This window comes from Urocitellus parryii, chromosome 7, assembly GCF_045843805.1.
Source record: "Urocitellus parryii isolate mUroPar1 chromosome 7, mUroPar1.hap1, whole genome shotgun sequence".
In the NCBI taxonomy this organism is placed as follows: domain Eukaryota; kingdom Metazoa; phylum Chordata; class Mammalia; order Rodentia; family Sciuridae; genus Urocitellus; species Urocitellus parryii.
In genome coordinates, this window is record NC_135537.1 from 175642392 (window position 1) to 175713978 (window position 71587).

At 48.4% G+C, this 71587-nt stretch overlaps 1 protein-coding gene across 1 annotated transcript; it reads left to right on the top strand.

Annotated features, from left to right (window-relative positions):
- Window positions 1-36904: 36904 nt before the first annotated feature.
- Window positions 36905-39873, top strand: Sox9 (SRY-box transcription factor 9). The gene is made up of 3 exons (XM_026401353.2): window positions 36905-37402; window positions 38193-38446; window positions 39029-39873. Exons 1-3 carry the CDS (start codon window positions 36972-36974, stop codon window positions 39871-39873), a joined length of 1530 nt encoding a protein of 509 aa, XP_026257138.1. The 5' UTR covers window positions 36905-36971.
- Window positions 39874-71587: the final 31714 nt, after the last annotated feature.

Here is a 71587-nt window from a genome sequence, read left to right on the forward strand (position 1 = left end):
CAGCTCCATTCTGAATTTAGACCCAGTTAGCCACTTGGGACCCTTCTTGGAGATTTAGCTTTTTTAAAAAAAAAAAAATCACATTCCCCCCTTTACATGGAAACCTGTCTGCAGACAGTGCTGTGGTTGATTTAAACAACTATGTCCTATCACAGTATGAGAGTGGTGGGTCATCTGCTCTGAGTCCTTCCATTCTGGTGTCTGGATCATGGTGATCCAGTGGTGACCTAGCCAGGATCACAGTATTGTTCCCAATCTAGCCCATCCCCCAGGATTGACCCCTCTTGGTAAATCACACCCTTGGGAATGCCCACAGCTGTCATCCTCATGATCTGATGGGCTGTCATAGAGTCATCATTTACAAGGTGCCTCCTCTGGTGAGGATAGACACTATGTGTCAGAGTAAAGGACAAGGCAGCCCTGGTGTCAACTGGAGCTCTATTTAATTGGTCCCCAATTTTAATATGTAATTCCTGTAGTTGGTTGGTTTTAAGTAGTAGAAGTATCCCCAGAGGATCCCGTGCTTTGTTAGGAGAGGGTTAAGGTTCATATCTGGAAGGTCCCCCCAAAAGCTCCTGCGTTAAGCCATGCAACAAAGTTTAGAGGTGAAGTGATGGGATTGTTAGAGTTTGGACCTTGTAAGTGGTTTAACCCATTTTATGGGTGAATAATTTGAATGGACTACTGGGTGGTAACTGTGGGCAGGTGAGGTGTAGCTGGAGGAAGTAGGTCACTGGGTGCAAGGCCTTGGGGACCATATCTGTCCCTGGCCCCTTCCACCCCCTCCTCTCCCCACACCCCGCCTACTACCATGAGCTGAGTAGCCTCCCTCCACCACGCCCTTCCAGAGCAATGGGGTTGGAAGACCGTGGACTTCCGCCTCTGAAACCATGAGCCAAAATAAATCTTTCCTCCTCTAAGTTGTTTTTTGTATGGTATTTTGGTGACAGTGATGAAAAGCTGACCTAACACAGAGAAGAAGGCTGACATGGCCTCCCCGGGGTTTAACTGTGGCCAGCATTTGTATTTGAGACAGTCCTTTTTGAAGTGGTCTACACACTGACAGAAAATCAGACGGGTTCCATTCTGAGATGTAGGAGCAGCTGAGATGTTCTGACCTGTCCTAAGTGGAAGACCATTGGTCTGATGGTTTTCCCCTCACAATCTAACTCTGGATGCTTCACCTCTCGCTAAGTCTTTAATAGTAGGGTAGCCAGAGAGGCTGTTTTATGGAATCATGTTGCAGCCCACTTGACATCATGTGACCAGGGTGTGAGAGGCTCAGCCAAAAAGATCAAGCTAAACAAGCTGAGGATCTCACTCGGTTCCTTAAGCCATGAGTCTTATCCAAGGGCCGGTTCAAATCTATCAAAGTAACCGAGGCCTGACTTAACTCTATTTTTCTTTCAATACCACTTTGGATGGCTTTCCAGTTCACCTGAGTAGGAAAGTCAAAGGAACAACTCCTCATGAACAAGCTGTTTCTCTTTGAACCTCAGGCAATCCTACCTGCAGCTAGTTTAAAATCTTCAGGGGTTCTTTCCCTTTCTGCAGGTGACATCCATTGCTTCTTCTCACTTATTTGGCTGCTCATTTAGTTTGGAATTGTTCTCTTGGAAAGAGAGAATACAATCTTGAGCTCATCTAGAAGTTACAAAATACCAGTTAAAGAATGCTTCTATTACCTCCGAGAGACCCTGCATTTTCTTTCTTTCTTTCTTTCTTTTTCTAGTTGAAGATGAAAATAGACAAGTTTTGGAATTTCAAAAGAGCCCATTTTGGTTCATCTTAAGTTACCTTGGTTCAGAGACTAAGCCAAATACATTTTTCCTGAAGCATCCTTTTTTAGCCATAAATCCTGTCAGAGGGACAAATGAGAGCTGATTAGTAGAAGAAAAATTAGAACAGGGATTACCCATTTTCACTCACCTAATGAAGAGATCTCTTCCTGTGCAATTGAAGACTGTACCCTTTACAGACCCTGAATGAGGGAGTCCCTCCTGGCTTGAAATAAAGTCTCTGAGACGCCCTTTCTCCATCTGGAACTTAGCAAGTCTGGATCCAAGAGACCTTACCCAATGGGCCCCAGAGACAACCAAGATCACAGTGCTCGAGTGTCGGTCCTGGGTGACGGAGGGAAGAAGCAGGAAGGTTGCTTCCCATCCCACTTCTAACACCAAGGAATGTCAGCAAAAATTCACTGAGTAGATTTGGAGATAAAGAGAGTATATTCCAAACAAAGCAACAACAAAGCAGAAAAACACAGGCTTTATTACAACACAAAAGTGGGCCCCAAAGGAACAAAGAGAGGGGCTGGTAGTTTAAAGTTCCCACCCAAATTCCCACTCAGGCCCATTCATGTAAATGAGGGATAGGAGTAGGTCTAAAGTGCTCCAGTCCTGATTGGCTGATGGTGGAGCACAGTTTATTGGTCAGGCCCAGAAGTGACAGATCCTGATTGGTTGATTGCAGCTCACTGTTTATTGGCCAGGTCAGGTGGCAAAATGGGACTTTCCAGAGGGAGTTTATCTTGGCAATTGAAACAGGAACATACCCAGGTAGGAGCTGCAGAGTTAGTTTGTGGTTCTTCCAAGAAGATGCTGAGTAAATGGCTACCAGTGAGCTGACAGCTACCAGCCTCCATTCAGAATTTAGGTGCCCTTAGCCATTTGGGCCTCCTTGGAGGTTCAACTTTTTTTAAAGTTCCATTTCTATGTGTCTGTGTGTGTGTGTCTGTGTCTGTGTGTCTCTCTGTGTATGTGTAACTGTAAGTGTGTATATGCATGTGTGTGTGTATGTCTGTATGTGTGTGTGTCTGTGTGTTTGCATGTATCTCTAGGTATGTGCATGTGTGTGTGTGTGTGTGTGTGTGTGTGTGTTATTCTTAAACCATCCAAGCCAACAACACAAGTTTGAAACGTGCTTTCTTGATACAGCTCATTACTTGAATAAAGGTCTACAACGAGAGTCCACTTAGGACACCCGTCAGTAATAACCTTGAACTCAATCATGGCTTAGCTATTTTCACAGGGATCAACCCAAGTGTGTGGTCAGCTGTGTTTAGCTGTCTCCTGACACTGGGATCAAAATCAACTTTACAGAAAAGGAGAAAACAAAGATATTTAGAGGAAACAATTCTAGGGTTGAAAGGAGGTCCCTGGCCAGCTGAAAACAAATGTTGGTGAACGAATGTCTTTCTGTCATCTCCTGTCAGCTCACAGAACTCGCTCGAGCTGCACGCTCCACTCTTCAGCCCCGAGGACTTGGTGTTGACCCGGTGGGCCAGATCTTCTCTTCCCAACAGGCAATTAATAGTCCAACCTTCCTCGCCTGCCCACCAAAGCTTACCTCTTCTGAGTCCTGTTCCAAGGTGGCCCCTCCCTGCCATGATGGGGTTGATCCTAAAGATGAAATTGAAGGACAGTGTGCTCACAGAGAGTGTTGGGTGCGGGATGAAAGTTCTGCACTGGGGCAGCTGCTCATAGATCACATCTGAAAGGAATCATTTCCAGGCCATGTGTAGCCTCTCAGCACAGGAGGTCCAGAGGGTGGGGAGCTGTACCTGGGATAGCATGGATCACCTTTGCCCACATCAGATCCTCACAGGGCCTCTAACTCTGTTTCTTTCTGGCCACTATGAACCTGGAAGACCAAGATTTGTCACATGAGAATCCTGGACTTAGGTCTCTCCACTTTCACAACGCAAAAGTGGTGCTAGACCCCAGATTCTTAAAAAAAAAAAAAAAAAAAAAAAAAACCCAGACCAGAGTGCAGCCCAGACTCTGCGACTTTCTCTTCCTCCACTGGCCAAAAAGGAACTAACCTTAAACAACCACCGCGGCCAAGCTTGGCGGGGGAGAGCCCAGGAGAGCCAAGCAGTGCCCCAGGAAAATCTGCACACCCCACCCAAATCATCAACTCCCCTGGATCCTCGAAGGACCGGGTGCTGCTCTGGGGTTGGGGAAGTCATTCACTCTCCCTGAAAGTCCCTCTTCAAGTTACCGTTAGGAAACACTTCCCACAGCCAAGAGTCCCCACCCAGCCAGGAGAAGCACCTTCCACAGTCCTCATTTTGGTTTCCAGGGACAAGTCTGGATCTTACATGGGCTGAAAAAAAGAGATGGCTGAAGATAACTGCTTCTAGGAAAATGGATGGACCAGAGACCACCGGCGTGCCCAGTGAAATCAGCCAGACTCAGAATGGTAAGCATTGCGGTTCTCTCTTCAGGCGGAAGCCAGAAGGAAAGGAGAGGGGCGTGGCAACCATGATTGACATGTGAGAGGGAGGCTACTGGGTAGAGGAGGGTATCAGGGGAGAGGGAGGGGAGGAAAAAGGCAGTGTTATGAAGTATTATGAAGTATCCCCCAAAGATTCACGTGTTGAAGACTTGGTCCCCAGTGTGGCAGTGTGCAGAGCTGGGCCCTTGGGAAGTGCCCACAGCGATGGAGCCAGCAGACGAGAGATGGAAGTTCTGAAACCATGGGCCAAATTCCATCTTTTCTCCTCTTAGTTATTTATATCCAGTATTTGACTCACAGTGACAAAAAAACTAAAATCGGGAGGTAATGGGGAATTAATTTGATCAAACAATATTATACACATGCATGAATAGGCCACCATTCTGTATAATTAATACACATCAATTTAAAAATATGGAAACCCACCATTCTGTATAATGAATACACATCAATTTAAAAATATGACTGGCCAGGCAAGGTGGTGCACACCTGTAATCCCAGTGACTCAGGAGGCTGAGGCAGGAGGGTCCCAAGTTGGAGGCCAGCCTCAGCACCTCACCAAAACCCTAAGTGACTTAATAAAAACCCTGTTTCAAAACAAAAATAAAAATGAAAAGGGTTGGTAAGTACCCCTGGGTTCAATCTCCAGTACCAAAACATAAATATAAATAAATATATATAAATAATACATATAAGTAAATATATATTTTATATTCATTGCTATTTAACATTATCTATATACAAATGTAAGCCAAAAGGTTCCACATCAGTGAGAGTTCTCAAAAAATAATGCAACCAGAAGCAGATTTCATATGTATAAAAAATAAATATATATTTATAATAACTTATAATCAATGCATAACATGTATAATATAAAGTAATATTTTATAATATAAATTTCATTCACAGATCATATTTATATAATGCAATTAATTAATATAAAAGTATTAAAAGGTCATGTATAACCTAAAATGCTCACATTTGCTTGTGCATACATTTTCAGCAATTGGCTCATGCAATTGTAGGGACCACAGAGGGTCCAAGATCCACGTGCAGCCTGGCTGATGAGATACCGAGGCCTGACTTGTGCTGCCGTCTCCAGGCAGGATTGCTCTCTGGGAAAACTCTTTGCTCCCAGAACCTTCACATGAGTGGACAAGGCCCGCCCACATGGTCAAGGGTCCTCTCCTGTCTCTGAAGTTGACGGGTCATAAAGGTCAGGCACACCACGATACACCTTCTCAGCAGCATTTATGTGAATGTGTGGCTCAACACCTGGCTACCCCAACCTGTCCTGGATGACACATAAAATTAATGGCTTCCGATGGCTTGGTGGGCATCTGAGAATCTATGAACCTCTCATATCACGGGAGCTCTGGGTTTGCCATAGTCTTTGAAGACCCGGGATACACGGGTTCAACTTCATCCCAGACAAGACAGTGTCACCCCTGAAACAGACATCTTGCCATCTAACTAAAGTCATAATACAGTAGCTCCCAGGTTGAGTGGTTATCATGTTGGGGAATCTGCTAAGGGACATTAGCAGCAATATTGGACTACGTTTATTCCCCTGAGATCAGTCTCTGCAGTTTTCCTTTACAAAGAAAACCCCGGGGCTCAGAAGGGTCAAGTCACTTGGCTAAGGTCCCACAGTGTTGTCAGGAGGGGACCAAGATTTGAACCTAAGCATTCCAGCTCCTGAGGCCTGTTATCATGTTGAGTGGTTATCATGTTGGGGAATCTGCTAAGGGACATTAGCAGCAATATTGGACTACGTTTATTCCCCTGAGATCAGTCTCTGCAGTTTTCCTTTACAAAGAAAACCCCGGGGCTCAGAAGGGTCAAGTCACTTGGCTAAGGTCCCACAGTGTTGTCAGGAGGGGACCAAGATTTGAACCTAAGCATTCCAGCTCCTGAGGCCTGCCCCTGTCCTGCTGAGAGCTGGCCCCTTGCGCTGGAGAGATGGGGCATTTCTTCCCTTTTCTGTCTCTGTTCTTTCATCACCTGCTACAAAGGTCTGCTCTCGGCACTGCCCTGAACTTGGATGTCAGTCATTGAGGGGATGCTGATAGGGAGAGAGAGGTAGAGCCGAGATGCTGAGAGTTTTCAACGCACAGCTGATCAGGGTAAAGCATGGGGAGAAGTTTTGAGTTGAAAAACGTGTTTTTGCCAAAACTTAAAATTTGGCTCCACACAGAGTTGAAATGCCGCCTCCAGCCAAAGATGCCTTAAGTGCACCCACCTTTCCTCACAGTCGGGCTTACTCTGGCAACTTGTTGACGTCAACTTCCTCCGAGTTCCTGGCTAGATGAAACCGTGCAGCCCACACCCGGCCCGGCTGTCCTCAAGCAGGGTTGCTCATGACATCCGGGACCTTCACGAAGAGTCCGGCCTCACCCAGGACACTCGCCTGCCCACTAACCTGCCCATGACATTGACTCTGGGTTCTCATCCTGACCCAGCTGAGGCAGGACTGGCAACCACTGCACGGTGACCACTGCATTGTGCAGTGTTCAGCCTGGGACACTGGCCAGTGGTGCTCCATGGAAAGGTGAATGGAAAGAGTTTGCAGCCTTCAACCAGGAACCGTTGTGTTATACACACACGCTGGGAGCTTCTGCCACAACTTTTTCCTCCAAAGGAATCAACACAAATGAAAACCGCCTGATGGTCTGGTCCACCAGTGGTCGGGGAACAAAACCGCAAAATGGAACCTGCCCAGTTCTAATTTAATTCCTAAGAATAAACAGGGAATCACTCAGCGGACCTCAAATCCTGTCAGATGATGGTGCCCGGGTGAAGCAAATAGTTTTATGGACCATCTACCCCACCTACTCCCTCCTGCCGCAGCAAGAAGATTAAAATAGCTCGTAACGTGCTGGTGAATGACATTTTTGTGACTGCTTTGTAAGCAATGTCCATCACGTGCGATTTTTTTTTTAATGCAGAGTCAAATATACAATGGAAAGTTTTCTTTATCAACTAGCTACAGAACTGCTGCGTGAGGCTTGCATTTGGTCTCTCTCCTTCTTGTCCCTGGAGATCCCACTCAAATGCTGCTTCCTGGGCAGGGGTGGGGGGGTGGGGGGGTCTTTCCTGTCCTCCACTTAAATAGCACCTTCCACCAGCTGGTGCTCAGACCCTCTGGTTCCTTTTCTTCCTGGAATCCGTTGGTACCTTGCCTGGTTTGTTGGCTTGTGATCTGGGTGCCCCATTAGAATGTAAGTCGCCTGAGGAGAGAGACAGACATCAAGTTCATACTAGCTGTGCTCCGGGCACTGGGGCTGGGGTCTATCACGTAGGAGACTCCATCAAATTGATCAAATGAGTGTATCCACAGACTGGCCCAAGCATCAGTCACATCAAAGATCCTGATGAAAATGAGCAGATCTGGGTTTTGATAGTAGAGAATTCTCTCTCTGGAGAGTGTCTCTGAAGGTCCTTGACCACAATTTCCAATCCCTCGTGGGAGGAGGACACGGCTGTGCAGGAATATCTGTCTGACTTGGCTGGTCAGCACACCAGCCGTGGAGATTTTCTACCTGACACCTGGACAGGAATGTCCTGGGAGGACACATTTGAGAGAGCTGAACGAAGGACTCAAAAAGAAAAATGCAAAAGATGCTCACTCGCAGGTGCCAATTGCCCACCTGCATGACCCTTCGAGCTAGGGACTCTCTACGTTAGGTGACGAAATACAGCGCTCCCCTTACCCCTGTCCCAGCTCTGCAAAACACAGACATGTAAGAAATAAAGGCTGGGCATGGTGGCACACATCTGCCTCCTCGGCTCGGGAGGCTGAGGCAGGAGGATCACGAGTTCAAAGCCAGCCTCAGCAACAACGAGGCACTAAGCAACTCAGTGAGACCCTGTCTCTAAAAAAATATACAAAATAGGGCTGGGGGTGTGGCTCCGTGGTTAAGTGCCCCTGAGAGTTCAGTACTCTGTATTGATCACATGGGTTAACCTTGTTTAGGAAAACACGGGACTCAGATGAAATGTGAGCCTGGGGAAGAGCAGAACCCAGCACAACAGCCAAATCAACTTTCGAATGTAGCAGATTCCCAGAAATCGCTGAACAGAACCCACAACAAAAATGAAACCAGTGGTTCTGGGGACCGATCTTCAGACTTACCCCGGGTTCCTCAGGCTTCCATCCAGCCTATCAATAGGCAGGTCCACACACAGATCATACGAGAGGTGCTTGGGATGCACCAAGAGGGAGAAACGTCGTCACTGGAACCCAATGTGTAGGTAAATGGCCTCCAATGACATTAGACTCCTAGACTCTGAACAAGAGGAGAAGAGCATGAGAAAGGGGCTACCCAACAGGCCTCCGATCATCAGGCGCCCAATTTGTCCACACACGGAAGGGAAATGCTCCAACAGTTCATTCCTACGTGCCCTGACAGTGTTCCTGACATGCTGTCGGGACCTGACTGTCTCCAGTTGAGACACTGAAGACACCCACGTGTGGCCTGAACATGAAGAAAGAGAGAGAGCGAGAGCAAGCGCTGGCCCCTTTTATTGAGGAGAAGCTATTCAAATGAGGCAAGGGGTCAGGTTTCAGGGGGCTGAGTATCTTCATGGTGTCCACTGTCAGCAGGTTGACTGACACCTGGGTAGGCCACACCCAAGGGCACAGTAAGAGAAGGGGACACACACAAGGCACTTCCATGGAAGATTCTATCCTAAACAGGGCAAGGGGTTCTATTACAAAGGAACAGGTGAGCAGAGCTCCACCCATGGGGCTGTAGCAAGACACAGTCGCTCGAACCCTAGAAGAGCCGGGCAGTCTAGCAGCGTGGGTGCCTGACGCCACATCACCCAGCAGGGAGTTAACTCAGTCACGTGTGAGGTTGGTCTCCCACAGTATGGCAAGGGTGAGACTAGTTTTGAACCCAGTTTTGATGCAGTTGGTGCCCCCCCCCAAAACTCACGTAGAAATTGGGCCCTCGTTAAAACCATGTTGAGGAGTGGCAGGAACTTTAGAAGGTGACTAGGTCCTTCAAGGGATCAATACAGCTCTCGTGGGATTGTATTAATTACCGCAAGAACAGGTTGTTGCTGCCTCTAGTGTTTTGTCTCCTTTCCACTCACCATCTTTTTTGCCGTGTTATGATGCAGCCTGAGGTCTTCACCAAATGCCCGCACCATGCTCTGGGAGCCTGCACTACCATGAGCTAAATAGATGTCTTTCCTTGGTACATCACCCAGTCTATGTTATTTTGCTGTAGCAACAGAGAACAGACTGAGACACACCGTTCTCTATGAGAGATTCTGGACCTCACAGTCTAGAAGGTACTAGGATTCAGGGAACCACCATGATGGAAGGGATATCATCCCTCCCTCCCGAGACCCATCGCTGAAGGAACCTGTATGGGGGTCTGCAGAGCCTGACATAAAGACAAAAAGATGCACAGCGATCTTCACGCTGCCTCCACATCTTTAATAATGTCCCTGTTAGGGCTGTAATAACACTGAAGCTCAGAGCTAGCAAGGAAGCGATTGCAGTAAGAAAGTAGTTCATTAGAGGAACTCCACAGGTTTGCTTCATGCCAATAGACTGCTCTAATATAGTTTTTAATATGATTCATGAACTTGAAGAACCTTTTAACAGAGAAAAGGAAATGCAAAAAAAAAAAAAAATTGCAATTAAAATGGATCTTTTAGTGACCAGCTTTCAGATGTTATTGGAAATGTTCACCTCCAGGTTCCAGATGTCCTGGGTAGACAGCTGGGAGTGGAATTTGACTCCCAGGGAAAGGGTGTAAGACTTGGTTTAGTCACTGCCCTCCCATGTTTGCTCTGACTCCTTACAGAGGAGTTTGAAACGGAGCTGTGAAGTTTCCCAAGCTCCGTGCAGGTCGCCAAGGTCCACCCTGCAAACCAGAGTCCTTCACCCTCTGAAGATCTGTCACCTATGAAGCAGCAAGGAAGGAATTTCCCAGCTCTGCGACCTGGCCGTCATTAATCAGTACCTTCTCACTCTGTTGGTTGGACTCAGCAACAGGGCCCCGCTGCTAAGCCCCTGCTTCAGGAACTGAATGAGTTGGACGATGGAAACAGAAAGAGACGAGAACTCCCAATGTCAACACAGACCCAGGGCTCCTCTCCTCTCCTCCCTACTGCCTCTTGACACCGATCTGCAGCCCCTGGGGTGGACTGGATGACGAGACGCTGGTGATTTTTGACTTTGGGGTGCAGCCAGGTCAAGGGCAGAGGTCAGCAGATCTGACACGTTTCAGGCACTCTGATCTTTTTTTTTTAATCTCCACCTGTCACTGAGCTGTCTGTGGTGCTGCGGTGGTAGGGAATACGTTCAGAGATGTAAGTGCTAGTAGACGATGAAGACACAGCATTTCCATTTTTGTCACTGAAGGAAGACAGGCCACGACCCTATCACACCGCTTTTCTTGATGCACAGAACATCTTCGCCAAAGTAAAATACCACTTGGGGTCTCCCAGGACTGCCCGCTCCTGAGCAGCTTAGGCTGAGCAGTTTTTCGGAACTCCGCATAAACATTAGTGGTCCTGAAGCCGAAAGCCTCGAAACTCAGTGCCGGCCTCGTTAGTTTCCCATCGATGAACACCAGGGCAGGGAGCCCACTCCTGGACGGAAGCCGGAAGGCAAGAAAGGAGCTCGCTCTCTGGTGGGGTCAGGGCCAGCTGTGGTGAGCTCCACTCCCTGACACCAAAGGCAGAGGAAGCCTCTGGAGTGGAGATGGGCCACAGAGACACCCCCACCCCATTGCTCTGGTTTGCAGCACGAGGAGTGCTCTGTTTCGTCCTGCGTGCTCCTTCCAAAGGACAAATCAGATCGTGTGCCTCCCCAGCTTCCCATCTCTCGCCAGTCCTTAACATTGTATATAAGCCTTTTCTGATCTGGCTCCAGCCTGTTTTCTCAGCCTCCTCTCTCACCCAGCCCGTCCCCAGCAGGCCTCCCCTTCCAGCCATCTCACTGACTGGCAGTTCCAGAACCTGCCATGTTTTCTCTTGATACCTGGATTTGTCCCATTATCTGGAACATTTTTTCAGCTTACAATGTTGTGTTTATATTAAGACTTTTGTTTCTCTGAAAATAACACTAAAATATGTGCAAAGCAACCAATTAAGCTATTCCCAATGAGAAATAAATTTTACTCAATAATTGCGATGTTTCCATATGTGTTTACACAAGTTTGTTAAGAAGATGAACATCAGCCGGTCATGGTAACACTTGCCTGTAATCCCAGCGTCTTGGGAGGCTGAGGCAGGAGGATCGCAAGTTCAAGACCAGTTTCACAACTTAGAGACACCCTGTCTCCAAATTTTAAAAAGTAAAAAGAGCCGGGGATGCAGCTCATGGTGAAGCACCCCTGGGTTCAATCCCCAGTACCAAAATAAATAATTTATAGATGGGCATCAATTAATCAAATTTTAATAATGATCCATATGTAATATCAATAGATTGTCCTTTTAGAAGTCAAACAGGTGCTGAGTTTCAGCTCTGCCACTGACCCCTTTGTGTCTCAGTCTTCTCATCTGCAAAGTGGAGGTTCACCTCAGCCCCTTCCTGGGGAGCCGTGGTGAGGGTCATCGGGATGAACTGCGCAGGGCTGTGAGTGAGGCATGCAGCAGTAGTCAACTCCATGCATGATAACTCCGTAGCCATCCTCATCACCCAGATGCTAATCTGGCCCTGCTTCTTCTGCCTATGGCAGGCAATGCCTGGGGCTTCCAATCTCGAGTTGATGTGATTCCATACATTCTGCCACTTCCAAAGCTTCTGAGCTTACCCCAGCCCGGATGGCCATCGAGGAGCATCCACACCATGCTTGCCTTGGAAGACAGGAAGCCACAAAGCTCTTCTGGTGTGGTTGCCCCGGGAGACACTGGGGGTAGGAGGAGCAAGAGGGAGTCAGCCTTCTTTTTAGACCCCTGACGTCTACAAAGTACGTTGCCCTTTCCCAAGGCTAAACGCATTGGTGTGTCCAGCCCAAGGGAGACAGAGGAGAGGCTCCTCTTCTCATAATTTAATTTAATTTTTTTGAGACAAGACTCCTTGCTATTGCTCAGAGTGGCCTTGAACTCCTGGGATCCAGCGTTCCTCCTGCCTCAGTCTCCCGAGTGCCTGGGACTCCAGATGCCTGAAAATTTTAAATGTGGAAACTGAGGTGTTTGAGAGCCAGCTGCCTAAGCTCATACAAGCAAGCCGTGGAGCTCTTTCTTCAGATCACCTATCGCCGGCCCCAGGGCTCACACACTCCAGCAGTAGCCCCCTAACCTCAAAATTCTCCCCGTTCCCCCAGGCGCCATGGAGCTCCTTTAAAGCATTTAGCTTTCCCTTCTCCCAACAATGGCCATCTGTAAGAGGCTCTCGGCGCCTGGAGTTTGAAATTGTTTTTCTTCCCTCCCTTCCTGAAGACCAGATTGTTCCTAAGCTCTGGGCTGCCCAGCCAGGACAGGCCTCCCTCGCTGGCACCCAGGGTCGGGCTGAGGATCTGGGCTTGTTTTCGCAGGATTGCACAGGAGCAATGGAGTGCTGGCGGTGGCTTCCCCGCGAGAAGGCACGTGGCAGCGAGGTATGTGTTTGCAGGGAAGTAAACTCCAAGAATAAACAGAAAATACACACTCGCCACATCCTGCCAGCCAAGCCCCGGCCTCCCCAGTTCTGACAGGTGATCCATTCTGACTTCCTTGTGGAGACACACACCCGGGCCAAGTGCTAGCTTGAAGCCTGGCAGTCGGGCAGGAGGAGGGCAGGGCCTCAAGAGGTGCTCAGGCTCCGGGGCAGAGGCTCCACAGCTGAACCCTGGGGGAAAGCCATGCCTACCTCTTAGGGTCACTGTGCAGATTCATGCATAGACCATGCTCATCCCAAGCCGGAGTGAGAGGGTGCCAGGCATCAGGGCATGCAGCCATTAAAGGCAGTTTTTTTTTGTTGTTGTTGTTTTTTTTTTTTTTCCGGTTCCCCCAACATCCTGTCTTCCCTATCATGGAGGCTTTGGACGACGTGGTCTCCTTTCTGCCTGGGGTATCCTCTTCCCACCTCCTTGGGGTTTTAGCTGAACTGTCCTCTGCTCAGAGAGCCCTTCCCCAGCTACCCTGTGGAAAGGAGAAGAACCTCGGCTCACCCCATCCCAATTATTCTCTCTCTCACTCCCCTCTTATTTGCTTTCTTCAAATTGTATCTCACGATTTCTAATGATTTGTGTTTGCTTCATCCGTTTGCCTAAATGGTTGGCTCCTGGAGGGAGCCGCTCTCTCCTGGAGCAGGGTGGTGCCTGGAATTTGATAGGGATTCCATCGGGATCCATCTCATTAACAAACACATGTCCTGGCTTTGTCCAGGCTTAATTGGCTCAAGGGAGAGATGGATAAGAGCTGCCAAAATCCAGAATCAATGACCCTGCTGATGATTTTATCTCCCGCTGAGCTCAGGTTGGAACCATCAATGTCAGTGGCAGAAAGTAGATGACAGTCCTGCCACCAGAAAGGACAGCTCAAAAGCTTAGATTCTTTCACGTGGATTCCACAAGTTGGGGTCAGCATGCTGTGCCAACTACATGACACGTTGGCCCATTTCAGAGTGGGAGTGCTCTCCACTTGAGAAAGTAGATGAGTCTGTTTATAAAAACAGCCATCTAAGAATTTGACAGCAGGCTGGATTTAAAAAAAATAAAATAAAAATATCATCCATGGCAAGCGAATAATTAGGGATTCATCACTAACTTCTGTTTGTACAACACAGATTTATGGAGTCACTGAGACTGCAAATAAATGAATGGCATGATTCCACACTCGATAGCTGACCGGCTTGCTCAGAAAACAAGACATACCAGCATGAAACTATGTAAGGAACCTAAAAATGCACAAAAAAAAATGGTATAAAGTAACTATTTGGTGAAGTGCGTGGAAGGTCAGGGTGAGTTGGATAGGAAAAAATTAGAAAGAGTTTTGGCTAAGGTCTTCCAAAGAGTGAGTTGACAGGGATTGGCACTGAAAAAAAAAATAGAAAGTTTTAGAACAGGAAGAGAGATTGGTTTCATTATTCAGTGAAACCCCCTTATTTACAAATGCTGAAAATGGGGCTCAAGGACCCACACACACACACACACACACACACACACACGCACACACACGCACACTTGGTTTCCATGGTAGAGGAGGGTCAAGGAGTCGCCTGGGCTCCCAGTCTTTCCACTACATCATCCGGGCCATTTTAGGAAGAGGTGGGGTGAAATCTCAGCCAAGTCCCCAGAATGACTGAGCAGGATGTGGCAGTGGCTGAAGCAACAGGACAAGGCTGGGAGGGCAGGGACGTGACAAGAAAGACTTGGGGGTGGACTGAGGGTGGCCAGCGGCTGGCTCCCTCACAGAACATCCTTATTTTGGGCTCACTGACTTGCTGAGAAGTCCCTGAGTCATGTCCCTAGAGGCTGGTCACCAACTCAAACAGGAGTTCACACATCACTCCCTTCACCCTGAGCCTGGAGGGTGCCCACCAAATATTTGTTGACTTGCTTTGATTCTGACACTGGACCTGTCAATGTAAGAGGGGGGGCATCTGTGTGCCACCACCACCACAGGGTGTTCTATATTTATGTTGAGAAGGTTCAGAGCAAGAAAAAAAAAGTCAATCATTTCTTTTACAGATAGTAGGCACTGCTCCTTTGTGGATTAAAATGCTCTTGTCGACATGGAAACAAGAAACAGTGGGGCTGGAAGAATGTGGCAGAGAATGGAAAGATAGCCCAGAGGTGCCATTTTTACGCGCTCTGCGCCAGTCACAACTACACCCCAGCATGGCACCATGGGTGTGGTTCCTTTTCCCAGTCTCCCCAGAGAAATTTTGACTTTTACCTCTGCTTCTTGATAGATGTGGGATCTCGGGCATGACTTTGACCTCTTTGGACCACAGTCTCCTCCTTTAATAATACAGGGTAAACGTTCAGCATGGTGCGTGGCAAGCAACAGGTGTTCCACCAATTACAGACTCCCTTCCCTTCCGGATAAATGCACCTCACGAAGAGTGGATGGTGCCGAAGAACCACCCTAGGTGAGCAGCCCTGGGTAGTCTGGTGGCTGGAAGATGGGAGTTTTGAAAAGACGGAGCACTGAAGAATTTTCAAATCATGGTTCAAGAGTGGAAACTCCCAGAAAGAAGAGAGGAAGGGAGCCATGGCTTGGAAACTAGGGAGAGGTTTAGGACTCAGAGGCCAAGTCCAGGGCTACAGAGAAAAAACATCTTAGGCATTATTTCCCTCTCAGAACCTCAGTGTCCTCAAGTAGAAGTAAGGATGTTTTAATATTGATCTTGGAGGCTCCATAGCTGCATGGCTCAATGACAATAGGGAAGGACCAGGACACAGGGGACCTCCTTCGTGGTAGTCTTCACCACCATGGAGCAGAAGCCACATAGACAAATTTGCATCAGAAAGTGACATGCGTGAACTGGTTTCATCCTAGGGCTCTCCACTCTCCCCTAGGTTCTAGCCATACTGGGAGGGAGTTGGCATGGGAGGAATGTTAAAGGAAAAATCTATCTCACGGAGCCTTGAGATTGGAGAAGTGGTAAGAAAACCCATTGAAACTGTGTGTAGCTTTGAGCATGCTTGACTCTAAACCCAACCCTGTTCCTGAGCAGCTTTCTCTTGCCTGAGCTTCCAGGGTGAAGGGAAGAAAACCGAGAGGATGAGGCAGGAAACCAAAGTGCAAGTCTAGGACACCATGCAGCTGTGTCCTCCATATCATCACCTCTTTCAGCAATGTGGCCCGAGGCGTGCTCAGTGTTGATGCATCCACTGCCACCGAAACACACTCTAGGCTAGGACAGGGCTTCTGAGTAGTATGAGACCAACCCAGAGAACCCCCCAGGGCCTAAGTAGGATCATCAAAGGACACATGTGCTGCTCGATTGGGGTGGGCTGACCAATCCTTTCCAGATTATCTGTGCCCACCGAAGCTATGTGTGTTAGTTTCCTAGAGCTGCCATAACAAAGCTCCACACCCTGGGTGGGTGGAAACAATACAAATCTATTCTCTCACAGTCCTGGAGGCTGTAAGTCCAAAATCAAGGCATCCTCAGGGACATGCTCCCTCTGAAGTCTCTGAAGAAGGATCTCCTCTGTGCCTCCGTTGGGGTTTAGATCTAGAATGTACCCCAAAGACTCATATAGGGAAGGCATTACTCCCAATGAATCGATGTTCAGAGGTGGGGCTCTTAGGAAGTCATTGGATCATGAGAGATTAATCCACTGGGGGATTCGTAGCTGAATGGACCTTTGAGAGGTGGTGGAAACTGGAGGAGGTAGGACCCAGGTGAAGGGAGAGGGTCCTGGGGGAAATACGTCTTGGCCCTCCTATGTCTCTCTCTCATTCTCTCACTCTTTCGGCTCCCTAAGCCAGTGATGCAAGCCACTGAGTGAGGTTCACCCCAGCCAGATCCTGGATGCTTAATGTCATTGACCTCAAGGAGCAGATAATCAGTATTGAAAGGTTCGATGATTGCAGCCCAATCCACCAGGCAATCAGTCCCTGATTTCTCTTCAGGATTCTAGACCCATTGGAAATCTAAGCTCAAGTGACAGGTTTTGCCCTGCCACGCCCTTATGCCATGATCCGGTGCCTCACCTAAGGCCCAAAGCAGTGGAGTTGAGTCACCATGGGGTGACACCTGTGAGGCCATGAGCCAAACAAATCTTCCATCTTCCAAATCGTTTCGCTCGAGCACTCTGTCTCAGGAACCTAATGCGGATGACCACAGCCTCTCGCTGAGCTTCTGGTAGGCCGGAGCATTCCTCCGCTTATAGGCGCTTCCCTGCAGGAACCCTGGCATGTCATTTTCTCTGTGTCCTCCCGTCGTCGTCCCTCTGTACAAGACTGTGTCTAGATTTTCCCTTTTAAAAAGGACACGAGTCATGTTGGATTCGAAGCCCAGCCTACTGCAGTCTGACCACATTTTAACTACTTACATCTTCAATGATCCCGCCTCTAAATAAGGTCATATTCTAAGGCACTGAGGGGGTCAAGACTTCAACATCTTTGAGGGGGTCTGTAATTCAATCCATCACACTTGATGGGTTTCAGGATTTGAAAGTCAATTTCCCCAAACCTGAAAGACTGTGAATATTTACTCCTCATCCCCAATGTCCCGTCTCTAGAGATAGTCCCCTAAATGGACATCCATGCCAGCAGCTCTAAGCCAGATACTGGCCCATAATCCCTCTCTTTACCCAGCCTACAACTCCCTGCTCCCAGGGCTGCCAAACTGCTCAGTGCCTTCCAGACATCTAGCGACACGCCCCCTGGAATGAAACCACCCCACAGATGTTCACTGGACCCGCAAACTCCCATCAGGTGGCATTCAAGTGGGAGAACAACTTTTGCTCTGCTCAGTGAAGGAGGGCTTCCTGTGGGAAGGGGTCACAGAAGGCTGAAAGTTGAGACAGGCATCTAGAAAAGCCATGTGAAAGAGTAGATTCCAACACTGAAAAGGTGTCTTGTGTCATATGGGTCCCCATATCTCCAAACCTCCACAAAGAAACATTTAATCTAGAATACTTTCAGGAGAGGGAGGCCAACTTTCCACTTACCTCTGCCTTGACTCCAGGTTGAGAGAGTTGGGGCTGGAGGTAGGGGTGAGAGGGAATTCACTAAAAAGTCTCCCTTGCTGGTATCTTCTAACATGCGATTTCTGCACGAGTATTATCAGGCTAGCTACCCAAAGACAGATGCTGAACAAGAAGCTGATCACGTTTCCCAATCTTATTTGCAAACAAGCGTTCATTTCCTGCTTATCAAGGCATGGGCTGGTACTTTGTCCACTCAAATCACGGTCCTAAGCCAGTGATACAAACCACTGAGTGAGGTTCACCCCAGCCAGAGCCTGGGTGCTCAATGTCATTGACCTCAAGGAGCAGATAATTAGTATTGAAAGGTGTGATTGCAGCCCAGTCAGCCAGGTAATCAGTCCCTGATTTCTCTTCAGGATTCTAGACCAATTGGAAATCTTAGCCCCAAAGGAGGCTGGAGGGAATTATCCTGGAAGTGTGGTATCCCTTTTCAAATATAAACACCGGACAATTATCCCAGCCAGTTAGTGCTTCCTTGCTCAGCACACTGCATTCTAGGCAGGGAGCAGAGGGGACCCCAGCTTTACCCAGGCGGCAGTCTCCCAGCCCTGGCTCCCCGGCAACTCACTCTTCCAAGGCTGTCGCAACCTCGGGGTAGTCTCTGCAGACCAAGCCTCCCTTCCCCGTGCCTGTTTTGCAAACATTCAGCCGCTTCCTGGGGACCTGCCTCAACCTGAGGCCTGAGCTCCTTCTTGGCTGGCAGGGTGAGGGCCTCTCTAGAAGGGTTGCTGTCTTTTCCCACTCCCATCAGATGCTTTGCAAGTCCCCGACTGAACGTGTCTTTCTCCCATCTCCCAGGATAAAGGTGCCAGTTCTCCATTCTCACAAGCCAACCGCCAACTCTGACACCAAACGTGGCGGAACATTTAAATGTGCATTCACCTCAAAACAGAATTCTGAGGCAAAAGGAAAAGGTTCCATGTGGGGACCCCTGTCTCTTTTCTGAACATGGGTAGCCCCTTCTCCATGGACAGGATCAAGAAGATACCTTTGGAAATGCCGTTCCTTCCTTCTGTATCAAAGTATGCTTTTTTCCCATTTTCTCTACAGTTTCAGCCAAACTCACAATGGCTAACATAGTTAGACAGCAAAATAAACACAAAAGGCCATAAAATACTGACTCTTTCAAGCTCGGATGGAGATAGTACAATCAGCTACCTGCCCTGGACTCAGAAGGGGGCCCGGCATATAAACAAAGTGTGCAAGACTCCGTGTATTATCCACGTACCCCGTTCAGGCTCCTGCCAGCCTCCCAGCCAACACGTAACTCCACAGTAGGTAATGCGGACATCGGCACGGTTTTGAGAAAAGAGGCATTTTGTTCCTTGGAACCCATCTTTCCCTCAGTGTCAACATCCTGTGACTCAGGCCGAGCAACTATCAGGGGACAGTCCCCTAGAGAAGGTGCTCAGAACCTCAGGCCCCAGCACCTTGTCTTCTTTCTAGAAAATGCTGAGCTTAGAGTCTGAATCACTGAGAAAAAGCCTTCTAGATAAGCCTCATCTTTGATCCCCTGCCTTGTCCTGCATTCACCAACATTTTACCACCAAATTTTCAAGGATTCAGAACATTTACAGAAATCATACAGAAACCAGCCAGGAGATTTATTTTTAAATGATGCCTCTCTCACGTGCGGCTCTTACGTTCTTATACTTTTCTTCAAGCAACAGTTTCCAAGATACTTATCATGGGAAACTTATGGCATAAGACATCATCAGTACCACATCCTTCCTCTCTCAAATTGCAGCCTAGGACTTCTCTAGTTTTCTCAAAATTAATAAAGTATCATACAGACACACAACTTACTAAACAAATACATCCAGGGTCACACTAGCTGCGGGACCCTGGACATAATATTGTTTACTGCTCTGGATTGTAGGTATTGTCTTAGCACTCATGACAGCGCCCCGGAACCAAGGGTTTATTGGACAGCAATTTTCTGTGTGCCTTGGCCGAAACTCTTTGGAAAAGCACTGCTTTGAAGACTCAGACGTTTAATTCAGAACACTGCATGGTACGGTTGTGATAAGGAAATAGGAAATGTTAAAATCCTATATTTGAGTACTTCTATGTCCTATCATATAAACACAACTCAGACACAAGTGCTCGTTAAGGTATACCTTTCATAGGTTGCATCATCTGTTTTTAAAAAGTGGGAAATTTATCAAATCTAAACTCCATCCATATGGTCTACTGTAAACACAGCTATTGACATTGTGCCTATTTCCAGTCTGGTTTGTCTTTCATCTGTTCAGCTCAAGGATATTTTCCGTGGTGGCTGCCATATAAATTCTAAATCCTAAGGGATGGATGCCCCGTATATCACTAGGTCTTCTTGCTCCTAGGGCAAGGAATGGGTCTTCTTAAAAGCAAATGGATTGCCATCTTTCACACCAAAAGCCTTTGATTGCTGTTAACTCTTCCCTCATCCTAAGCTCCTCCAGATTCACTCTAACCAGACATATCCCCAAGGGAGCAGGTCAAAGATCTATGATACATCTCTCAGCCTTTGGACTGGCAGAGAGTAAGTGAATGGACACCAACTTTTGGTGAAGTTTCTCCGCAAGAAAAAGAACTGAGACCCAGAGATATCACTTAGCGTTTTCTAATGTCAGAGATCAAAACAATCAAAAGGGAAGAGAGAACCCAGGAGTTCTGAATCCAGGATGCTGTTTTGCATGAGATCCGTAAAGATTTCCATCAGCAAGTCCAGAGTCCTGGGAACTAAAACAAATCCAACTGTAAAGCACGAGTTTTGGAAAAAAAAAAAAAAATCAAATACTCCCTGAAGCGTTGTCTTTCTTATAGGGATGAAGTTTCAGATACACCCAGACGGGACGTTCTTGATAAATCTGATAAATTTCACATCCAGGATGGGAAAGAAAGAGCATATCCCAAGTCTTCCCTGTGCGCAGCTGAAGAAGGTAAGTTGGAAGTCGGAAAGTTGGGGCCAGAGTTTGAGAAAGAGATCTCCCGTTCTAGGAAAGCGACAGAATTCCATTGAAGGGATAGACATGCTCAAAAGAAAAGGGACCCAACAATCAGATCCTGAAACTCTTTCCAAAGGAGAGTTACACACAATTTCACAGCTGAATCTATACAAATAGGATTCTGGCTAAATCCTAAAGAGGAGAAGGGGTGAGGGGCCAGGCATTCATGAGACAGTATGGACATTCATGAGAATGATAAGCAAGGGCTTGTCATTGGGGTGGACCCTCCTGCCAAGGTCACATCACTCCTTGGACTGTGGAGGTTCACCCCCCAACAGCAGGCGTGATGTGTGTCATTATTGCAGAGGAGCAACCAAGGACAGGAGTGTATTAAGCAGGCCAGTGGCCGGCTGTGTTGAACTACCCTGCTTTTGAACATACCCACAGAGCTACCGGAAGTCAAGTGCTCTTCACCTGGGCCAGACTTTCCCACCCCACCTTGGGGGTCCGCCAGTTTTCTAATGTCAAGCCTTCTTGTGAAATGACCTGTACTTCCTGCTTCCTATAGCACCCCAGACCCAGACAGGTCACCTCTGCCTGGGTATCCGCCTTTGGGCTCCATGAAAGGGGGCCTCGGGGCTCATGAGGACACAGAAGCCCCGGTCCAGATGAGGACAAAAATAACAGGGTGGCTTCCTTCCCTGTCTCCTGGTCTCCTTCCACCTGCCTTGTCTTCCCCAGCTGCCACCCCTCAACCCAGCCCCACCAGGCTCCCTGCTCCTTGGCCTGCATGCAGCAGCACATTCCAGCTCCTGGGTCCCCACCGCCCAGCTGCCAGGCTGCCGGGATGTTCGGAGAGTCACAGCTTCCAGGAGCTCTCATCTCCATAGACCTGTCTGCCCACCTCCCACCTGGCCTCCAGGAAAACAGCCAGCATTCTTCAGTCCCACAGAGAGAGGGTGTGACTGGGATTACTCAACGAAGCCTCCAGCCAGCACCGTGTGCCCCCAAAACAATAGAGTCCTATTTTTCTTGGACTTTGTTCGTTTGATTTGGTTTCTCTCTTAATTAGCAGAAAGCACTCCTCTCCCTTCCTCCACGGCTCTTCATCCGGCATGCCCAGCTCTCGGGGCTCTTCCGGGGAAGGCTCCAACCCCCAGCCTCGGGAAGGTAAAGCCTGGGACGGTGAACTTGAGTGACGTCAGTGAGCTTGAGAAAGGCCATCTCCTGGGCTTTCTCACACGTGGGAACGGCTCTCTCGGGAGTCTGCATCCCATCTCTGATCTGTTTGTTTTGGAGGCTGATCCCAGGACGCTGGGTGAGGTGAGCAGCAGACTGACCTTTCCTGTTCTCTGAGTCAGGGAGCTGAGATCACCCAGTCAGGTGCTGAGTGTTGAAAATTGCAATCAATGTGTGGGGCCTGTCGGAAGAGCCAGGGAGGTGGGAACCAGCAGGTGAGAGGGGGAAGGGGACACTTGGGTTTGGGTCGAAATCAACAAACAGAAACCTACCTCTGCGCTGCTGCTAAATCCATCCTCAGCAAAAAAAGAGATTTGGCTATTTGCTCTGAGGCACACCCCCAGCGCCCCCCTCCCGACAGGTCTTCCTTCTGAAAGCCCCACAGCCTGTCCTGACTCTCTAGGCACCTAGAACCTCCTGGTGTCTAGGGAATTTGGGGGGGGGGGTCTCCTGAGCCCCTGATGTATGTCAGGTTGCAAGGTATCTTGTCTCTCACCAGCTGGGGCATCTAGGGTACCCCCCAATTCCACGGGGCTTCTCTATCAAGCAAACAGATCTAATGGAATAACAATGCCAATAATGCCAGGTGTGTGGTTGGGGTTGTTGGCTTTCCAAATCCAGCTCTTATCTCAAAATCCTCACAGGCCCCGCCAACACAGCCTGCATAGCTCCAGTACCTGGGATGAGACAACTTCTCATTTTTAACACACACACAAAAAGTGACTTGAAAAGCAAAGTGTTTCACAGATGGTCACGAAGCACCTTTACAGGGACATGGAAGTCACATTTTTTTGGTGTAAGGAACTCCCAACTAAGAATAATTGCTACCTGAAAGATACTTGGAGGTTTACTATATGGACAAAAAAAAAATGGATTCTAGTTTTCACCGAATTTCTTAATCAGCTGCTTAGGATTTGTTGCATTATAGCTTCTAACTCTCAATCTTCCCAAAGGATAAAATGGGGGATTTTGCTTTGTTTGGGTGGTGTTTGTTTTGTTGTTGTTGTTGGTGGTGGTGGTGGTACTATGGATTGAACTCAGGCATGCTTAACTACCGAGCTACATCCTCAGCCCTTTTTATTTTTTATTTTGAGGCAGGGTCTCGCTAAGTTGCATAGGGCCTCACTAAATTGCTGAGGCTGGCTTTGAATTCACAATCCTCCTGCCTCAGCCTCCCAAGCTGCTGAGATTACAGTTGTGTGCCAATAAAATGTTTTACTCCCTGTCAAACGATCCCAGCACATGGAGAAGGCATCCATGGGTGTCATGGGCTTCCTTGTAATTAACATAGATAAGCACAGCAGATGTAATTATTTCCAAAACATTGTGCTAAGCACCAATGACCTACAGGCTTTTGCTAAAATCAAATAAAAAAATACTAAATTCACTTGTGAAACAAATCATTCCATCATACACCCCTTACATGTGTTTCCAAAATTCAGCAACTCGTCCATCCTTTTTTCTCAGATCTTATTCTCCAGAATAAATGACTTGATTATAAAAGGAAAGACGAGATCCCAATTCTCTCTGCTCTGAGAAAGCAAGCGCAAGTGCACGCGCACACTCTAACACACACACACACACTCACACACACTCAATCACACACACACACACACACACACACACACACATTCACGCACACACGCACACACATCCCTGAATAAAACAATGATTTCACCTTTAAGATACACATATGTCACACATATAAATAGACTGGACCAAACTAAATCTTAACGCCAACCCTGCTACACAAAAAGAAAAGGAGGAAAGGAAAATTCAATGGCACCCTGAAGGAGTCAGATGCCCTTTCTCTATTGTGGGGTAATTGTTAGCAGAAATCGGCTGTAATAAGGAGCCATTTTAAAGGAATGCCCGTTCAGTTATGTCCTGCCTAAGGAAGATCCAGAGACAGCCTTTGTTCCTAACCTGAGCAGTTTTGAGAAAATAACAATACCTTCTTTCAGAAACTGCGGGAAGTCTGCAAGGTAGGGTGCTCCTCTCCCAGATAAGGGCTGGCAGGAGAGGTGGCTACTGTCAGCAGGGAGGCTGGTGTTGGCCCCAGAGAGGCCATCCAGGAGGACCAGATTCTTGGGAGGGAGCAAGGTGAGAAAAAAAAAGCAACTCCTGGTGTGGACTCCCTAGAAGGCAGACCCCCAGCCTCCCCGGAATCGGCCCTTTGCCCTCTCGGCCACCATGAGTTTGCAGTCTGGGATGGTGCTATGCAGCCAGTTCCTTCTCAGGGTCTGAGGTTTACGGTGTGGGTGAGCTTGATGGTGAGCCTTTCCCCTCCCACACCTTTTTATTCACGGTTTCCAATACACCAAGCATTTTATAATAGTCATGGAAACTTCAGTGGCCACAGACTTAGAACACCACTCTGACCAGTGTCGACCATGAGGAAGGCATCCAAGGGTGTCCGGTCGTGTGGCATGGATGTGTTGTTTTCTCTTTTTCTAACCAGGTTCCGAAAGTGGCATTTCTTTGCAAAGGGCCACCGTGGCAAAGGCCTTAGCTAAGAAGGAATCCGCTGCTGCCTGACGTGATGGGTGAAGAATGAGGTAGTCCTTGGGTTGGTAAATCTGGGCGGCTGCAGAGCATGGAGCCAGATTGCTCTTAGGCACTGGGGAAATGTTTGTGGAAGGAATGCGTGCTGCACTTCTTGAAAGGACTGTCTGTGTCGGGTACACGAATGCTTCCCAGAGTCAGGAGTCGGTCCTCACCTTTGAATTTTTCATCCTGTCCCTCCAATCTCCCTAAGAGGGACATCCCCGAGAGGGATCTGAACTCAGGAATACGTCAACAAAATGTGCTACGGAACCAACTGACCTTGGCCTCTGAAAATCCTTTGTCTGCATCCTGTGTACAGATGGCCCTCAGGTCCCAGTGGCATTGGGTTCCAGGACCAGGATAGATAGCAAACTCCAGGAAAGGTCAAGTTCCTCATATGAAATGTTGTGGTGCCTGCCTAGAACCTGCCCCTATTCTCCCGTGTGCTTTGAATCACTTCTCTATTACTTAAAATACCCTAACACAATATCAATGTCACAGAAATAGTGGTTATAGTGTATTGTTTTGTTGTTTATAACCACAAAAAAGTCTACACCTGTTCCACACAGATACCATTTTTTTTTTCTCATATTTCCAATCCGTGTGTTTGTTAGTGTGGAGCCTGCAGATATGGAGGTCCCACTGTCTGCTCTGGAGATGGTCCTCAGTGATTGTCGGCATCCCACTCTTTCCATGTTCCATATACAAGAATAAATACTGATCATTAAGACTGAGTCCCAGGCTCTTCCTTGGAGAAAACAGCTAGTGAATAGTGGAGACTACTGGGATCGTCAGAGCACCTGAGTTTCAGGCCTCCTGGGCCACCTACCTGCCCCGTGATCTTGAGCAAGCCCTGCCAACCTTTGGGACTTGGGCTGCCTCTTGCCACAAACTAGCCTAGCAACCCTCTTCTGCCTGCTATGCATGACCGACTTTCAAACACCAGTGTTTGCTGTACAAATGAAGTGTGTTATCATTCAGGCCTAGTTTGAGCCAGAGAATTCTAATCTCAATTCCTCCCCTAAAGAATGTGTGCTTTCCCTACATGATTCTTCGGCATTAGGGGACAAACTGGAAGTCTGGGCAGATGGGAAGAAAAGATTCAAGAGCAAACACTTAGTACCAATGGAGGTACAGACATCAGGTGGCCTACACCAAACGCAAGACAGCGTTTGGTGTAGACAGAAATCCTAGGAATCCCCTTTCCCTCCGGACCCATTTTCTTCCATTGAAACTTTCTTTGGGGACCATCATCCCCAAATGTGGCTTAGCATTGCCCCCAAAAGAAATAAGGCAAGGCCAAAAAGAAACAAGGCCGTGGGTGAATACAGTGTCCTCTGATGTAGACTAGAGATGACAGCAGCACGGCCCTTCTCTTCTTGGTATTCACTGAGTCTCGGCATAGTAAGAGTGCCAGATGGGTAGCTGTTGCTTCCTTGTTCCATTATTGTTGTCATTGTTCATGTTGATTTTAACCCCTCCATGCCATTGAGATTTTGGACAAGCTAACTGACTACTCTAAACCTTGGTTTTCTCGTCAGTAAAATGGAGAAAAATAACAAGAACTACCATAAAAGGTGTTGTAGGGGGTACAGGTGAGCCCTTATCAGGTGGCCAAGCACATAACTAGGGCTCTGTGTATGCTTCTTCTTTTAATCAATATCCCCAGGAGCAGGAAAGGAGTGGGTTCTAGTCAAGGGTCTTGCACTTTCAAAGCCCATAAGGACTTGTCCAGGTGTTAAAGGGACAGTGGCATCCCATTTTTTGCTTTGTGGAGTAAAATGATTTTCAAAGCCTGAACAAGTCTGGATCAAGATATAAAAATCCTGCCACATAACCCAGAGAAGAAAGAAAACCCCCATAGATACCCTGGTGAACTGGGGTAGAACAATGACTGCGAAAATAATCAAGGCACCGTCCCGCAAATCCAAAGATGTTCTCACGAAAAGGAAATTAAAAGACGGGAGGACAGGCTGGATGTGCATGGCTCCAGTCACACTTTGTTCCCTGCTCCTCCCGACAAAGGCAACCAAACCCCGATTAGAAGCGAAGGGAGGAGATAAGGTCAGAGCTGCATGTCGCCCAAGAGTGGAGTCCCTGTCTTCCCATGTGACCCAGGAAAGAGCTGGAGCCCAAACCAGAGTGCAGGGAGGACAATATGGACGTGGAGGAGTGGGCTGCTGGACACGCTGCCTGTGTGCCTGGGAGGAGGAGCTCCACAGCCACCTGTGGGATGGGGACGCGGGGGAGGCAGACTGGTCCTGGAGACATGGGACTAGGGATCTGCCTCTCCCATTAACTGTGTGACCTTGAGCCAGAGACATGCTATTTTCAGAGCTGCTGGACACGACACGTGAAAGGCAAAGAGAGCAGTGTCTTCCCCTCGTGGCCTCCTAGAGACATCCAGGCGATAGCATTGATGAGTCGGGAGGAGGGCATGGCTAGAAGCGGAAGCAGTAAGCCACAGGCGTAGCAATGGAATTATTTTTTTCAGCAATAGGTAAGAAGGCAGAAGAGCAGAGGAATATATGTGCTGTGGAGTGGTGAGCGTTGCGTACATGAAAGAGAGACGAAGACAGGCATTCGCTCCTGGGGTTCTCTTCTGTGAGTGAAGCTACTGTGCATGGACAGGCATGTGGGTTTGGGGGAAATGCAAAGGACTGTGACACATACCTGTTGAAATAAACTCCACCCATTCCACCTCCCATGCCAATGCAATAATAGCTCCGAAGCCAGTGCTTCTCTTCTCCTGTGTCTCTTCTCTCTCTCTCTCTCTCTCTCTCTCTCTCTCTCTCTCTCTCTCTCTCTCTCCAAATAAATCACAGTTGAGATTAAGGACAGCAGTAGAGACAGTGACTCAGGTTTGGGAATGACTGGGGTTGGCGAGGATACTGTTGCAGGTGCAAACTGTATTGCAAGTTGCAACTTTCTAGACACCACACTTCCATCCTCACTTTCCCTTTAAATCTCACCCCCTCACTTCCCCAAGAGTTGCTGGGGAGGGATTTGTGCTTGGGGGCCCTGGGGACTGCAGTCCCTGGGGCCATCTGGGAGTGATTAGCCTACAGATTTCAGGTAGCTGCAGCCACACGTGCAGCCCACATGACACCCGCTAATTCCATCCCCACAGCTCTACAAACAAACAGCACTGCCCTTTGCAGAGAGAAGAAAGTGCCTTACTGAGAGGAGCTGCAGAGAAAGGCTGAGTTGTAATTGTCTCCCAGGCTCCAGCCCCCAACCATCCCCACACCATTCACTCATCAGCCACAGCGCCACCAGGGTTCAGCTGTGAGCAGACTGTGCTTAGAAAAGCAAGCGAGAAAACCAGGAAGAAAAAATATATATATTTATTATCTTTGTATATTTAGGTAGCAAGTTCTGGGGGTTTTAGAGGTTCTGATGTGTTAATAATTATTTCAGTTTGTGGTTTGATTGTTTTCTCAAAACCTGTAAATCCAGGCCAAAAATGTATAAAGATTGCAATCTGAAAGCTTTATGTGCATCACTCCAAAAATTCTCCAAAGGAATGTCTCCAGGATGCTTTCTTATAGTATAAAGAAGGCAGGGAGTAGGAAATTCAGAAGGGCCCAAGACAAGAGCAGATTTGTCAGTGACACAGGCAGGCAGCCATCTACAGAAGATATTTTGAGGAGAGCCATAGGACATTCCATTAACTGGCCAAAGTGTCCCCACGTATGCCCGAAGGCTAAACTCCTACCATCAGGCATTCATAGCTTTGGCTAAATTTTGGCATTCTTTCCCTTAACGAACATTAATTCAGCAGAGTCTATTTTGGAAGACAGACTGGGAACACAAAGGAAATAACGCTACTTGTTTTTAAAGAGGTCACAGTTTAGTGATGAACATACCTAGGACAAGGGACAAACTACAGCACAATACACGTCGAATAAAATGTGATAAGAACACAGGGAGAGGAAGCAAATATCTTTCTAGGGGGTCCTGAAGGTTTCCTGCAGGGTGCAACCTTTGAAATGAGTCAGTATTCCCTCTGGAAGTCTGGCTGCCTCTTAGGCCAGGAGTCTTCTTAGCCATTTACTCCAGAGTCTGAATAAACCTCGCATCTTTCCCCAGATAACAGAAGGTGAAGGCAGCTTTTACCTAGGAGGAACATTTCTGCCTAAGAAGGAGCATTACCCGAAAGGATTGTAAGGAAACCTCCCTGGCCTACGACAAAGGAACATCTTAAAGATGGAGGGTCAGCCTGCGGATGCTTCAGAATCAAAAGAGAAAACTACTCTTTCTCCGAACACATTCCTACGTCTCAGAGGCCACTGTGCTCCCCCTTTCTGGTTTGCCTGACTGAAAATCAAAATGTCTCAGTTAGAAGAAAAAGCAGGATGCAGAGGCCCAGAGACTGAAGAACGGGGTGTGGCGGGGGGAAGGAGAGTGCTAGTCCATCTCTGCTTCAATCATGCAGCCCTCCTGGCTGAGCACCCTACATTTTGCCAAGAGTTGAATGAAGCAGGACTCAGGCAGGCCCCACCCAAGCTGCAAGAGGTGAGCTCAGAGGAGATGCCCCTCTGGTATCCCCTTGATGACCCACCCTCTTGTCCTCAGACCCAAGTGCCCAGAGGAGTGTCTCAATCCAGAGAATCATCTAAGTGCCAAGAAAATAGGAAGCAATCAGGGACTTTCGCTCTAGGCAGAATCTAAAGGAGAAAAGAAACCTCTGAGCCTCTAGAAGTTCCAGCTTCCTGGGCCTCTTCTGGAACCAGTATTCAGGCCACTCAGTGTTTAGCCAATGTCACTCTCTTCTCCCCCAGATTTCTTTGCTTCTGGAAAATCATCTGGAAACTGTCATCACCGCTCTGCTGGTTGGCAGATGTTCCCCAAAGAGAAAGCAGAGCGTACCACACACTCAAAGGCATTGTTGAGTTTGGATCAGGAAGGGGCAGGAGTGAGGGATGAAGATGCTCAGTCAAAGAGCAGTCTGGCACCCCCAGGCTAGAAGAGGAAGGTGCCACAAAGCCATAAGCTTGGGGGACCACTCCTTGCTCATCCTTTGCCTTTCCCCTCAGTGCCCAGACGAAGCCTTAAGAATAGGAGGCAGGGCTGGGGTTGTGGCTCAGCGGTAGAGCGCTCGCCTCGCACGTGTGAGACCCTGGGTTGGATCCTCAGCACCACATAAAAATAAATAAACAAAATAAAAATATTTTTTTAAAAAAAGGATAGGAGGCAGTTTTCTGTGGCCCATGAGTTCTCTCAGAGAAAGAAGAATCAACGACAGAGAAAGAGTCTCAGAACATTCTCAACCCAGAGCATAAAGTGGGATCTAGGGAAACAGAGGCTGAATTCTGACAAAAACCAGACCTGGTGACAATTTAGCAGCAGAGATGAAATGTCTCCTTTGGATGTTCAGCCTCATAGTAAGCCCTCGAGCAACAGGCACTGAGTTCATTTATTTGGGAAAGAGAATGATTTAATGTTGGATTAACAGGGAGACAGATGAAAGAATGACAGGGGAAGACAGGATGGAGAGGACACAGTGTCTCCACTGCAATGTCACTCCTCTGCCCAGAACTCTGCTCCTTCATGTAGAACACCAAGGCAGAGTTACCCAGGACCCGTTCAGCCTGGGGGTCATCCACCCTTGCAAAATCTGCAAACAGTGCTGGCTTCCTGGTTGCTGCCCATGGTACATCACCTGTTTAATACGGTTGGGGTTAAAAGTAACATTTTATTTAGGGCTTCCTTGGGAGTGTCTGGAGAGGGTCCCTGCAGGGAAGCGGACCCTGGAGGCATGGATAAAAGCCCAAGAATGCCTAAGTGCAACTACCCACCCTGCCTTTGTTTCCTTTCAGAGGCAAGACCCTTGAATAGACTCCCCCTTTTCTCCCAATTTCCCAGGAAAACTTCTAACCTCTGAGAGGTCTCTTCTGCTCCAAGAAAGTAAATATTAAGAAAAAAAAATTAAATGCCCAGTTACTAGAATCCATAGTGACCCCATTCCTAAGTTACACCACTAACTGCTTATCTGCCTCTGCTTCACAGAGAATACTAAGGTAGATAAGATCCTCGAGCCTGAAGTAGCTACTTCCACCCACGCAAGTTGACCCTTTTTGTGAGCTTTTGGGGCATCCCAAAGAGAAGCAGCTCCTATCAACAGCCAGTGCTTAGTGACTGTTACCCAGGCCTTCCCTCACTGCTCAGACAACCTGGAAATCGGAGAAGGAAGAAAAGCAGGTCCTAGTGCCAGAACTCAGTTCGGAAGAAAACAACCTGCCCTCTCCCTGGCATATATAGACATTTTGTTCTAAAGATAATGGTAGGGACACTGTGAGATTTTCTGGGCCTTTGTGATTTCAGGGCTTGGAAATCTAGAACACTCACACTCTCTCCTCTCCAGTTCAAAATTCACAACCCATCCAAAACAAAACCAAAAGCAGGGAAAGAGAACGAGACTGCCATTTAAGTCTATGTTCCCTTTTACATCAGTGTAACAAAGGGCCTTGGGAGAAGGATGACACAGAAAGAATAAGAAGAGGAATGAATGAAGAATGAATGAATGAATGAATGAATTTTAAAAAGAAACTGCTTTCTGTGAAATCCCTCAGCTGCCTTTGAGGCTAAGAGAGACCCTAAGATGCTCCTGTCCCTCCTTCCAAACAACCCTGTGAAGGAATTCCTTAGTAATGCAGCCTGTCTTTCCCGCAGCCTTACAGACAAGGACAAGCACCATGAAATTTATGTGAAATAAATAATGATGAGGCAGGAAATCCAGGCAGCCGGGGCCCCAAGTTCCTGTGCGCCCCCACTCTCTGAAGTCCCCGGGGGTGTTGAACCAGGGCCTCGATCCGCCTACCCCAGACACGTTTTGTGATGTCACAGCTCCAAGGACCTTGGTGGCCAGAGCCTGCAGCGTTATGATGTCACTCTCGGGGAAACTCAAAAGTTGGGACTGGCCTCCAGACCATGGCCTTCCCCAGGCCCTCTGGTCAGGACGCTGCGGGTGGGGAGTGCTGCCCACCCACCCTTGCGCTGCTACCCAGGGCGTCTCCCTCTTGCAGCTCAGAAACCAAAGTGGAGCCCAGCAGGCAGCCAAAAGAAGCTCAGCTGTCCTGGGGGAAAGAAACCGTGGGTTGGAGGCTATAGGGAGAAGCAATCTGCTGGCGGGCTTCCGGGGTCCCGTGGAGACATAAAAGGGCTGCAGGAGAGATAACAAGATAACTCGTCTTAATTGTGTTACATCGACATTGTTATCCCAAAACCACGTCCTCCTTTTCCGTGGGTTGATAGCGACTTTGTCCCGGATAAATGAAGATCCAAAATCATCGCCCGCCCTAAAATGGGGCGTCTTAAAGGGAAGAGTTGCTTAGAGTCCCCCCAGGTTGGGAGAAAATCTTTGCTGTAGTCCACCCTCCTTTAAGAAAGAAAGAAGAAGAAAAAAAGAAAAAAACCTACAACACTGCTCTGAGAACCTCAGTTCTCTTTGGTCGGTGCCCTTCCTGGGTCTGAATGCCCCTACACTGAAAGGTGATGATGGGAGGGGACAGGAGGTGTGGGCTCCAATCTGTGATCTGCGGGGAAAGCCCAGGGGGCTAAAGTGAGGCCCCCGTCGGGGCGGGCCGATTTGGCAGCTCCGGAGGCGCCGCTGCACCGAGAGCTTGTTTTGTTTTTATTTTTAAATCGGCAAGGCAAGAACACCTTCAGCTAAAAAGAGGAAAGTTGGGGTGGGCAGTGGGGAGGACTTGGCCTAGGAAATTCACCGCAGGGCGTTCTAGGGAAGCCATTGATGCGCGGCTCCCTGGTACCACCACTAAAGGACAGACTTTTTTTTTTTTTTCCCCCGCAAAACCAAGGGTGTAAAAAGGGCGCATTCCCTTTGGGAGTCCAGTCCCGTTGGAATTGAGGCTTCCCACCCCCACTCCTCCTTTTTCTCTCCGAGGCTCCGCGGCTCCCCCACCAGCCAGCTCCTCTGGTCCTCATCCCCAGGGCCCGCCAGGGTTTCAGCCATCCGTTCCCTAGAACCTAGATCAATCAAATAGGGGCAGATTGGCAGTTCACACTCCCTCCTGCAACACCTCCCATCCAATTCTTCTTTCTTTCTTTGGAAAAGAGAAAAGAGAAAAAAGAGTGAAATGCGCCTCCTCGTCTGCAGTTTCTGGGGAATGGTGGTCGGGATTATCTAGTTCTGAGTAATCCATTTAGACAACCTTCCAAAAAAGGACGCCTATTTGGGGATAAATAAATTTACAGGAATATACATGCAGAGGTTACAGGGAACGTGTTGATAACAGGTATGGAGGCTGGGATGGACGAGCACACACGGGCAAAATGGCCAAAGGTCACCTTTATTCAGATATCTATTGTGCACCTACAAAGCAATCTGGTAGTTTCCTTTTCCTCTTTGCTGTTGCTATCCAGCCCAACGCCTGCTCTCGACTTACCTGCCGCTCCCTTCCAAAGAAAACTCAGGTCCCGCGTGAAAAGCAAAGGACCCACATTCTCCACGTCCAGCGAAAAATACTGATTACCGAGGAACAAGGAGCAGCGGGGAGCCCAGGGCGCGGAAACCTGAGCGTCTGGCCAGGGAATGAGGTCTTGCGGGATTACCTCAAGGGGACTGGGCTGGGGAAACTGGAAGAGAGAAGGGGTATCCCCTCCACTGATCACCTCCAGAGATAACACTGCCCTGGGCTGACATCTACGCGGGACGCTGAGGTTCACCCGCGTCCAACTCTTTAAGGATATGCGTCCCTGTTGAAAATGGATTTAGACAACTTTCTCACTTTTGCTAAAGAATTCGGGGTGGGAAGGCTGTGCCTCTTAATTCGCCAGGGAAAAGGAACGCGTCCGCCCTCACCCACACCCGGAGATGGACCCCACCCCCACCCCCCAGCGCAGCCCAGGAGCCCGCGAAACTCGCCCCGCGCCAACTCTGGGCTCTGGGCTCCGTGCGTGAGTGTTCTAGGAGGGGAGACTGGCGGCCCCCGCTGGGGAAATTGAGCCCGGCGCCGGCCCGGACGCTCCAAGAGGGAAAAGGGGGGATCCCAGACCTCGGGTTTTCAAGGTCCCCCCTTGGGATTCGCTCGCACCTCCGTGTCTCGACTCCTGGCGGCAGACCTCGCGGCGCTGGCTCAAGAGCCGGTACCAAAAGCACATCGCGAAAGCTGGGAAGGGCCGGCGGTTGCCTGACGCGTGTGTCTTGACCTTCGCCCTTTTTCCTCTGACTCCTATGAGATTGAGGACCACGGCACATTTAGCTCTGGGCGAAAGGTTCTGGCTAAAAATGAGCCAAGAGCCTCAGTTTCCCCTCTGTAACCTGAACATCGGGAGCGGGTCCCTTTCCCTCTAACTTTGGCTGAGGTCCTCTGGCCCGGGACTGCGAGAGTCTTCCTGGGACGGGGAGGATGGGTCAGCGCAACCCAGGAAAGTCAAGTGGGGGAGTGAGCGCCGGAGGCCCCTGAAGAAATACAGGACCAACCACTCCTGAATTGACGGTGCCCACGCGCCAGATTTGGCCCGATCTTGGCACACCAGGCAACTCTTTCACTTGGGGGGCAGGGGACCTTCTAAGTCTTCTGGACAGAATGGAAATGTCAGGCATCTGAGCGCTCTTTTTTGCTGCCCAGTTCCCTTGTAGATACACATCACCCAAGCTTTCCTAACTATGCTGTTCTGATCTGAGATGGATCCGCACAAGTGGGAATATCGCATAGAAAATTCCTGCAGAGATAAATTTCAGCCCCAAAGCTGTCCTGATTGAGTGAAACACACTACCACCACCATCATCACCACCTTCCCCCGCGCCTCGCCACCAACCATCAAAGTTTTCCCGCAGTTTCTCGGAGTTTGAGACAGTTTCTGAGCTTTTGGCGCCCCCTCTGGAAACAGCTGGAAATTGCAGCCCATTTTAAGTCGACTGTTGTGTAGTTTACAAAAAGATAAAAGAATACAAAAAAAAAATACTTGCACCAAAAGGGCATAAAATGTATAAAGCACCACCGTTTGTGATTCAAAGTGTTGCTGTATATCTCTTACTGAATAATTGTATTAAAGATATATTTATGCATGAGCAGATATATTCACAAATATTTAAATATTCCAAAATATCTTAAAGTCACAGTCGTTTTCACTGCCATTATGCCAGTAAACGTGGTAATTTCAGTAAAATACAGCTAAGTCCAGAAGCCTTGGTTAACACATGTGCCCGATGATTTCTGAGTCTCCTGCTGGATCAGGTGTCTGCAAATCACAATTACACACCACAAATGCCCCCATCCCCGGGACTCAGAAATGTGTCCACACTATGCAGGACTTTTTTTCTTTCCCAAGAAATGACCTTGTCGCTCTTACGTTTTCCGAGTGTAATGAGAGAGCCAGGAATATGAGGCTATTGTTTGCAAATCTCCTAAACTCCTAAACAAACTATAAGATACTAAAGATTGTTCAACATCCAATGCCAGGGAGTTAAATTCGTTTAAAAAGAAAATCCTGTTGAGCAGGGTAGACCTTCCTATCTTATCAAAAGTTTCTTTACCTATGAGAAATATCCACTTTAGGAGAAATGAAATTTTCAAAAACACTTCATTCGTTTAATATTGTAAGAGTGTCCGCACTTGGCAAAAGTGGGAGAGCTGTCTTTGATATTAGGTGAGCTGATTCACAATAGCAGTAATCTAATTCAAGGCGAATTCCTGCAAAAGCAAGAAAGGGGGGAGTAAAAATTATGATTTTTCTATAGTTGTGCGTTTATTTGTGATTTTTTAAGGCATGTGATCCGCAGGCGACTAAGATTTTTCTTCTGTTCCAGAACAGATAATTCCGCATTTACTAACCTGGCTCTCAGGAGTTCGAGTAAACAGAGAGATTGATTGTGCTCAAATAGTACTTGAAATACATCAGAGTCACCTCCACGGCCTTCCTCAGAACTCCCACCTGTGTACTCGTATGAAAGGGCACAACTAAAATCGGAATGACTGGCTCTTCGCCCCTCCAGGTGTCCTGAAAGGAGAGCGAAAGCGGGCGAGCAGCAGGGCTCCACCAAAGTGGACTGTACTTTCGGCTGTGGTGCCGATTTGTTCCGAGTTTTACAAACCCAGGGACCGGCCTCAGACTCGGGGCCCGGGACAGCCGCATTCGCAAAGTTCGATCGCAAAGCCAGAGCAGTGTGCAAACTTCTTTTCCAGCGTCAATTCTGCTGACGTTTTGGACTCAGGAGGCAAAGAGCCGAACGTCAAAGCAGAAACCCAGTCACTGAGGGGTGTCGACGGGGTGGGGGTTGGGGGGCCGGAGGAAAGACTCGTCAGAGTTCAAGGTCGGTCGGGGAGGTGCACTGCAAGCCCCCGAGAGCACGGGGCTGCCGCGTTGCCGCCGCCACCGCCGCAAGCCTTCTCCCGGACTTAGCTTTGGTTTTCATTGATTCCGTTTGCAATAGCGCAGCAGAATCCCGACCAGCCGCACCGGCCCCGGCGAACCCGAGCATGTTAATCTATTTATATGGATTATTACAGAGAAACAGCGGGCGTTGAGTCACCAAAACATTTGCTCCAAAAGACCATTTCTAAGCACTTTTGGAAGCGGGCAGGCTCCAGGCACTTAAACGGGGATACACGAGCGGCGGCTTTTCGAATACTGCAAACTCTAGCTGAGTCCCCGATACTGCGGAGAGAGCAGCGAAAAGAAAAGTCGCGGTGGGAGTAGATCCTAGACACACACACACACACACACACACACACACACACACACACAGAGGGGGGGGGGGGACGCGGAGATGGTACCAAATTCTGACATTCAGAGAGTAAGGCAAACTTACACACTTGGACGTCCCGGGTCCCCCGCCTTCCCCGCAGCACCCCCTCCCCCCACCCGGCCCTCCACCCTGGGGCTGCGCTCCCCTCCCCTCTCCTCCCTCTGGTCTCGTCACCCAGCCCACAGCCACAATCCTCCTCCCCCTCCAAAATCGGATCCAATCAGCTGTTTGCCAGCCCGGGGACTGCTGTGCTGTGATTGGCTGAACGTCTCTAAGGTGAGGGGCAGTATTTATTAAAGAGACCCGGGGCTGGGAGTTGGAGAGCCGAGAGCCGAGCTCGGAACTGACTGCAAACTTCAGTGGCGCGGCGACTCACCCGTTTCACCCCGGGAACTTTCCTTGGCAGGAGGAGAAGCGAAGGGGTGCAAGTGCCCCACTTTTGCTTTCTTCCCTTCTCCTCTTCCTCTCCAATTGGTCTTCCCCATTTGGAGCGGGCAGCTGCGGACCCGCCACCCATCGCCTAGCTAAGTGCTCGCTGCTGCAGCCAGGTGACGCGCCAACTTCTTGGGAGCCGCTCGCTCCGCGTCCGCGTCCGGGCAGCCGAGGGGAGAGGAGCCCGCGCGAGTCCCCGAGCCGCCGCGGCTTCTCGCCTTTCCCGGCCTCCCGCCCCCTGCCCCGGGCCTGCGTATGAATCTCCTGGACCCCTTCATGAAGATGACCGACGAGCAGGAGAAGGGCCTGTCCGGCGCTCCCAGCCCCACCATGTCCGAGGACTCGGCTGGCTCGCCCTGCCCATCAGGCTCCGGCTCCGACACCGAGAACACGCGGCCCCAGGAAAACACATTCCCCAAGGGCGAGCCTGACCTGAAGAAGGAAAGCGAAGAGGACAAGTTCCCTGTGTGCATCCGCGAGGCGGTCAGCCAGGTGCTCAAGGGCTACGACTGGACCCTGGTGCCCATGCCGGTGCGCGTCAACGGCTCCAGCAAGAACAAACCGCACGTCAAGCGGCCCATGAACGCCTTTATGGTGTGGGCGCAGGCGGCGCGCAGGAAGCTGGCCGACCAGTACCCGCACCTGCACAACGCGGAGCTCAGCAAGACGCTGGGCAAGCTCTGGAGGTAGGGCCCGGCGGGGGGCGGTGCGGTGGGGTGGGCTCCGCTGCAGCTGGGGGTGCTGGCCTGGGCTGAAGGTCCTTGCCCCGCCCCCCACGGCAGGGAGTTGCCGTTCCCGGAGCCAGCGCGCGCAGAGGAAGGGGGGTGGTTACTTTGGCTCTAAATTGGACCAAGTTCTTGAGATTTGAGGGGAGACAGCTGAGGACAGGCTTTTAGAAGACAGGAGGAGGGCAATGCCAGCTAGTCGCCTTGGAGTTAAATGGTGGTGGGGGGTTGCCTCACCCTCCCAGAAACTGCACCCTTTCGTGCAGCCGACACTCAAGGAGATGGGGGAGAGGGGGGGGGCTGAGGCTGGAAGAGACCCCAGGCAGGAATGGGGGAAGGAGGGAGGTTGCTGGGAATGGGGATTGGGAGTTGGGGAAAACTTCTCCAGCTTAAGTAATTATCCGGAAAGTTTTTTTTTTTGGGGGGGGGGTGGCGCATAACTCCCGTAGCAAAGATGTTCAGAGCAACAGCAGTGGGGAGCTGCTTTCCTCTCCGGGGTTTCCAAAATAGAAGGAGAGGGGGTGGGGCGCGAGGAGTGACCTCTCAGGTCGGACTACAAGAACTCAAAATTTTCTTTGCTTTTACTTTTACTTAAAAAAAAAAAAAAAAAAAAAAAGTTGTGAGCTGTAACATTGACTGGAAGACAGGGACAGGAGGATGTGTAGGAAGGTGGCGGGGTGGTGGGGGCCTGACACCTTGCTGAGTTCACTGACTTCCCCCTCTTTTTATCTGCGCCCCCCCCCCCCGCCAGACTGCTCAACGAGAGCGAGAAGCGGCCCTTCGTGGAGGAAGCAGAGCGGCTACGCGTGCAGCACAAGAAGGACCACCCGGACTACAAGTACCAGCCACGGCGGAGGAAGTCGGTGAAAAATGGGCAGGCCGAGGCCGAGGAGGCCACCGAGCAGACGCACATTTCTCCCAACGCCATCTTCAAGGCGCTGCAGGCCGACTCACCGCACTCCTCCTCGGGCATGAGCGAAGTGCACTCCCCTGGTGAGCACTCGGGTGAGTCCCACCCCGGCTCCAGGCCAAGCCACCCGCAGCCCCCCCACTGGGCACATACCCAGCAGCACCACCCACCCTCCTAGGAGGTTCTATTGGGGGAATTTGTGCTCCCCAGACGGGAAGCCCTAACCTTTGCACCTAATCCCGCTCCCCATGCTGCCCAGGGTCCCAGCACACACATGCACACATACACACGTGCGCACCAGCTTAGTCCCAGCATCCTAAGAGTAATTTTTTTTTTTTTTATTGCTAAGTAAAATGCCTTTACAACTTTACGAACTTACCCTCTTCGTTTCTTTGCTCCCCACCCCAAAAGCACACACAGCCGCTCTTCTACAAGTAGCAATTTGGTCTTCCGTACCCTTGGGGCCTCAGACCTTCCCCTGATAAAAGGAGGCTGCTAAGTGTGTACCCGCAGGTTAATCATTTGGCGACTTATCTTTGGTGCAGGTCCCTCCCCGCTCCTGCGCGGGTCCTTATTACACCTTAGCAACAAGGCAGGGTCCCAGGAAGGTTCCTAAGACTAAGGCCTCTGCACAGCCCTCGTTGACTTTCCCCTTCTTTTTCTTTTATTTCCTGCAGGTCAATCCCAGGGCCCACCGACTCCACCCACCACCCCCAAAACCGACGTGCAGCCGGGCAAGGCTGACCTGAAGCGAGAGGGGCGCCCCCTGCCAGAGGGAGGCAGACAGCCCCCCATCGACTTCCGTGATGTGGACATCGGCGAGCTGAGTAGCGACGTCATCTCCAACATTGAGACCTTCGATGTCAATGAATTTGACCAGTACCTGCCGCCCAATGGCCACCCGGGGGTGCCGGCCACGCATGGCCAGGTCACCTACACCGGCAGCTATGGTATCAGCAGCACCGCAGCGACATCCGCCGGCGCCGGCCACGGGTGGATGTCCAAGCAGCAGGCACCACCGCCGCCCCCGCAGCAGCCCCCGCAGGCCCCTCAAGCCCCCCAGGCACCCCCGCAGCAGCAGGCGGCGCCCCCACCGCAGCAAGCAGCGCCCCCACAGCAGCAGCAGGCGCATACGCTGACCACGCTGAGCAGCGAGCCTGGGCAGTCCCAGAGAACCCACATCAAGACGGAGCAGCTGAGCCCCAGCCACTACAGCGAGCAGCAGCAGCACTCGCCGCAGCAGATTGCTTACAGCCCTTTCAACCTCCCTCACTACAGCCCCTCCTACCCGCCCATCACCCGCTCGCAGTACGACTACACCGACCACCAGAACTCGGGTTCCTACTACAGCCACGCAGCGGGCCAGGGCTCTGGTCTCTACTCCACTTTCACCTACATGAACCCCGCCCAGCGCCCCATGTACACCCCCATTGCCGACACCTCGGGGGTCCCGTCCATCCCGCAGACCCACAGCCCTCAGCACTGGGAACAACCCGTCTACACACAGCTCACCAGACCATAAGGAGACCTTAAACAAAGGGCGATGATGGCCGAGATGATCATACAAATAATCCAAGAAATAAATAACCAAGCAGAATTTCCTTTGGACATTTTTTTTTTTCCTGTTCTCTTAAAGACACTTAAGCTAAAGGCAACTCGTACTCACATTCCAAGACAGAAATGTTACCTATCCAAACGCAGTACCAACTTGTTGTGAATCAGTGGCCAGGCCACTCTTGGCTAGATGGACCAGCAGCATTGAAGAGAAACCGGACTTAAACTTCCGAGCAAGTGTGGAGAATGACGGAGAGTCCTGCGTGCGACCAGTTTGCTCAATTCTCCCTGCCAGCTTGGACTTTGTAATTATTTTTTAGCAGTAATTAAAGAAAAAAAAAGTCCTCTGTGAGGAATATTCTCTATTTTAAATATTTTTAGTATGTACTGTGTATGATTCATTACCATTTTGAGGGGATTTATACATATTTTTAGATAAAAAATTAAATGCTCTTATTTTTCCAACAGCTAAACTACTCTTAGTTGAACAGTGTGCCCTAGCTTTTCTTGCAACCAGAGTATTTTTGTACAGATTTGCATTCTCCTACAAAAAAAAAAAGAAAAAAAGATAGAAAAAAAAGTTTTAAAAAGTGTGTCATAATATTAACATAAAAAAAGATAAGCAGAATTGTGTTATGTGATCAGTTTTGGGGGTAAGCTTTGCTTAATTCCTCAGGCTTTCCAATTCAAGGAGGAGCTGCCTTAAAGAAATAATGAAAGCCTTATTTTGCAAATAGAGTAAATAAATAGTCTAGGAAGCATTTGGTAAGCTTTATCCTATATATATATTTTAAACAAGAGGGAAACACCTTGAGCCTTAAAATCATGCTGCTGGCAATACTTGCGCTCTATTTAGCAGGTGTCCTCCTGCCTTTGCTTGTTCCCTGCAGTCTTAAGACAGAAGTGAAAGGTGAGCAAAGGAGAAGGGGTCTGTTTGGGGAATGTAACAGCAGCTAAGAAGTGCCCCAGTGCACTGCCCCCCTGGTTGCCTGCCCGGCCCATGTGGACCGCAGATGCTGGAGTCTGTTTGCTCAGACATCACCTGTGCCTCTCTGAACACCAGCAGTTAACCTTCAAGACATTCCACGTGCTAAAATTATTTATTTTGTAAGGAGAGGTTTTAATTAAGAAAAGAAAATCTTCCTCCTTTTTTTTTTTAATTTTTATTTACTGTCTTTTAAAATAGGTTGTTGGAGCCTTCCTCAAAGGGTATGGTCATCTGTTGTTAAATTATGTTCTTAACTGTAACCAGTTTTTTTTTTATTTATCTCTTTAATCTTTTTTTATTATTAAAAGCAAGTTTCTTTGAATTTCTCATCCTAGATTTGTACAAATGCCTTTTTGTCCGTCCTGGTTTTTTTTTTTTTTTTTTTTTTTTTCTCTCTCTTTGTTGTTTTTGTTGAAAACAAACTGGAAACTTGTTTCTCTTTTGTACAAATGAGAGGTTGCAAATGTAGTGTATCACTGAGTCATTTGCAGTGTTTTCTGCCACAGATCTTTGGGCTGCCTAAATTGTGTGTGTGTGTGTGTGTGTGTGTGTGTGTATGTATGTGTGTGTGTGTGTGTGCGCACAAAATAATGCAAGCAAGTGTCATCATATTCCCCTGCACTTCTCTTGCAGAGACAGAAGATGCAGAAAAGGAATCAGCCCACTGACAGACCTTAATCTTTGATTACTGCTGTGGCTAGAGAGTTTGAGGATTGCTTTTTAAAAAAGACAGCAGACTTTTTTTTTTTTTATTTAAGAAAAAGATATATTAACAGTTTTAGAAGTCAGAGTCAGTAGAATAAAATCTTAAAGCACTCTTATAATATGGCATCTTTCAATTTCTGTATAAAAGCAGATCTTTTTTTAAAAAAAAAATATTTCTGTAACTTAAGAAACCCGACATTTAAAATCATATTTTCTCTTTAGGTAAGGTTTGGTTTGTGTTTGTGTTGTTTGTTCCGCTTGTTGTTTCCCTCCAAACCTTTTGTTCTCTCTGTGAAACTTACCTTTCCTTCCTTTTTTTTGTTTTTTTTGTATATTATTGTTTACAATAAATATACATTGCATTAAAAAGAAAATGGACCTATGGATTTATTTATCTGCTTCTGTAGTTAAAAGGGTGATTGGAGGGATTGAAGCACTGATAAGATTATAAAATGCCGATCACTGGTGTTTTTGCTTTCCCAAGCTTCCACAGTCCTGACAGTCACTGAGGAAGAGACTATGCACCCCCCAGACTCTAAGGACACACATCACAGAAAGTGCCACCCTAATGGGTGACACAGAGAAAGACATGTCAGGAGTTGCCCACTCTGGCAAAATGCTTGTGGTTTTAACCTTGTGCTTTACAGGGAAAGCTGTTCCCTGGTGGAGGTCAGAGGGAATCCGAATATTAGACCAGAAATCAGCAGCTTGTCCGAGAGACACAATGCCAGAGGGGGTGACTTCCCTCGTCTGAACACCATATGGCAAACTTTATCTTGTTACTATGAACACTATGAACACACACCACAGAAGTGGGGTGCCCACTTTTCCACGGCAAAGGGAGCTGGAATAAAAGTGGGTCTGCAGGGGACCAGAGGGAAGCCTGTCCTGTTAACCCATCAAATGATTCAGGTCTTTCCGGATTTCTCTGCAGAGACAATGGGAGGAGATGACCTTATTTTTCTGTTCCCTTCAGTTTAACTCATTCTGAGCAGATGCAAAGCCATCCTAGAAGAAATAGAACCTAATCCTGTTTTCCTTGGCCCCAATCTGATGGGGAGTTTCCAGGTTCAGAGAAACCTTCAGGTCATTTTTCATTAAACAGATGAAATCACTCCTTCCCTCCCCTCTCCTCTAGCCCCCCCCCCCCAGCTGATGGGGGAGGTGTGTCTAAGAAGGTGAGTTGCCTGCACCACCTGGGGCTGGTTTTACCACTGGGCCTGTCTCTGACAGTCTTCAGCAGCACCAGGCCCTCTGCTTCTGCTGTTTGGATCCCTGGCCTGCATCCCAAGGCAGGATCATGGCAACCAGGAAAATGGTAGTTATCAAATCGGGACAACATTAGGACTCGGCCCCCTTTGCAAATGCCTTCAACAAACATTGATTGAGGGCCTGTGATCTGCGGGGGACTATGCAAATCCCTCCCTACCCCGAAGACATCAGATTCTGCTCCTAGTTTGTGCCAGAGCTTCTATTCGCTTACGCCCACAGTTTCCCTCTCTCTCTCTCTCTCTCTCTCTCTCTCTCTCTCTCTCTCTCTCTCACACACACACACACACACACACACACACACACACACACAAATTCCTATTAAAAAGACTCCGTGGTGTTCACTACTGTCCCACCATGACCGCCCCCTTCCCTACCAAATCTATACTGTTTGCTGGACTGTTCTTTCTTTTTCTACAATAGAGGCCTAAGGTAGGCCTTCTTAGAGCCGACTGCTCTATGCAGACGTAAACTTGTTAGGTGATCTAAGGCAAGTTGCTTAACTTGCCTGTGCCTCAGTTTGCCTTTTTGCCAAGAATGTTTACAATCACTCTTCCATGTAATAGGGTTGTTATTGGTGTGATCTGGGGCTAGGAATAGTCTGGGAATCCACAGCATTCCGACTCTCTTGATCTGCACAGCAATCCTTTTGTATTAGAATTCAGTGAGTGACACTCAGGAAAAAGGGTTGTCACAAGGTCCCCAAGTGGCTCTGATACACAATAAAATTCAGGAGACCCTGGAGTGCAGGGAGAGAATTCTTCAGAACTTCAGTTACTCCTCTCCACCAAATACAGGCAAAGCCTCATATTACCAGATTATAAAATAGAGGGAATTTTCGCTCTAAATCCAGAAACACAGAGCTTATCACTCTAGCAACAATAACACCCTGGTTGTCAAGCTAGAAAAGAGTCCTCCACAACAGAGAAGGCTTGAATTTAGACCCAAGGTTATTTGTTTATTGCACTAAAAAAAAAAAAAAAAAAAAAACTTTTCTTCTTGAACTATTTTAACAAAAAGGGAATTTTTTATAAACAAGGGAATAAAAACAAACTCCTTTGAAATCATCTTTTCATTCATTATTAAAACAGAACTATGTGGGCTAGTTTGAGCTGGGTGTTTGACTTTTCCACTTTGATTCCATGTTGTCCCTTATGGTCCCCTGATTTCCAAAATGAGCATTTGGAGGCACCACTGTGACACTTTTTTATGTTAACTTGATTGATGAACTAACACTATAGCCAGAGTCAGATTTACTATAAAGCCTAAGCTTCAGAACCCCTTAAGGCTCTGTCTTTCACCTCTTATTTTTTAAAATTTACATTCTTTTTCTTAAAGAATCCCTCCTTAAAAAAAAAAAAAAAAGACAATTGAAACTTCAAGCCCCACAAAACTGGGTCTATCTTGACCTTCGCTGGTGGCCAGCAAAACATGGCAGCCGAGGTGGCAAACAAGATCCTTTCTATTTGTTCTCAACAGCACCTGACACATTGTAGATTCTTAATTAATATCCACCTTGCCTCCTGTTTGTGAGTCGGATGGACTGCCATAGCACCCCTGGTTGAGACTCTCCACCATGACACTCGATCACTTGTCCTCACACAAGTGTATCACTGAGACTGAAATGGTCCCAACTCCTTCAGTGGTATTACCGAGGGGTTAAATAAGGTAAAGCACACGAGAAACATGAGTGACCTGCCCCCACATCCTCATAACACCTCTCTCTCTCTCTCTCTCATCATTTCTTCTTCTCTTTTCTCCTGTCACCTCTCTTCAACATGTTCATAGGATCCCCTGCTGGGCCCAGACTGGGCTGTTCCTCTTGGATCCTTCACAAATTAGAACAACTTTACTTTGGATTTCTGGAAAATATTTCTTTTTAGAACTAACAAAACATGGGCAGACAATCTCGGATTTGCATTCAATGGAAAAAAAAAACAGGTCTACATGTGGGCTGATGCATGTATTGACGAGACGTGATCTCTTAAACTTTAAGGATTTTACATTAAACTTAATCCAGGAACCGTTAATCCAGGTCGCATATTCCACTTGAAGACAATTCCTACTCTTCTCCTTCTTTCCATAAACATTTGTTGATCCCCTTTTGTGGTTCAGAATACATCAGTGAGCGAGAAAGACTGGCCACGGGGGTCTGATTTCCTTGTGGAGAAGGCAGATAAAATCAGATAGTACTTGCTGGTATTTTCTTATTCACATGCTAGGTATGAAACTGATCAGGGCCAGGTGGAAGGAGAGGCACAAGGACTGGGTAGCTCATCAGTTGGTGACGGACTTTGGGGGAAACTTCCTGACCTCTTATTTTCTTCTCTTGGTCTTCATTGATTTGACATGGAATTTACTCTGGTCTAACTTGCAGCTACCCCATTCCCACCTTCCCCCTGCGGTAGCCCTGTATTAGTCTCTCTACCTCATCATGAACTGTGGGTTCACATATGCCACACTCTTCATATCCCTAAAGACTCCCTAAAGAAGACCCAGTGCTTGGTATCCAAAAGGCTCCCTGGGATCTCTGGAGAATCGGTGGATGCGGCCCTGCAGGTATATGGAGTCAGAAACTGGGAAATACAATGAGAAGTCTTTTGGTATGGTTGCACTCTTGCTACAAAAATCCTTTATGGCATGTCCTTGCGGTTGAATGTTCCTCCATCTCTTCTAGAACACTTGCATTGCCTGGGAGCTCAGTGTTCCTGCTAGCACAGATTACTCCTGGGAAAATCTTATCTTCACCGTGTCCACCCAGCGATTTAAGGGCCACCTCTAAGCCTGTATGGTATGAGTCTTATCTTTCTACCAAATTGATAGCCCTTCACCTAATTGTGCAGTTTGCAAGTTTTTGTTTGGTGTTTTTCCCCAAGCTAGACATTTCCAGTACATTTTACATATGTGTGATTCCTATCCCCTTCCTATCTGGTTATTCTTCGACTTTATTGCATGCTCCCTCTGGTATTCTCAAATGAGCACGCCCTGAATTACTTGAAGAACTGCAAATACAGTTTGAATAATAAAGAATACAAGTAGATTCATCATTTTTGTCACCAGAAATTGTGCTTTTATTTATTTAAATTAAAATTATATTAGCTCTTACAACGGCCAAATCACCCAGTTATGTTATGGTGAACAATTTCTCATATCCTGTAATCGTGCGATTGATTTTTTTTTAACCAATTACCAAGTTTTATATTTATCCAGTTTTTCCTGAAGTATGACATACACAGGTTCAATGGAAAGAGAAGGAGGAAAGGGATTTACATCATTGAGCCCTTACTTTGCCAGGCACTGTGACAGATGTTTTATATACATGATCTCATTTAATCCATTTAATAACCCTTAGAGACAGGTGTTATTATTCCAATTTTATTAAAGAAGGAAACTGAGGCTCAGAGATATTAAGCAATTAACCTAAGGTCACATAATTAGTAAAAGGCACAAACAACTACCCTAGACAGCCCCTAGACATTCTCATTTTTAACAGAGAATTCCAAATAGAGTTTATATCAGGGAAAGGAGAATAAATGGAGAAATATAATTCTTATATTGTAAATATGTCACAGTGAATCTTTTTGAAACTAAATCTGACTGAGGAACACCACTCCTCATTCAGAACTGCCCCATGGCTACCTACCTGCTTGGAATAAAATAAAAATTCTTAACTATACAATTCAACTGTCCTACTTCATCCAGCACCTGGCAGACCACAGCCTACATGTCAAATCTGGCCCACCATCTACTGTTGCAAATAAAGTTTTATTAAAACAAAGTTGCTCCCATTAGTCTACACAGAGTCTATGGGCTTTCCTGCTCTAATGCAAAGTTGAGTAGGTGGAACAAAGAACATGCCCACGAAGTCTAAAATATTTCCTAGCTGGTTCTCTGCAGAAAGAGTTTGCTGACCTGTGCCCTATGCAGTCTTGCCCCTGCCTGTTTTTGTAACCTCATCTCTAACCATTTCCCTCCTTATTTCCTCTGTCCCCCTTCCCTCCACACACAAACACACCCCTTATTTCTCGTACTCAAATCTCTCAAACTCTTTCCTATTTTAAGGACTTTGCACTTACTACTTTCTTGGTTTAAAATACATGTTCATCAGAATCTTTCCTGTCATCTTCTTTCTGTCTTTCGGATCTCATCACCCATGAACCCTGTTCCAGGTGATCCAACCTGTCTAACGTGATCCACAATGCCCTCACAGACTCACTCTCTACCCCACTACTCTGTTTGTGACACCATCGCCTGCCGAAGTGATCTCTTTTTTGTTTATGTGTTTGTACTCCAACTACTGGCTTGGAACTCTGTTTTGTTCCCCAACTTATCTCCAGTACCTGAAAGAGCATTTAACACCTACCAGAAGCCCAATAACTATTGAAAAATTCATTGCTATATTAAATTACTATTACCCCCCACCTCGGGTCCAAAGGTGGAAAGCGAGTACTAGGGGTTAGAAGGGAAAAGGTCATCAATCAAATAATCAATTAACTTGACAGTTGATAACTTCACTATGTGCCATCATTCTCAAAAATTAAAAGTCCTTTGCTTATTTGGTTGATTTGAAAAAAAAAAATCTTATTTCAGTACCTGAAATATCCCTCTCAGGAAATGTCCAACCTGGATTAATATTAAATCTTCTCTCCTCCTTAACCCATGATTGCTTCAGGATAAAAAGTTGCTGTGTGGAAGAAGGTGGTCCTGCCCTGGCCTACATGCTCGGTTTGCCCCTTCTCCTGCCAGCTAACTGCTGTTTGCCTGAGTGCCCAACAGAGTCAAAGGGGGTGGGACCAGCAGGGGAGGAGAAAAAAGGGACAGGGACACTGATCTGGATGATACACCCTCTCAGGTCCAATAGACGGCCACAGCTGGTTTCTTTGGTGCACCAGGCACTCGGTGAGAGCTGACTCTGTTTCCCTGGGGCACTTGCCTGGACTGGTCATTCGTACAGCTGTCCTGACTTAGAGACATTTCTATTCACACAGGTAGTTTCCAACTTCTTCCCCACTGCTGAGCATGCTCAGAGCACCCAGCCTCCTGCTGCTGTGTCTCCTTGTCTTTACAGGCAGCTCTACTAGACAGGGCCCAAGTGATGCCATGCTTGCTGTTCCTCCCAGGAGACCCAGGTTTGGTCCATGTAAACCCATCTCTTGCTCAGGAGTTGCCACTTTGCCTATCTCACGCTGGAACCTAGACTGGAGTCAGATACCAGTTCTCCATGCTTCCTCACTGCAAGAATCCATTTAAAAGCTTTGCAAACACCCTCTTATAAAGCCCCATTTGCTCTCTTTGGAATTAGTGGGTAATACCACCATCGATCTCTCCAGTGAAGAGAAGATGAGTGCACATTGTCTGGTCACAGCTCTCCAAAATGCATTCTTTATACATTTCCTTTCCCCTCTCCAATTTTTTGTTCCTCCTTTATGATGTTATGGGGGGAAAAATCAAAAACAAACAGAAACAATAAAACGAACCTTACATACAGTGATATGCATAGGACTTAAGTGTACAACTCCAGTTTTGATGTCTGCAGACATTGAGCAACCACCACCCTAACCTGATCAGAGAGCAAACCCATCACCCCAGCAAGTCTGCGCATTCTGCCTTCCAGCCCAACCTCGCCTCCTATAGACAACGTCTGATCTTGTCTCCACCACCAGAGATTAGGGCCTGTTCTTGAACTTCAGATAACTGGAATGGTACAATATGTGCCCATTTATATCTGACTCCTTTGGCTCAACTTAATGGTTTGAAGTTCATCAATGCCATTGCCTGTTTCATTCTTTTTCTCTTCCTGAGTGGTATTCTATCCAAGGACTATCTGAGAATGTGCTCACCCTTGTTCTTGTGGATGGGTGCTGGCGTCGCTTCCAATTTGGGGCTACCATAAATAAACTCAAATAAAATCTCTCTTGGGTAACTACCTAGAAATGTGATTATGAGGTCACAGGGTAAATAAGTGTTCCAATTTACAAGAAATTGCCAAACCATTTTCCAAAGTGGTTCAATCATTTCCCACTCCCACAAGCACCAAAGGAGAGTTCCAGTTCCTCTGCATCAATACTAACATTTGCTATCAGATTTTTAAACTTTCAACCGCAGGTCCAGCAGGTGTGCGATGGCATCTCTGCTTTTCCTCCGCATGGCTGACCTCTCCCTCTTCCTCTGCATCCCATGGACTTCCCTTGCACCTTGTTTCCTGTTACAGTATTCCAGGGGCCTGATGACCCCCTAGGTTCTTCTGAAACCTGGATGTCTATTTGCTCTTTTTGGATGGGAAGAATTTAGATATTTGTTTTTCTTATGAATGTGCACTTCTGCAGCTGCTCAGCACTCTATGAATCCAGCTAGATCCATGTGGGGACGCACCAAGCTCTGTAAGGGAGCCAACCGTGCGGCCTTCCAGATCCACCTGAGACAAATAGAGCTGGGAGTCCAGGAGCACTTCACGTGAGATTCCCGGACCCCCACCCAGCCAGATTGGGAGGTGGAGGAAGTCAAGGGAAATCTTCAACTCAAGTAAACGTCGGAGCTTCTGAGGAGTGCCCGTGAGAATTGATCTAAGTCCCTGTGGGAAGGGAATCTTTAGCTCTGCAGATAAAGGACAGTATCAAGAGAAATTGTTGGTGGGACTTTTGCATTTTAGAGCTGAAAGCCCCTCTGAAAAGATAACATTGGCTTCTGTTCTGAGGGTCCTTCATTTTTGTCAGTTTAGAAGAGAAAACAAGCTTTTGTTCTAGGGTGACCAGAGCAGAGAGAGAGAAGAAGGTGCCTGGAGGCTCCCCACCCCTCATGCTTGGTTTCTTGGATCTGAGAACAATCATGTGCAAGTCTCCATCTCTCCAGACAGCAGATCTGTCTTCCCCAACAGCTAACTTTGAAAGTCCCTGAAATTTCTGAAACCTTCACTCCACATGAGCACACATCTAACCTCGGAGTGGATTTCATCACCCAGCTGGCCCCTGTCTGAACCTCTGTCTCCATGGAGAATTCCTGAATCCATTCTGCTCTCCACCTGCAGCTGTTTAAAAAAAAAAAAAAATTGGTATGGTATTTTTAAGTCTCCCCAGTGCTCCTGTCCCTTGGTCCCCTATCTCCACCAAGACTCTTTTGCCTCCAATTTTCATCTGTGTGATCTGATAATTTTGATTTGACCCTAGCGGGATGATTAACTATCTGATTGGAGCCTGCACCTCATGCTAGTCAGCAAAGTTAAGATGGTGGGAAAGGAACTTGAACCGATAGCATTATCAGAAATCAGACACAAACAGGGGCTAATCAATAGACTAGGGGGCCAAACAAAATTCCCATGTCTAGCTAGAGGTCAAAAAGTTCCCCATGGCCAAACAGTGTGGAAAGAATTTTCTTGGTGATTCCTTCAGCCACGTTGTCCAAGAGGGCATATAATCATCACAAGAACAAATGTCTCTTGCTCATCTACTACCCAGCAAGCTAAGTGCAGAAGAGTAAACCAAAAGAGACACCACACATCGTAGGAAGAGACAGTCTTGAAAAAAGTCGCACTGAATTTCTGAATTAAATAGAGTTAAAGGAACAAAGCAAATAATGAGCTTAGAGTCAGGAATTCCCTAGGAATTCATCATCTGAATGTGTCTTGTTTTCAATACCAAATATAAAATGAAGGACTGCTGACTCAATAATTCAGTAACCTGGAAAAAAGTCAATATCCTGCTTTGTAGGATCATCTGCCATTTAATCAGCATTCGGATTATGCCACCCTGCAAGGTTACACTTCATTGCTACCTTAGTGATTTAATGGAAATTGTTATTTTCAACCATTATTGATGGTGGGAAGTGAGCAAGGAATAGCAGATTCCTGACTTTCCCAGAAACTCGTTGTCTGTTTTGATAGGATATCTACACTCTTCCCCCAAGTGGCTACACTGTCACTTTTGATTTCTCAGAGCTGTCCAGCCCAAAAGTCCCCCTGGAGAAAGAGTGCCATTGCTCCTGAATGGGAGCCAGCAGTTATGACTAAGTGTGTTTTCTGCCTCTTCCATGCATCATCCTGGTCGGCTGTGGACACACAGTGCCTTAAACCTGCTGTGAACCTTACACCAAGAGCTCAGCAAAAAACAAGTTTAGACAAAGCAGGGGGATTTATATGCGGTTGAAAAAGCAGTCCCACTGCACAGACAGTTAACACCAGCAGCAGTTACACGACCTGTCAATCTTCTTCTCTGCCTTAAAAGAACTTCAATCTCCGTCCTACAGTCTGTCTTGGACCACGGAGCGACAATCAGGGGTGTTGCAGAGATCTGATGACCTGCGGAGTGGGCAGAGGACACTGTTTCTGGTGAAACCCCCAGCCAAGGAGCAGAGTCTGGACAGACTGCATCCCTCCTCGGGCTGGGACCCACCCCACAAGCTGCTGCCCTCTTGCCACAGCTGTTTCCGTTTTTTATTACGATTTTCTCCGCCTTTCATTTTCCAGGCCAAGGAGAAACTCAGGGGGCCCATCTGTTCCTCTCTTGGCCTTTTCCCTGTTCCCAGAAGCAAAGCACACACGCCCGTGCACACTCACACACTCACTCCACACCAGACCACCACAAACTCCCTTTAGGACTATGGAGAACAGGAACCGGAAGTCACCCTCCCCACCAGCAGCATTCCTGGGAGCTGAGAGGAGACTCAGCCTGGGAGGAGGAGTGATGTCCTCAGGCAGCCTTACAGGACGAGCAGGGTGTCCAGGAGCAAACCTGCCCACCAGAACAACAGGTTCCCTCTCAGGAGGACTTTCTGTTTTGTTTCTGCTTTTGCTTACACATTCCCATAAAAAAATAAAATAAAATAAAAGAGAGAGAGAGAGAGAGAAAAAAAACTAGTGGATCAATCCACAGTGTGAGTTACCCCAAGTCCAAAAACACCTATGAAAAAAAGTTAGGAACTGAAAGAGAACTTCTCTCTCCAAATGGAGCAAAAGAGTGTTCTTCATACAAAGAACAGCACAATAAAAGCCAGTTCTCATTTCTAAGGCCCCAAGGACAAAGATAATAGGTCTTCGAAGACATTGTTACACAGAAGTCCCAATATCAGGGTTTTTGTTCTTTTTTTTTTCCCCCTTCACTGGATGGCAGGACCAAGTTCGCACATGCTGCCCATTCTTTCTCTGCAGTGGGCCCAGAGCCACCCACCTAGCACTGGCTGTGACAGCCCTGGCTGAAGTTAGCACAGCAGTCTCCTTGTCTCTACTGTTATCGGAGTTTTCTGGAGAGCCAACTCTCCTGTGTGACTGGGGTTGTTCAGGAACCCACGGCACCGGAGCCTGAACACCCTGCTGAGCCAAGCAGGCTTTAAGATTATTTTTCAAGCATGCCTCTCCTCGGTGGACCCGTCTCCAGCCAGCTGGATAATTGCCCCACCTCCCATCACGTTGTGGGGTCATTCATCCTGTAAAGCAGGGTTTCTCAACGTTGGACTTGACATTTTTGTTGCAGGGAGCTGTCCTGTGTATTATTGGGTACCCAGCAGTATCCCTGGTCTCTCCTTCTTAGATGCCAGGAATGTCCCTGCCCAGTTTTACAATCCCAAAATCATCTCTGGATATTGCCAAGTGTCCCTGGGGGTTGGGGACAGAGGACAGAATTGCCCTGGTTGAGAAACATGGCTGTATGTCTGTGTTCATGCAATCCTTGGTCTGGGACATGCTCCTGTTACTGCTCCTCATTTAGAACTTGAATATTTGAATCATCTCCCCCAAAGAGCTCGAGTGAGTCACTCCTGGGCTGGTCCACCCTAGGTCCTCCATGCCACTTTGATAACAAAGGCCTGGGTATTCACTTGCATTTGGCTTTATCATTGCTTCTCAACTGCGTTATAGGGTTTCTCTTCTTTAAAGAGAAACAGTTCTCAATCTTCTAGACCATTGGGATTGTATTTTCTTCTTTTTCAGGTACTTAGCAGTTAGCATAGTACCCTCCTCGTCCCAGGGTGCTTGGCATATCACGAGCTTTCAAGAAATATTAAGCAAAGAAAGAAAGGAAGACACGGAGTAAGGGAGGTCAAATACCGAATGACTCTTCATAGAAGAAGAGAATTATCTGTCTCTGCCCAAGTACTCTTGTTCCCTTAGGGATCCCTGCTTCCCAAATCACTGGAACCATCAGAAAGCTCAAGTCTGGGTAGCCCTGACTTCAGGCAGGACGATACAAATCGTCCCCTGCTTTCTAATCAATGGAAAGTTTCAATTTGCAAACCTCCCGAAAGGCAAGAAGTCTTAAACCCAAAGCAATGATTTTTTTCTTTTTTCATGGGTGAACACATTTAGTAGCTGTTACAGTAGTGTCCAGGCCTTGGGTCTCACTGACGTAAATCCTGAACACTAAAGCCACCTCCAGATGGGCTGGGAAGGCTGCCAATGGAAGACATGAAGGGCTGAAACACAGGGCAGCTGAATTGCACAACTGCTGTACGTTGTCAGAGGCGGCACAGCCTCGGCGCTCAGCCAGAGAGCAAGGTCTATCCAAGTTCAATGTGGGTCTGAAGGGAGCAACTGAGGCCAGGAAGGAAGATGGGGTCCATTCATTCCGTTCTCCTGACAACTTCCAAGGTCAATTGAAAGGCACCTGAGACGTTTGGTGCCTTGGGTAGGACTAAGAAATGAACTTCTGCTTCTACCTGTCACTTCCCCTCCAGGTTCTTGCACTAGCCTTGCAGGTCACCTCGGGCTCTACCTCCCCGTCACCTTACACGCTGGCTGCTTGGAATCAGATCCAGGAAAGCAGCCCGAATTACACCAGCCGTTCTCCACCCCTTCCTACAGACAGTCCCAATAGCCCTCCAACCAAACCTCACCACCCTGCACTCACCCCTCCCGCCTGTCTTGCTCATTCGCTACCCACTACTCCCTTTCGAGGCCCCCGCACTCCCAACATCCTCAAGTTCTTGCCATGTCCCTTACACAGCTCTGTTTTCTTGATGCAATGCTCTTTTAAGATGCCCTGTCCCCGTCGCCTTCCATACAAATCTTGTCCACCCCACAAGTTGAAGGCTTTCCTGAGCCTTGACCACCCCCTGCACTGTCAAGCCCAAGCCAAATTTGGTCACCTCTGAAGAGCCACTGAATGAGACACAATGTACATTTCAAAACCCACGAAAACGAATGCGTTCTGAGGCTCATCTTTTCTGTATCTTTAACCTGTCGTGGCTGTCATGTGTGTTTTGTTCTTCCCTTCTGGATGGCAGTCTCCTTAGAGGCGTGATCTATGACAATCTCAGCTTCTCATCAAAACCAGTGTAGTGCAGGGCTACCTTTTCAAACACATAGACCTAAGGGTCTATTTCTATGCGTGAGAACCAGTGACATTCCTGCCTTCAAGAATCCTTGAACACATATTCAGTTTATCATGTTTTTGTCATTAAAAATGTAGAATTTTATTTATCTAACAGCCTAGCCCATGTATCCCAAAATATTAACTTATATCGACAAACATTTATGCAAATTAATAAGAAAGATCATAAAATTAACAAAGTATCAAAATATATTGATCCTGAGTACCTACTAAGTGCAGGTACTGCAAACCACCTATCCACTGAGATGGGGACAAAGATCTCCACTACCTATAAGAGTGACCTGAAGCTCATAGGCCTGTAGGTCCCAGCTTAGAAATGGCTCAGGCAGTATTTAAACTCAATTTGTCTTGATTGCAAGTCTGAGCTCCAGATTGTCCAAATGGTAGTCCTCATGTAGTCCTCTCATCAAAGATGTATTCACTTTTCTAGAAAAGACCAGATCTTACTGCCAAAGTTAGAGTTGCTCAGCTGTCACTCAAGGAAGGAGGCAGAGCATCCCTCAGGTTCCAGGGTCGCACAGGGATTCACGGCATTCCCCACCTTCCTTAGTGGGTGAGATCAGCAAGGACCTTCCCAAGTCGTTCCCTGAAGGTTGCAAGTGGGTTAGCCTGGGTCTTCTGAGAAGCAGATGTTTGTCTTGGGATTAAATGAGCAAGAACTTCTTTAGAGGAAATGCCAATGTGAGAGAAACTAGGGAGGAGACTGGAAAAGATGGAGAGCCATCGGATCCTGCTGCAAACCTGACCCTAAGGGAGAGAGAGAGGGAGATAAAATCTCACTGGGTAAGAGCCCACCAAAGCTGGGCTCCCAAGAGCAAGTGTCTCAGCGTGGCTACTTGCTGCCCTCTGTCATTGGCCAGGAGCCACCCAGGGGATGCGGAGGACACTCAGCTGAGTTAAAGTGGACTGCGTTCGTGTGTGCTGAGAAGGCAGCATATGTCCCCTTCCACGCCTGTGTGCCCCACGTGCAAAAAAAGAGAAGCAAGGCCACACCACCTGTAAGACTTCCTGTTAGCATCTGGTGCTGAGCACGTGCCATTTGGTGGGTGGCTCCTATGGCCCTGTGAGGCAGGGCTCTTGATGAACATTTTCCTGGTCTGCAGGTGAGGAAGTTGCAGACAGAGGAGCAAATGAGGCAAGGAAGCTAAAGGAGGCCCAGAAAGCAAGGAGCCGGCAGCTCAGGACCAGCGACCAGATCCTGCCTCGGACACCAGACTTCGCACAAGGGCTGCTGCTCACACCACTGCAGATGCTGTCCAGTCCCCAAAGGCATCTTCTAGAGTGTTTCCCTCACCAGAATAACTCTGGACAAGGTCCCCACATTCTCTCTAAGAAGGATTGGGTCTCTTCATTCCATGAGTGTCAATATTACATTTTGACTCTGGAATCAAAAGAGAACCCAAACCTATCTAACAAAAATCTATTCCTCATAATACATTGCCTCTCTCCCCTCCCAGTGGTTTGAATAAAAGATCACATCGGGGACAGTGATTCCTCCATGAGCCATAACCCCCAGCTCTTGATCCTACTTTCAGCTGATTTTAAGGGTTTTTAAACACACAGATGATACCCAGAAAGAAAGGCTGAAACCCCACCACCGCGGCTCAGCTTGTGCCAGGCTTGCTTTTGATTCTCTCTCTTCACAGGGCTCTGGACGTGACCACTGCCCTGAGTTCCTTATCACCCCCAATGGTCTTAAACCATAAATTTCAAGCCACTATTAACGTGGCCAGACAGATTTTTAAAAACGTCTGTAGACAGCATACAATTAACCATCTCCTGTCAGCTGGAAAATCAGCTCAATAGCCATTCAAGTTCACGTCCAAACTCCTTTACATTAAGCAAAGCTTAGAAAGCTTCCTCGACTCTCAGAACTAGAATCTCTCAGAAGCTGTGGAGAGAGGAGCAAGTCCACAAGGGGAGATGGACCGGCCAGGGGAGGGAGGCTAGGCACATGTCATGGGCACATGTACAGCAAAAATCATGGCAGCCACCAATTGTTTTGTCTTTTTTTTTTTTTAACCTACATCACTTTATTAGAGCAGTTGTGCCAGTAAGCCCTGCACAATACTGGCCACTCTGCTCTGCCCCTGGAAATTTACATGCAGATGGACATTCTTGCCTGGATCTGAGGGCACCTGCCTAGACCACGGAGTCTACAGGTCTTTCCTGGAAGGAAGCAGAAGAAAATACTGGTTGGGCTTTGACACCCTTGGTATTGAGACCCTGGCCACCAATTCAGAAGAGAAGCATCCCAACCGTGCATCAGGAGAGCAACACTAAGAGCAAATATCAACCCCAGGAAAGGACAGAGACAGCATTATTCAGAGGATGGCATGAGCCAAGATGGCGGGAGCTAATATGGATAAAAGACCAACAGGCACAATATCCTTAATCTTGGCTCAACTTACATTGCAGACTTGATTTCCCACTCTTCTCCTGTGCTTTATTCACTACCCTAGTACGCTCCACCCTGAAGGACCTGTTTCTTTTCCTTCCTTTTCCCCTCTCTCCTCTTCTCTCTCCCCCTTTCCTCCTCTTGCTCTCCCTCCTCCCCTCTCCTCCTCCTCTTCCTCTCCCTCTTTTTCGTCCCTCTTTGTCTTCAGATCTCTATTTCCCCTTCCATCGCTCTCTGATGCCTTTCTGCTCTGTTGTCATCTTCAAATTCCACCTCCTCCATGTAGCCTTCTGCTCTTCCCTCTGAATCTCGTTTTATGGCAATCAGAAGTCTTCCTTGGAGTCGTGATCCCTGTACTCACATCTTGTCTTCCACTATCAGATGGTACATTCTTGGAAGGCAAGTTGAATTCATTTCGTCCTGACAGATTTGGAATGAATAGAATGATGCCTTACATATAGCACATAGTGGATACGGACGCATTCCTGGGAACGTGGAGATACAGTTGAGCAGGTCCATAACGCTGGCTGGGTGGCTGCATCTGCAAGTACTTTTCAAATGGTCCAAGGCCAAAGGCATCTTTATCTCCCAAATCTTTGTTTCCTATTAGAGTCGGAGGCTCATGACCCAACTGGTTCAAAGCCCAGGAGCTTTCTGAGGTCTTCCCAACCTCTTCATTTTCACATTCAATCACTCCCTGAGGTGTTTTTTTAACCCTGTGTTTCTTCCCTACTACCACCGCTTCCACTCAGCCATTCTTCCTCCTGGATTATTGCATCCGCTCCCTCACGGGGGTTCCCAGCTCCAAGGTTACACTCCTTCAGTTCATACTCCACTTTGCCTGAAGAGTGGTCCCTCTAAAACCATTCTGACCGTACCAATCTGCCATGATAAATGTTTCAGAGGCTCCCCTGGTTTATGTAATAAAGGCCGGTCTCTTCAATCCAGTCTGGAGATCTCTTTGAGACCTGGCCCTCTGTATGCTCAGCAGATCTCCTCTCTTGCTTCTCCTTGCTTTTGCTCTTTGGGGTAAAAGCAAGACCACACTACTTGCCTCTCCAAGCTGGGGATGCACCTGAATGAGCTCTCACCATGGGTCATCTCCTTCCAAAAGCCTCTTGCTCCTGAGCTCCTCTCACTTTCAGAGCAAGTGATTGTCCCCTTTCTCCTACCATTCATTATCCTGCACTGCTATTCTCTGCTTTCATACCTGTCTCTCCCACTCGATGAACTTTTAAAGATGACATCAGTATTTTGTTGATATTTGAAGCCAAAAGCAAGGAGTAGCCCCTTCCTTTTGGGTTACTTCTGTGAATGTAAAGTAGGGCAAGATGAAAATTTGGTAGAATGGTCCTCATGACTGATTCCCCTTCCTTCCAAAGATTCAGAAGGAAAACCTTGCCGCAGTCTGGCTGGGCACAATTCAGGAGCCACTTGTCAAAAGAAACTAACTTTATTTTTAGAACTACAAACGCCAAACAAAACAGCTCCAAAGGAAAAAACCCTCAGAGCCCAACTGCCACCACCGGCTTCCACAAGCCTCTCACCCACACAAACCTCCCCACCTCCCCCAATCCTCCTGCTCTTGAGGCCGATTGGCTGGGTCGCCTGGGCGGAGCCAAAGAAGTCCCCCAATGAGCAGTTCCGTAGTCTGAAGGGCAGGGAAACAGCCCAATGAACATCACCGCAGAGGAGCCAATCAGCTAGATGTTGCTGGGGCCACTGTGAGCCAATCATCAGCTGGCAGTCTGAAGGGCAGGGAAACAGCCCAATGAACATCACCGCAGAAGAGCCAATCAGCTAGATGTTGCTGGGGCCACTGTGAGCCATCAGCCGGCAGCTGGAAGTTTGCTGGCAGCTGGAAATTTGCTGGGGCCCCTTTGGCTGTGGCTCTCAACAAAACCTAATGCTCCAGGACCCCAGCCCAGCCCCGTACCTTTTGTCTGGCTGGTCCTGGTATGGTTGGAGAGTTGAAGGCAACACATCCGTTTCCCTGTACCCAGGCCAGGGGCTCTTATCGCAAGATGACATCATTAGTGACAGGTTATTATTTTAGCCATATTCAAAACTTAGATGTGTGGAGAATTAGAAAGCAAACTAAAGAAATAAAACAATAAATCGGTGTGAAATAAGCCCCACTGAACTTTCCTCCAATTGAGAAGGAATTTTCAACCCTCTCAAAACCAGAGACGTCCTTGAGATTGCCAGGCTTCCTTGCCCTTGGCCTGGAAATGCCAATACCAGCAGCAAAATCCAACAATTCAAAGGTCTCTGAAGAATATAGAGGGAAATCACCAAATTCTGAAATGCCAGCAGCATGCAGTCCGGGCTGAAGCTTCTTATAAGAAATCCATATAAATGTAGATTACAACCTTCAAGCTGGGGGAGCTGGGATTACTACTCTGTTTTGTGACCAAATCAAAGAAAGCCTTTTCCCAAATCAAGGCCTGGCCTGCACTTGAATCTTGCCCCCCCCTCTCTGTGGACTCCCTCTCTGCTCCAGGGACCACCTTCCCGCCCGCCCGCCCGCCTGCCCGCAGCCAGCTGTCCAGGAACAAATGGGACATACTGCAGGAAAGGAGTCTGAGGATGTGAGGGGCAGATTCTGCGGAGACTAAGAAAGAGCAAACAGCTGTACAGTCTGGAGGCAATTAGGCCCGGGATGTCCTTCTGTCTGCAAATCAGAATCAAAGTTATTACTTACACCGTTGTTCAGCTAGAGTTTGACTGAAGCAGTATCAAAGCCCGGGTAATTTAGAACATGTTTCTACAGGGGAAAAATATGCATCCTGGGTTCCAAACAAGGTGGCTAACGAAATTTTGGAAAAGAATCTCTTTTTTTAAGGTGGAGATTACATCGATTTTTATTAATAAGCCATAAAATTGAAATCGACATTTTAGCCGCTTACTTAATACTTTCAGTTCCTAAACCAAACGTCCCATTTCATTCCATAAAATTTATTATCAGGTTTGATGCTCTTTCTCACGATCGTCTTTGTGCAATTGATGCTTGAATCTAAACTTCCCGGGACTTTGCTTTCAACTCCAGTGAAGCTCATTTGTCTTCTGACCCATGGCCACTGACTTCCTCTGATTATTTTGAATTTTGATCGGTCCCTTCCCCCTTACTGACCATCGAGTTGAGTAGAACACGATAAGGTAGATGCTAAATGATCCTTCCTGGAGATTTTCCGTCATATCAACATCAAGCTCGCATTCAATGGCTGGAAAATGTTTTTAGGAGATGACCCTGTTAGCAAAAGGGCAAGTGGCCTGAGTCCCTCCATCCTGCAGTGGGGACTACCAGGTGTACTGCCAGAGCATCATACCGTGAGTTGGTTGACGCTCCCCATATCTTGACCAAAGTCTCAGAAAAAGTATATCTAGAATGATGACCTGCTTGAATTATACTTACCAAAAGATCTATTTGAAATATTCAATGATGGTATAGAAAACCAAATATTTGTATTTCTCAAAACTGGGAATAAAGTATTTTGTTTGTTTGTTTAATGTGAGAAACGCCAGGTCTCCCTCTTCAAGTCCATGTAGGTCAGGAGCCTCATTAACTATGATACGTCCTTATTTGTCCTCCTCCGGGTCACTGTGAGGCAAAGCTAAGCAAATTGGATTTACTTTAGTGATGTGACCATTTGGATTCTGGCAATCCAGTCTGGTTCTGGGGAGGAGACAGCCCTCCACACCAGAGAAGCCCTGTGCAACCTGCACTGGCCACGGTAGAGATGGGCTCCTCTGCTGCCCTGTGTGACAACGGAGACGGTCCTTCCCAGGGCACTAGGGGATCACTAGCCATCCAGCTCCACAAAGCCTGGATTCACTTCTTTGGCCACCAGCATGGTGGGGTAGAGGGTGGGGAGCTGGCCGGTGCCATCAGCCACCTAATAGGTCATTTTGTAAAGGAACAAGGAGACAGTGCTTAAGATGGGCCAGGCGCGTTCTGAGCACCTCACGAGCCTTGTCTCAACCAAGCCACGGCCTGATGGTGACAGGGACGGTTCTCCCCATTCTACCTGTGGGAAAAAAAAAAAAAACAGGGCAAAAAAATATGAGTTAAGCCACAGGGATGCAGTCAGGTGCTGGGTAAGTACCAAGGATGGGGTCTGGACCCAGATCACCTGGCCCCAAGCTCCACCCTGAATGTTAAGGCCTGCCCAAGTGCATCAGGGGCCGCTCCTCTCCAAGAGTCACCAAAAAAGTGTCACCAGACTGGCAGCATGAAGCATCCATTTGTTTGGGATCCTGCTCCAGGCACTGGCACTTCCTGGGTCATTTCCTAGGAGGTGGGAGGGAGAAGGGTGGGCCTGAGGGGTTGAAAGGCATTCCTTCCCAATCCTAGCCCCCTGGGCTTCCCTTTGCTCCTCCTCTGGGGAATGCTCCCCTGGGTAGGGGAGGGCTCTCCACTGCCAGCCCCCCCCCCCCCAGAGGAGGAGGAGAGGAGGAGGAGGGGCAGGAGAAAGGAGGGGAGGACAAGCAATGGGAAGAGGAGGAGGAGGGGGAGGAGGTGTGGGGAGGAGGGGCGGGGAGAGGGGAGGGAGGAGGAGGAGGAAGAAGAGGCCGCCTCCTCAAAGGAAGAGCCTTTTCCCATGGAAATGCAGGGTGACTGGTGCCCATTAGCATCCCTATGCATAATAAGAGGTCGGCCCATTGTCATGCAAATCAACTCCGAGGACAACACTCTTCTGGACCGCACCGCCCGGCTCGGGGAAGTTTCTCACACTGCCGCAGCCAATACCAACGGCCTCCGCGCCATCTTTCATTAATTATTTCTCTGCCCTTCACAGGGTTTGTTCTCAGCTCCGTCCCCCTTCACTCCCCAGCTGCTGCGGGCGGCTTTTTATCCCCGAGCGGTTGACATCATCCCCATCAACAACATTAAATATTTTTTAAATAAATAAAAGCCAGAGCAACGTGCACCTTTCAGATCAATACCGAGAACGAACAGTGTGACTCCCCAAGAGTCACTTCCAGGCCCCCGGGGAGCGGTGGCTTCTCTCTCTCTCCTCCCATCTGGGTTCCCAGGAGCTGCGTCCCCCTGCGGTCCTGCGGGGTGGGGAGACGGGTTCTCCAGGGTTAACTGCACCGGGGTGACTCACGCTGGCATTGTTTGTGCTGTCAACCTCCTGCTCTCGGCCACTGACCAAGAATTCCCACTGTCCACATCAGCAGGCTTAAACTCAGCCACCGGGCCACTGTCACCGGCTGAGGCTAGTTTTTGCCGTGAACCCGGAGCCAAGAGAAAGAGTGCACAGGGAGGGCTTCCGCAAGAGCCAGAAGTAGGGACGCAGCACGAAGAAGGTAGCAGCTTCTGTTGCAGCCCGGGGCCCTCTGCATCACCTGGCCACCTCTGACGCCACAACCGACTACCGTGAGGGGCTGGTCCTCTCTCTCACTGCAAAAGGTGGGCCTTCTTCAGCATACAAACAGGTGGGCTAGTTAAAAGCAGCTCCAGGGTCTGAAGATCAAGTGCAAATCCCCACTGTCTTCTAGCTGCATGACCCTAGGCAAGTCCCTCCCACACTCTGGGTCTTCACTGCCTCATCTGTAAGGGGGGCGGGAGGGGGTGACATGTGCTCACCTCAGGGGCCACTGTGACGTTTTGACAGGTAACACCCATGAAGCCCTGAAACAGCACCGGGCCTGCTGGCAGCGATTTAAATGGATGTTCACTGGTGTCATTAATTAATTTTTCCCAGATTTTACCCTTATTTGACGGACCTGGCTAACTTCCCTTCCCAATTCTGCCAACTTTGTTCCTCTATTTATTGCTTCCAAGCCTCCAGGGAGCCCTATTCCGGTTTCTTTTGATGTCCAACATGTTTTGCAGCAATAAAATGCACAATATCGTGCAGCATTGCTAACACAGAAAGCATGTGACCCAGGGCCTGCCCAGGTCCCAGACTTTCCACCTGCTCCCGAGGATCCTGACGTTTCCACCCCACCTCTGAGTAGAATGGGTGAGGAAAGACAGGGGTGGAGAGGAACATGCTAGAAATAACTTCAGCTCACACATTATCTCTGCAACAGAAAGGCTTTGTCGTCAGACACAAATTATATGCAAATCACATGCAAATCTGAATGTAAATACTTCAAGCCTCTGGAGAAAATCCTTGAGAAGTTCCCATTCCCTTCTCCCCTCCTTCTCAAGCTGCATTTCATTTTCTGATTGGTCAACTGGGAATTCATTATAAGGATTCAAAGGTGCACAGGATTCTCAGAAGGAGTCCAATGTACCTGGTGTCAAAGATCAGAGGCTGAAGAGCTTTCAGGGAGAGGAGTCCCTGCAGCTAAGTCTTCCACAGCAGGAAGGGATCTGACCCCTCTGCCCCTCTCCAGGAGGAAGAGGTGACATCCACTAAGGTCAGACAGCTCAACCAGGCCCAGAGTGGGCAGATACAGCCTTGGGCCCCTTGCTGACCTGAGGAGGGCTGCTTGTCCGTGGGCGCTGTCCCGCATCTTCCTGGACCTGGGGTGCACTGGCACCACTTGCTTGATGCTTCTGGGCCAGGATTTGCTGACACTATTTGTTGCTTTAACCAAAATGGAAAGGAAGCTACATGAACTTAGTTGGGGGTTGGGGCAAGAAATGGAAAAGAGAAAATGTGACTACTGTATTCATTCATTTGTTCATTCATTCATTGAACAGGGTTCTACCAGGGTCCGACGGGTATCAGACAGTTCCCAGCCACGGCCTAGGGAATTTCATTAAGCTTCCCACAGGGAGCTCAGCACACAGTGAAACTTGCTGAGTGCCCTGTGAGTGCAGGTGCTGGCGGGGAATGTCATAGTCACTCCAGTGTCTTTGTATCCTCCTGATCCTCAGCCTCACTCGGGCCCTCAAAGGGGCCAAAAACCATGGATGTTTCTTTAGTCGACTCATTCTCCATTCTAATGAAGGACGATGTCTGATCTTAGCTTTCCTCCAGCCTCCCCTCTTCTCCTGGCCCCTCCATCTGGAGGGATGGTAACGGCTGGCAGAGAAGATGGGAGCCTTCCTCTCTAAATCTGACGCCCCCACATCTTACCCACCTGTGTGCCTCTTTTCTCCGGAGCTCCAGGGAAGACAAGCCCCTGTTCCTATTAAAGACCCACCGTCCACATCTTCCCCAGGGACCACGGTGTCCTCTTTCTGGACAACTTCAAATTCCCATTCATTTCCTTTCTTCTCCTCCTCCTCCTCCTCTTCCTCCTCCTCCTCCTCCTCCTTCTTCTCCTCACTTCTCACACATATTAGGCAAGTGCTCTGCCACTGAACCACAAACCCAGTTGTTGTCGTTTTTTAATTTTTTACTGTGAGACACGGTCTCACTAAGTTGCCCAGACTGGCCTCCTGATAGCTAGGATTACAGGCGTGTGCCACCGTGCCCAACCCCCTTTCAGTTCTTGAGCCTCCTCTTCAGCATTTGAACAACAGGTTCACAGATACATTAAACCCATCACCTCCACTGGGCACTGACTGGCAGTGTGCCTCAGGGTTTGCCATAGTTATGTTATACAAAGCCCATCAGCCTCGCTAGCCTCAGGGCCATGGGCCTAACACATCTGTCCAGGAGCAGCAGGACCTCTGATACCGGTGGAGGTTCTCTCATCTGCACTGACCCAGGTGGTAGGCACGAGAGGAAGAGGGCCTGGGCACGCCTGAGTGCAGCTCCCGTGACTGCAGAGCCCACCTTTCAACTGTTCCACTCGAGTGCACAGAAACAGCCACACATGGCCAGTGGCTGCTGTATTCAGTGGCACTGGTCTAAACCCCTGGCAAAACCGGAAAGGCCCGGCATCACCCCGACTGGTAGGAAGTGTGGGGTGGCGGGTGACCCAGGCACCACCAGCAGGCACGGGAATCACTACGGCTTTTGTCAATCTACACGCAGAATCTGTCCTTGGAGATGTGCATTTGTCAAGTTGTCAGAATCTAGATTTTTTACAACTCACATAAAGTCCAAAAAGGGTTAGAGCGAGGCATCTGTAATTTACAAAGGTCCATTTCCAATTTATAAAGATTGCCAGTTATGCCGGAAGCTATGCACTGTTTCCTCTTTAAACAGATGATAATAGTCGGTGATAAAGACTCTCAGGGTTTTGGAGATGATGGACTTCATCTATACCCTAATACAAAGCCAACGCTAAAGAAGTGATAATTATTATTAATAATAGCCGTAGTAGTATGCATAGGGTCAGAACTGGGATAGAAGCCTTTATTTGACTGACCGACCCCATTCTTAAGTTCTCCAGGTAACCAAAGTCTTTATAACAAGAAGACACACACACACACACACACACACACACACACACACACGGGGACACAGGGAGCAGAAAGCCATCTCCAAACCACTCAGGGAGGCCTCGGAAGAAGCCAGTCTTGTGGAGGCCTTGATCTCAGACTTCCAGCTTTCAGAACCAGGAGAAAACAGATTTCGGCTAAATACTCTGTGGTGACAAAGTAAGAGAATCCCCAGAGCCTTTTAAAACGTTTCACAGTGACTTCTGGAACACCTTTGAATCTCATGGGCACATTTCTCAAGGGAGAATCCTGGCGATCACAACAGGCAGCAGAAGGGACACCCCTGGCCTGCTTCTCTCCTGCACCCCAAGCTGCCGCCATTTGTCCATAACTCCCGTGGAATCTCAGTGGCCATGGGGAAGCACCTGTGCAGTCAGAGCAGGCAGTACAGGCCACCAGGAGGATTTCTGAGAGTTCAGGAAAGGTGAGGGAGGCGGAGTGCACTCACCACCTCCTTTTGTGTCCCCACTTGATTCTGTGTTTCCACAGGGCTCTGTCCACTGCAGCAAGGAGACACCAGGTGCAGGAGCGCAGCACCCACCACCAATAGCAGCAGCATTCCCCCAGCCCTCTCCAGCCTCCTCCTGGCTCACGCACCGGCTTCCTCCTCCACCTCTCTGGGCATTTCACGCTTCTCTGCAGGTTGTCCATTTTCTCCAACCTCCGCCTTCCTGTCTCCCATGGGAATAGGCTGGTGTTCCAGAAGGCAGCCCAGACTGTTGGAGAGGCTTGCTGCAGTTGGTGGGAGTGAACCTTGACCTCTCCCTCCAGGAGGAGGTCCCCCAGCGTAGACCACTTTCCTGGTTCCACGGGATCCCGCCATGACCTCGCCTGGGTGGTCCTTTGCCCTTCTCCAGGGGGTGACAGGGGAAGAAACGCAGACCCTGGGTTCATTCCCCAAAGTCACTTCATGACCAGCAAGTGACCCTCCCACAGCCAGCCAGCCTCCTACCGTCTCCCTCTACACCACCCTGTGCTCCGGCCACGCACCAGGTCACAGATGGGTGACTGCACACAAGGGCTTCAGAGACGCCTTCCTCTAGCTCCACCAGGAGAATACAGGGACCCAAGAAACAAAGAACACAGGGAGAGAGAGTGTGGAAGGGGGCCCCACCTTGGATCTCCAGGGTCCCACCGCCTGCTTTCTCTACGGCCCGGAGCCTGCTGAATAGTGTTGGCGTTCCTAAGGGTCCCCTTGTGCCATCACTAAGTCGGATGGTGGGACCCTCTGGCCGCCTTCCACATGACTTTATTTGCAAAGTCTAGGAAAAAAAAGGCAGGCCATCCCACCCTGACCCCTTATCAATGCAGGGCTGGGCGGGGAAGGCCAACCAGGCAGAAAGAGGGAGACAACCCCAAGGCCGCTCTTCCAAGCGGGACCCCTGCTTTTGACTCCGCAGCTCACACAATCCCATCTCACCCCCACGCTGCCAATCGCCCCAGCAGGGAAAGGGGCTGGTGGAGGGGGGAGGCAAAGGCAGGGTTCCAGCCGCCAGGCCTTAGCCCGCCAGCCCTGAGCCGCATGGACTGTGCTTCTCTGTCCTCATAACTCACTTCCCCCGAGGTGTCACGGTGTGAAGGGACGAGCCATGCTTCCTCCTGGTTTCCCTAATCCTCCCGTGTCAAGTAACATCGCCATCATCCCCAGCCCTCCACACAGTTTTGGCAGGTCCTCCACCAACATCTGCTGCCCGCGGCCTGCCCCATGCAAGCCGAGCCTTCATCAGATGACAGGAGCAGGAGGTAAGACTATCTCTCCTTGCCCTGCTGCCAGCGCGCAGCTTGGGGTCCCAGGGTCCTGCACTGTAGCCTCAGACAAGCACCAATCAGGCCGGGCAGCAGAGGCTCCCGGGCGCCAATCCGGAGGGCCATCTTCCTCCCATCCCCTCCCCCTCCAGAATGGCGGCCTGGTGACCTCCTCGACAGCAACTGTAATTTGTCTTGGAGGGGAGCCATACCTACAGCAAACACAGGAAGGATCAGAGCTTGACATATGTGCACAGCAGCAGAAGCAGGCTGAGGTCCTTCCTGGGTCGGAGGATGGTGGCGGGGGAGGGAGGCTGGAGCAGGGGATGAGCCAAACAGAGGGACCCCGGCCAGCCACCGGGGTGAAAGGAAAGGGGCGCCTCGGAACCGGGCGAGGCCGGGTCCAATCCGATATGGGCTTTGAGTTGCAGCCTCTTTAAAGCCCGTTGGTGACAGATGTGGACTTTGGCCAAGTCAACCACAAAGTAGGATCAAAGGAACTTGAAAAACAACAACTGGGGCTCCCCGGCTGAAGTTTTTCTGCTGCCCTTGGAATGTTGGCCCAGTGGACTTGATGGGGAAGGAGAAGAGAGCCAGCCGCCCAAGGGCTTCACCCGGTGGGCTGGGGACACATCAAGAACTGGGCGTGGGTCTCCTGGCTGTGCCCTAGGATGGAGGGTGAGCTCTTCACCGCCACAGAGGAGCAGAAAGCAATACCCCAGGAGAGGCCCAGGCCCAGAACCAGCCTGCTGCCAGGGGATGCCTACGGGGAAACGTTCACCTGCCTTCAAGGAAAACAGACGTCAAGTGACAATCAGGTCGCTTCACAGGCAAAAGGGACAGTAACGTGTTGGTTTCAGATCGCTGGCTTTGAGGCCATACTAACTGGTTCACGTCTATAGTCTCCTGCTTTATAACTGTGTGACCCTGGCAAAGTCACTCGGTGTCTTTGGGTTTCATTTTCTCAGCTGTAACTAAGGTGGATGAGAGCACCATCTCAAAGGGCTAGAAGGATGAAATATTCTCTTATCATGTGTTTAAAACAATGCCTGGCAACAGTCAAAGCTCAATCTATGTCAGCCGCTGTTTTGATGTTAATTGGGAAGAATAAATATGCATCCTGTAGAATGTCCACCTTGGGGAAGGTGAGACAGAAAGCACTGTGTGTGTGTGTGTGTGTGTGTGTGTGTGTGCGCTCACCCTCTGAGACTGTCATCTGGAGTGACAGTCATCTGCAAATGAAAATTGCATTATACAAACACCGTGCGAATTTCAAATCCCTCATTACCCCCATCTAAAGCCAGACTTTGCAACCCGCTGGAAGATGGGCAAAGACTTAAATAACAAAAACGATCACCTTGAGAAGGGAGATACCCTCAAACAGGGGCTCAGATCTTGGCTCCTGGTCATGATCTCGCTTGCTCTTGAGTCAATGAGGGCAGGCAGCAGCATCAACCACTGCTGACCTGTGGGGTTGCCCTTGACCCCTGTGGAACATCTCCCTTCTGTCTCTCCCCTTCCAAACCAGCTCCTCGCTGCTCTTGCATAATCCAAAGGCCAGGAATCCTCAGATCTTTCCAGCCCAGCTCCACGCGGGTGTCGGGACCTCCCCAGGTTTCAGGACCTCATTGTCCAGAAGCCACGTGGGAAACAAGATGCCAATTCTGGGGTGAGGCCTCTTGACAAAGTCACCCCATCCACCAACAAATATTCCTGCCTTTGGGAAAGCATAGAAGTCGACACTTCTCTATAGGAACATCTCTGAGGCCAGGTCTCAGGGCCACCAGGCAACACTCACAGAGTTTGGAGTATATTCCACACAGTTTAGAGTAGAGTGCCATCCACACTCTGTAACCCCAGGGGTTACCAGGGCTCTTTTTGACATGGGTGTTCCATTTAAATGGAACATTCTCATCTTAGAAAAAAAAAATTAAACAAAATTTAATTGAATGAATGCAATAGCATTCTGGTTTTTAAATCTATTGAAATAACAATCAGTTTTTGTTGTATCTCAGCAACCCCATGGGTTGGTGGTAGATTCCCAAAGCAAGATGGTGAAGCCATGAAATTGGCTGTGATTGACTAGCAATGTCTGCCATCTGTGTGGCAGGAAGTTGGTGGCATGTGATTAGCAATGTCTGCGGCGAGTCTCAGATTTGTGTGTGTGCCTTGAGTGATAAGAGGTTAAAATATGTAGTTTTAAAAACATGGCTATTCCAAGGGATCTTTGACTAGTTCCTTAAAACTCCTGGGCCTTCATTTCTACCTCCTTAAAATATAGAAGGGAGAGGAGAAGAAATAATTGACGATGTTTTTCTTGTCACATCTTTCTTGTCACAAACAACTATATCTGAGGCAGTTTTTCTTTATACCTGTTAAAGCAAGTATGAAAACCTCCTATGCAAACATGAGGTCTAGTCCTAGACAATTAAGGAAAAGTTGACTTCTATGTCTGAATAGATTTCTTTCTTTCTTTCTTTCTTTCTTTCTTTCTTTCTTTCTTTCTTTCTTTCTTTCTTTCTTCTTTTTGCCTTCCTAAAATGATTTATCAATAAGACTGGCCTCCCAACCACCTCCCCAGGAATTCTTATATCAGCACCTGACTCTGAAATCCCACTATCAAACACTGAGCTGAAGGACCTCACCTGGAGGTCGGTATTAATTTGCATTGAAATGACTTTACATGGATTGAAATAGATGAAAACACCTCTCTCTGTGTTCGAAATCACTCTAGCTCTTTTATGCTCAAAATCTCCTCCATCTTATAGACATGCTAGAGGAAAGGAGGGAAATGTAACCCTGGATTATATGTGGACTAGGTTTCCCTCTACAAAGAAAGCAAGAAGGAAAGGATATACCAGAAAACTCGAGTGAATCCAAAATCTGCAACTAAAGTTACTATATATTGACTTTATTTGAAAATAATTGTTTTTTTTTTCCTAGTCCACATTTTAAGATTGACTTCTGCTGTCCTGGTAAAAGAGATACATAGAACTACTGCTATTCAATCTTTCCCTCTTCTTGCCTCGAGTATATGTGATGCCTGGAGCTGCAGAAGCCATTTTGTGAGCGTAAGGAAGGCACTATAGAAAGGTAGAAGGAATCATGAATCTGGAGATCATCACTGAGTGCAGGACCATCCCTGCACTATTAGTCCCAACTTTCTCGTGGAACAATTAAAATTCTAAACCACTGTTATTCAAGTTTTATGATATGCAGCTCATGGTTTTCTAAGGCTACTATTTACTACTATAATTTGGTTTCCTTAGGTCTTAGCCCCATATTGCTTTCCACAAATGCTTTTTGTTTTACCTTTAAAAATTAAAAAATAAAATAAAATAAAATAAAGCTGAATCGCCATGGGATCACAGAGAAAAAGTGCTTGGTGGCAGCCAGCCTAAATGGGAGAGTGGGCATGAGCGGGGGATAAGGGAGAGGAAGGCCAACTTCCCACCTGATCAACTTGTCTAGCATATTCTGATGACAAGGATGCAGCCTCGACTTCGGCCGAGGCTTTCTACACAGAGCCTTTCCCATGGCTGTGTCCTGGGTGTGGACCCCTTAGAGACTTGAGTCAGAGCGAACCATCTGTGCACACAGCCTCCCTCCACCTCCAGCTCGCCCAGCAAGCAAGACACACCTGAGTGAGCTCCTGGCACCTGTGCTGATACTCTGGAGGCCGTGCACCCTGCCTTTCTCCATGTGCACCTTGCAAGACCAACCCAGCAACCTGCTATGGCTTCGGCTTTCAGCTCCCCGGTGCTCATGGGCAGCGTGCTCCAGCCTTCCTTGGAGACTCAGCCCCGGAATGCTAGGAAGGGCCCTGCAGGAGCCAGCCTGACTTCTCCTTTTTTTTTTTTTTCCCCTAACAGCTCCATGGTACTCATTTGTCTTGAGAAGGTCAGCGAGGAATGCAAAGGGATTCTCCTTGCATCCTGATTTATCCAATTAAAACCACTGCCCCCTCTTGCCCTATAAACCCTCAGAATGGGGGAGGGGGGAGAAGGGAGGGAGGAACACTCTTTCCACCTCTCTTCTGTGCCGGACTCTGTGCTGACAGGTACCTTCCTAGGTCTGGTCTTATTTGACCCTCACAAGAATCCGACAAGCTTATCTTGTAGATGTGGAGGTGAGGCTTGGAGAGCTCGGGTGATATGCTGGGGGCCGCAGGGCGAAGGTCACAGAGCAGGGATGTGAGTGTTCGCCCACAGCTGTGTTTAGCTACGGACCCTAGTCATCCTTGCCCGCATGCTGGTGGCATTGCTGAGTTCTGGAATGTGCCCTGAAGTCATGCAGACCACGCGGCAGCTGGACCCCCCCCCCCCCCCAGCACCTTGCAAATGCCTGTCCCTATGACCAGAAGCAGAAGCCTCCAAGATACTTGGGTCAAAAGACAGAGGGAGCCAGGATCTTTTCGTTCGTGCTTGGAAGAGAGTTTGCCATCCTTTTGGATCATGTGGCTGACGATCTTGAGTGGATGTGTTGCCAAAGTAGGATCCAGCAACTCGGACGTCTAGAAAGAAGCCCGTTCCTAGAGGTGATGTGCCAGCTGGGAACCTTTGAAGCATGGGACCCAGATATCCCAAAAGGCCATCAGGTCTAGCACAACCACAGAGCAAGTGAAGTCCCCAAAGTGAATTCAGAAGGATTGTAGGTGGATAGGAAGATGCTAAGAACCCTTGACGGCTTCTTTTGTGACTCTCTCTCTCTTGATCCAACACAATTCTCAGCTGAAGAGAATCCAGAAAATACATGTTGAATTGAATCCCTTCTGGCCTCAGGGTGGGCTTGAACTTGGTGTAACAGCCCTTGGAGAATTCTCACTGAGGTCCATACCTTGATGTCTTTTCTTCTGTGAGAGGGGAATAAAGCTCCCAGCTCTTGTCCAGTAGAGCAGACCTGAAAGACCTACAAAGAGGAGCTCAAGGGACCTCCCCTGTTATTGGTAGAAATTATTTAAAGAAC

Coding starts and splice junctions, on each gene's coding strand:
- Sox9 (XM_026401353.2), top strand. CDS start 36,972: ATGAATCTCCTGGACCCCTTCATGAAGATGACCGACGAGCAGGAGAAG. Junction 37,403..38,192: donor ACGCTGGGCAAGCTCTGGAG/GTAGGGCCCGGC, acceptor CCCCCCCGCCAG/ACTGCTCAACGAGAGCGAGA. Junction 38,447..39,028: donor CTCCCCTGGTGAGCACTCGG/GTGAGTCCCACC, acceptor TATTTCCTGCAG/GTCAATCCCAGGGCCCACCG.